Source organism: Pleuronectes platessa, chromosome 17 (genome assembly GCF_947347685.1).
Source record: "Pleuronectes platessa chromosome 17, fPlePla1.1, whole genome shotgun sequence".
Taxonomy (NCBI): Eukaryota; Metazoa; Chordata; class Actinopteri; order Pleuronectiformes; family Pleuronectidae; genus Pleuronectes; species Pleuronectes platessa.
Genome location: NC_070642.1, coordinates 7993275 through 8065363, shown reverse-complemented (window position 1 = coordinate 8065363; position 72089 = coordinate 7993275). Strand labels below are relative to the sequence as shown.

Below are 72089 nucleotides of genomic sequence, written 5' to 3'. Positions count from 1 at the left end.
TTGTCCCCTTCTTTCTCTTTCACCTCCTCTCTGAGTTAACCACCTCCTCTCCCTGTCTCCGCCTGTCTTGCCTCCTTGTCACACCGACTTTTGACACTCCTTCGTCACTCCTCTGTCCTCCTCTTCAAATCCCGCCTGTTGCTTCCGTGATACCCCCTCAAATCTTCCCTCCAACCCATTATTTTCTATCCGTCACCTCTCCCTCCTCTCCTCTTCTCAAACCCCTGTTCTCCACTTGCACCCCCTTCCTTCGCTTCCCCCCCCGCGCCCTCTGAGCACCGCTCTGTTACAGCTCAGCTGGTGACGGCGTGCCAGGAGACTGCTCCTTTTGTGCCCTGCTGAAAAGGACTCATAGCCTGTGTGTGTATGTGTGATGGTGTGTGTCTGTGTGTGTGTGTGTGTGTGTGTGTGTGTGATGGTGTGTGTGTGTGTGAGAATCACTGTGTGTGAATGAAGAAGATGCGGGAGTAAGGAGGGAGGGAAGGTGGAAGGGAGGGAGGGTCAGAAAGATTGACATGGGCATCCATCAACAGCGAGCATGTGGGCCCGCCTATCGCTGTCACCGAGATTTCAGTCGAGCTTGTCCGCATCAATTAGCTGTGGTAGACAACTGGAACATAAGTTCACACACACACACACACACACACACACACACACACACACACACACACACACCTACTATCACCTCTTCCCCACGCCAAATACCCCAGAGTGCTGCAGCTTTCCTAAAATTGTATTGATGTCATTCTCACACACACACACACACACGCAAACGCGCGCGCACACACACACACACAGGAGCTCAACAACCTCAAACTCATCTCTTATAAAGCACTCGCCATAATAAAGACACAAAAGAAGGCTGCGTGTTTTGAAGCCCAGTAGAGCATGACACTGAAGGGAAGAGGAGTAGCCTTGTTAAAAGCTCCAGCAGCTCTGTCTTCTTCTGTGTCTCCCACTAATGGATGGGTAAATTTAGAAATAGAGTCAAAAGAGAGGAGACGAGAGGGGAAGGAAATTGTTTCAGCCTGAGGAATCCTCTTCTTCTTTTTTGGTTGAGGACAGAAAAGAGCTTTTTCTAATACGATGAAAAGGAGTTTAAAAAGAACAACCTGCTCCAAGTGTTTTAATCTGAGGCAAAAAACTAAATACACAATTTTCCTCAACACTGGGTCCTCTGTCGGAGGACCTGCAATAAGTGATATGCCACATGGCGAAACGGTGGCGTGATGGTTTACCGTAAAATATGACTGGACAAATATGACTGAAGAAAGTAAGGACCTGTGGGGGATGATATCATCGTAATGATATTCATCCTAATGCACCATCTGGAGTAATGGCTTTTGGACGCTCCTTTGACCGAGCCCCGAGCTACAGTGATTTAATGATTTATTGACAGTGGCATGCCTTATGGCCATACGACAAAATAAAAGCTTATAATCATGCCACTCTGAAATCATTATTTCATGCACATGCACTATGCAGTCACTGAGCACTTTATTAGGAACCCCATACTAATACGGCTTCAGTTCTTCGTGGCATGGTTTCTCAACGTCCCCTTTCTGCTCCATGTCCACGTGATTGCATCACATCAGCCGCACTTTCAACCACGTCTCAAATATGTTCTAATGGAATCAGAATGACAGGTGAGGACACAAGTTCACTGAACTCTTATGTTCATGAGACAAGTTTGAGAAGCGACATGGAGCCTTATCCTGCTGGAAGTGTCCATTAGAAGATGGTGAATTGTGGCCATAAAGGGACGAACATGGTTAGATAGAGTGCAACATCAAAACCATGATTGATTAAGGGAATAAAGGTTGACTGTTGACAAAGGGCAGGTCGACTCTACATCTGATTAATCCAGATTCATCAGACCTGTTTATGTGTTTCTAGTCTCTTACGGTCCAGTGTTGGTGAGTCTTTGTCCCCTGCACCTTTTGAGATTTCTGTTCTCGGCTGAGACGGTGAAACCTGACGTGGTTCTGTTGTGGAACCATCCACCTCAAGCCTGGACGTGTGGTCTGTTTAGGCCTCTCTGCTCGCCACAGTTTTAAAGAGTGGTAATGTTAGTTTCCGCAACCCTCAGTCAGCTGGACTGGTCGTGTTCCTTTGACCGCTCTCTTCATTCAGGTGTTTCCATCCACAGAACGGCTGCTTAATCAGTTGATCCCCCGAAGGAACCAGCCAATATGGCACAAAGAATCATACCATGAAACTCACTCAGATCACTGTGCAGAAATACACTTATTTGCTTTTTTGCAGAAGGTTACTATAATACTTGTCAAACATTTCTGTGAATATTCTCAATCATCCAGGTCATGCGGTTTCTTCACAAGTTGGGCGGCTGTGGCTCAGGGGGGAGAGCAGGTTGTCATCCAACTAGAAGGTCTTCCGCATTCTGCATTTGTCCTTGGGCAAAATACTCAACTCCAAAATTGCCCCTGACTATTGTGCTGTTCTCATAGAGAAAGTGTGTGTGAATGGTTGACTGGCACAAAACTGTACTGTAAAAGCTTTGAGTGGTCAAAGACTAGAAAAGCACTATACAGACCATTGACAACTGTACAAAGGCAACTATACCCTCATTGTGTTGTGAAACACAAGTCCAGACATTACATGTCTGCCCAGTAAATATACAGCTACAAACCAGAATCACATCCAATGTTCAACGTGGAACATATTAAGAGACAAGAACAGAGACCATTCAGCACCTGTGGCTGAAGAGGGCGCTGTTGCTCAGTAAAAGTTACATAGGTTTGCTTTCAGCAGGTCCTGGGTGAGTGCTAGAGAACTTCAGGTGCTTGATTACAGCAGTCCAAACTTTGAATAAGTGGGCTTATGAAGATAAAGTGGAGGTGTTGACTGGTTGGAAAAATAACCAATCCCATTCTCTCCTCCCGCACCACACAACCCTTGAACGAAGCATCTGTGCAAGAAGCCGCTCCACTGGAGATGCTCAACGTCCGCAGGGGCTGTAATGGCTCCCAGGTGAGCTCTGCTCTTCCACTAAATGAGGATGTGCAGGACAAAACGAGAAGGTGTGTTTCATAGAACCATTACTGGTTAATAAAGTGCATAGAAAGGGCAATTTTGGATTTTAGTGTTTTAGACATGGTCCAGAAATCTATGAAAACCGGGCCATCTTTTGTGTGGATGACCCAAAAATCAAACGTCACATCTCTGAGGGGAGGGAGAATAGAAAAGTAAAAAATGGCAGGTTTCAATTCTTCCCCAATGAAGGGTTCCAGAGCGATTGATATGGTGTCAGCGACAGCCTGCACTCGCGTCTCCAGCCTGCCATAAGACACCCGGGCACAAAGACACACGCCACAGCCATGCAAACAGGATTTTTACACTCCAAGACCAAATGAGATTATTTCCTGCCATTGAGAGTTTTCCAGGCAAGCATTCATGTTGTGTCTAAGCCCTGCTCGAGTGCACATTGCACCTCTGTACGTCCAAGAACAAATAAAGGATAATATAAGAAGACGGGTTCACCTACAGGGCTGAGCGTGTTTGGCCGGCGCTTTGCTCATTATTCTTATCATTCATTCTCCCTCTGAATTTATTTTTTGTGCGAGGACAAATAAATTGTCTGCTGGGCTGCATTAAATAAAACACACACACACACAGCACTTGCAAACCATTTAAGTCGGAGATGGTAAGCCCTGGCATTAGCCACTTTATCCTGTGGGTGATAGGTGGTTATTGTGGGCAGGGGATGATATATTGATGGCGAATGAGTGACTGCAGACAGCATCCCATCCTCCCAGCCCGATCGTAAGCACAACACTTCATCTTCCTAACGTCCCTCCTGGTGAATATGAACTAATTAACCACCGACTGTCGTTCGCTCTAACTTTGTTCACCGTATTTATTGTCTTTCATGCACAGATTACATCTCAGACAATCTGCAATTTAACTCTTGAGACGCATCAAGTGCCGCACGAGGAGCCATCCGCAAAGCACGTGGAGGAGCAGCAACGCACCGCGTGTCACTTGTGAGCTTTGTTGTATTTTCCACAAGCAAAAATCTAGGATTTTAAAACCCTTGATCTACAGTGTCTATGGGCCGCACTAATTAAAAGATCAACATCTAAACAGGTATGCATGCTGCAGACGGCAGCACAGACAGCGTAGCAGATAATTTGCCATACTACTCCTGTGTGGCTTCAAATTGCAGCAATTGGATTTTAATCTGTGTACCACTGATTAGTCATTTGGCTCCCCAGCCGCTGTGTAATTTGTTCCACAACAGAGAGCGGAACAGGCACGTGCAGACACACATACAGTATACACACACACACAGACACACACACACACACACACACACACACACACACACACACACACAAAGATACAGGTAAAGTGTTACTTATGAGAGGGACTGAGAGGAGGGAGGGAAAAGACAAAGAGACAGAACAAGAGAAGAGACAAGCTCGATCCAAATCAAAGAGCAGGAGCAAATATTAGCTTGTTCCAACACATTCAAGGGTATATCAGCGCCCTCTCGTGGCTGCATGGGACATGGCATGCACTTAAAACAATAGATTGATTGTCCACGCTGAGTGAGCGTACAGATGTCCAGAGGGGACGGACAAGGTCGTTCACTCGAGTCAATCCGTTTGGACTGTCACAGCAAAGTGGCTGTGACTCCTCCAGCCATAGGTCAAGAGCCCAGCAGGGGGCCACGGAGGACATGACCAGAGTCATTTCACCTGACAGACAAGGGCATGTGTGTATGTGTGTGTGTCTGTGTGTGTGTGTGTGTGTGTGTGTGCGCGTGTGTGTGTGTGTGATGACTCTTGTCTTTTTTATTGGACCACCTGTAAAACTTTGATGATGACACTTTCTGATAAAACAGCATCAAACTGGGCCTGAAATGATTCTTTAAAGCAACAACTGTAAGTAAATGCTTCTCCATCACCTGACAGTTACCGTGAGATTGTACAACCACAGTTTTCACTCTACATGAATGCAGAGTTGCTGGTTTTATCAGTTGCTTAGAATTTTCAAATTTTCCAAAAGTAGATTCAAGACTTTCGAATCTTTTGAAATGTTGTAAATACTGTTATTTCGCTGATCTTCTCAGTTACACGTGGCATCGATTGGACTTCTGTCCGTCCTGGGAGAGGGAACCTCACGTGGCTCTCTCTGAGGTTTCTACGTTCTTTTCGCTGTTAAAAGTCTTTTGGTAGCTTTTCCTGACTCTTGTTGAGGGTTGAGAACAAAGGATGTCACACCTTGTTAAGCCCAATGAGACAAAGTGTGATTTGTGAATATGGGCTGTATGAATAAAATTAGATTAAATTGCTACTTGGAGACTTTTTTGAGTAATTTATGTTAAGAAGTGCTTTATACGCAAATAATATTAAAACTTTAAAAGTTTCATTGGTTAAAGAACCTTTTTAAAAAGCAGCAAACTGTCTTTTTTCAGGGAGTCTTTAATATATACACTGTTTAATCTATTCCTCTTCCAAATAATGCTTAAGAATTAACACATTAGTAACATTCCCTGAATTTAGTAAACCATTAGCAGTGGTTTGCTCATCATTTCTGAATTAGGCTGAATGGTACAATTGTTACTTTGATGTGATATCTCAATCCCTATGTCTGCAGATATAATAATAAATATTAACAAAGGTATACGCTCTGGGAGTGAGAGAGGGCATCATATTCAAAAGTGACATTCAAGTAGGGAAAATAAATGTCAACTTCCCTGACTTCCATTATCAATGAGGGTGTACTGCGCGCTGTTGTCCACTAGATGGAAATAGTAACATACACTCTGACAAAGTTAGTGTTGCCTCTGCTTTTACAGTAGGTCCACACAGGTGAGGCTGCGAAACCTTCTTCTTACCGTCTCATAGAAGTCTAGGAATAGTGATATATTGGGGAATTAACACATTAAATAACTTGTCCAAAGTGTTGCACTATTGTGTTATCATGAAGGCAGAGCAGCCACTCTCAAGTATAAGTTGAAGGCAGTAGAAATGAATTGTTGTTACAAAGCAGATGTGGCAAACAGCAAACAGTTGCCCCATTAGTTTGCATAAATGTAATTTTTCTGGCAACCTTGTGTGTGTGCAACCCATATTCACTCACCCTTTGGTTTTCCTCTGGTGTGGTGATGGAACATACAGTTGTTGGAGGAAAAATGCATATTCATATGTGAAAGACACAACCAGGTCGGTATCTGTGTCACTTGGTTTATGTTTAATGCAATAAGTTTTGGTTTCACATGCAATTTAAGGAGCGCATCATCCTATCGTATTTATTTCTATACTTGACATTGATTGGTTTGTAGACACGTGAACTTCTGACGTTGGTGTGTAACAGGGAGTTATTAGTCTTTCTGTTTGAATGGAGGCAATAAATGAACTGATTTCATTGACAGTGTAATATTATTATGTTATTGACAGCATCAAACTTTGGGAGCAGTACTCAACAATAATTCCAATACACCTTGTCCTTGTCTTTCAAAAATAATATCGTCAGAAGCGATATCATTGTAGAAGACTGCAAGCAATCCTATCTGCCACTTCAGCTTCCTTCGCTTCTTCTGTTAAATTCTCCCTCAACCTCCTGCACTTGGTCCAAAAGGCCAAACTATCTAAAACAGTAGTTCCACACTTCAGACAAAACAAACCATGCTTCAGTTTGATTCAGCCTGAGATCACCTCTTTTAGTTGGACTAAATAGCAGTCTGTTGGTCTGGATTGTGGTGAAAGGCACCTTTCACATCTGTTATTTTTTGTTGGGACCACACTGAAAACTCAGGAGATACAACCCAGAATGTGTTTTAACAGGTGTGTAAGTGCTTAAAAGCTTCAGAACTCATGGGAGCTGCAGTTTGCTGACAATTCTGTAAATCTCCACGAGCCACTTCTTTCAGATTTTCAATATTTCAAGCTAATAAAACAATATTCGCTAAAGCAACTTTACAGAGAAGAGTAACTTTTGGTATTTTGTGGAGCCTGAATCTGTAGATCAACATTTTTGTTAGTGTCAAAATGAATGCAAGGCAAAGAGGATTCATTTCCCTGTGCTCAGTGCCTGGAGGCTCGCTCCACAGATTTAAGTAGTGGAATACCATCCAATCAGTCTGTGTCTACAAAACCTCAGAGTGAAATCAGCAGCCATTAGTGGAGTCTCTGCTCAGCAGGCCTGCCACACTGAGAACAAAGTAGCTGATGATCATTTGGAGTGGTGTGTACCACTTAGCTGCTCTGTGCTATCACCATTCGTCATTGTCACAGAAGCAGACTCATTATCTGACTAATACAGGATTACTAGTTACATGGCAGTATGGGCCCCTCTACATTGTTCCTGTAGTTCAAGGACTTCAAATAAGCTGCCGGTGGAGGGCCGACTGATACGGCAATCAGCAGTCAGAGCTGTCTGTGATTATCAATTTACACCGAGATTAAAAGGAGCTGCTGGCTTCTGTTGTAGGCCTGCGATTCAAACTTAACCACAAATGATCCCATGGACCAATAGCCACCTTCCTCTCTCCTGGTGTTACCCTCATCAGAATTGGAACAGTGGTGTCACATTTGACTTTATAATTTTGACATTAAATTGCACCGTCATCACCGGGTACAGGGTTTTGACAGTGTTTGGTAGAAAACAGCACCTTCTCAAAGATAGAAATTCTGACCTTTAATAAGGTGCAGTGAAAATGTTTGGCTAAATGCTGGTGCACAGTGTCTAGGAAACACAGTGTTGACTCATACCAGGATAACTGTATCTAAAATATCGGATTTGAAGGACAGACGGCCTGATCCACAGTCTGTCCTTGCATGAAGGACATTGAGATGGTTGTGGAGGTATTTCACAAGTGTGGCCCCCGTCATCACAGTCAGGATATTGACCCTCTAATGCTCCTGAAATCAGTGCTTGTTGAGGAATCTCTCTGAAGGCCGGCAGCTTATCCTTCCCTACAACTCCAGATACTCATCTGAATACATCCAGCTGCATCTGTAATTACAGCAGTCTCTAAGGAGGGTCCCTCGAGATCACATGACGTCCCCATGGTCCTCAGCGAGGATGAGTTGATGACCTCATGATCCTCCAAGCACTTCTGTCTCTCTGATTGGTGCAAACGTTACCCTGACTCACAGGTCTTAAACAATGGCTTGTAGCTACTATTAGTGTAGATACTATTAAATGCTTTCCTGTCTGTTTAATTGTTTAAAGTCATGACCGATAATGTGATCCATCATATAAATATATACGTGTTACTACCTGCTCTATTAACTTAGTAGGATTTACTTGAATTAATAGTCAAATATAGTATGGAGATGCAGAATTGGAAAGAGGAAAACACTTGAGTAGTTTTAAACTCCAAAAAAGTCCTTCACTGTTCTCCTCTGTTGGAACATTTGTTTTTACATCTTTCACCTATATTTCATTTATTTATCTCCTTTTATAATTTAATTAATGATGTTTTATGCTCCTAAAGTATTATGTAAAAGTATCTGGAACTGACTGTGTAAAATGTGCTGTACAAATTAACTAGAGCAATGATGAGTTTGTTATCAGCGCTTTTATTCTACTTGTCTGTATTAAAGTTTCAGTGTGTAGAGTCTGGTGACTTCCAGTGGTGAAGTTGCATATTGCAGCTGAACACCCCTCTCCTTCCAAACACGAGGGAGAACCTGTGATCACCTGTAGTTTTCATAAAAACTCAAAAGGTGTTTTAGTTTGTCCAGTCCAGGCTACTGTAAAAAACACCCAACCATTACACAATAACACAGCTCCTCTCACCACACTCACAAAACTTCTTTATCAATTATTCTTTCATTTTAATCCCTGTCATTTTCTGTGGCCCTGTGACATTCCCTTGTGCAGACACTGAATCCTTTGAAATGATTCCCTGTGTCCCCTCTTTTCTTGCCTCACACACCGAATCACAAGCAGCTACATCATCAGAGAGCAGAGCTTCAGCCACTTTGCAGCTGCAGGCCTCTTAGCAACATGACGCCAGGTGCAGCAGTGTCTGTAGCCTATTTTACTTTTCATATCTGAAGTATCAGTTGTGTGGGAGATTTGATCTGCCGACCTGCTAGTCTCACTTAAGCTAAAATATGTCACGCAAAGAGGGAACAATGATTAAATCAGGATATTATCAGTGCCCGCTGTCCATTACTAGAGAAGCTCCAAAGCTCTGTTGAGACACTTCAGAGTCCGTGAGCCAATCACACGCTTCTTGTTTCGCGCACGTCACAAGAAAGATGCTAATTAGGCAGGCAGCCGAGATGGGTACCTAAAATTAGCAGTGACGCGGTAACGCTATAGTCATAATGTGTTTGGAGCGACTGTACTTATTGGCTTCTTCAGTAATAAAGGCTTTTGGGAAAAGGGGATAAAAAATTGCGCTTCTGGATTGAGCGTGAACAGCGTTGAAGAAGGCAATCACACGCATACACACACACACACACACACACGCTCACACATGCACACACGCGCTCACACACACACACACACACACACACACACCCAACCACCCACCCACACATACTCTCTCTCTCAGCAATAATAGCAATTTTTCGTCCTTCATTTCTCTGGCACAAGAGTCATTCAAAGCTGCCTGTGAGCTCTTTCTCATCATAATCACTTCTTATCTTGTTCAGCGCAGCTTCTGTCCATCTCTCATCTGCTTCAGTTCACTCAAGTTCTTTGTCAGACGTCCACTTTCAGTTCCGTGCCTCTCCGCTGCCTCCTCTCAGACCTACACACCGCCCGCGGCAACAAGCCGAGCGATTTTGATTGCTAAAACGGCCAATTTATGTTTCGGGTCGGTAAACAGTGGAAGTGCTGCACATGAGCAAGAATCCTCCACTCTTGTCTTTACATTGAACTGCGGTTCCGACTTGATTGAGGAGTCATGATTGTGGTAGAGTGAGTTCAATATTCAATTTCTCCTGACAGAGCCTCATCTTAAAACCTGCTGACCATATTGGCGCTGGGGGGGTAACCATGACACCTTTAAGAAAAGCCCATCAGATCTTGATTTCATCTTTAGGGGTCTTTGACACGGCTCCTGACCCCTCCCCCCCTCCGTAATACAAATGCAGCTCGCCCATCCCCACCTTCGGCCCAGTATCCCTGACACACTTCCAGCTAGGGTTGCTAGGTTACGGTGACTCCTTGAAACTGGGAGGGCGGACAGCTGGATAAGTGGAGACGGACGAGCGAGGTGGGGGCAGACGGAGAGCATCTAGAACTCGGCTCTTTCCTCTGCTTTTGTTTTTAATCTTGTCACAGTCCCTATTGGCAGCCAGACGCTCAGACGCTGTGTGAGCCCAATTAGGCTTGGACCTTCTCCATAAGAACTGATTTCTTTGTACCCATTGTTTTGAGCTGGTGCAGAAAATAGAAATGTTCTTTGAACATGTCTATAAAGTGTGGGGGTGTTCAGAATCTAGGTAATGAGTCACTTTGTGTATATTCACTGGATTCATGTGTTTTCATAGACTACAATTTCTTCTGCTTTATGAAACCATCTAGCCCTTTCTATTTTAAACCACCTAACGTGACGGAGTTAAAGGATCAGTACGCACCAATGCTCTGGTACTCTACAAAGAAATGAGAACAACATACTAAATGCCATAACGATAAAGTTTTAAATTTGATTACCATTGTGTCTTTATGCCCCTGCCAATTTTGTGATTGCGGTTTTTATGTGTTCTCTACAAAACCTTTATTAAGAATGAAAACCAGGTACAAAAGTCCTCTAAACATAGTGACTGTCATGCATCTGATCCTTTCCTTGAGGATGTTGAACAAGCTCATATTTAAAGCTGCTCTAATATTGATTTTACATAAATAATGGTTAAAGAGAATGTTCACCCACCTCCAGTACAGCTCCTCTCATCTCTGCCAAGTGTTCTTGAATCTTTCGTTGTGGTGTTTTGGATTTTCAGCCAATAACTTCTCCGACGTGGTTCACTCTCACTGCTCATCGGTGCTGGTTTTTGTGAAAGAGTAGAAAAGGCATTTTTCAGTCAAAATGTTCTTACGACCAGCTGCACATTAACCCTAGCAACAAATAGCAGGCAGACAGTTTGGGACTATAGCTGGTGACCAAGTGGAGCATTTAGCTGCTAAAGATGCAGATATTTACCTGAGGCGGTGGTGGTGACCAAAACAGAGCTCAAAGGTAAGCCAATATTTAACTCACAGTCATCAGGTGGACAGAAACCAAACTTATAAATAATGCCTACATTGCTATACGCTTGCAGAATGAATAAATGGGGAAATGTTTGGAGTATTGTTACTGCTTCCAAGTGTCCAACACATTGTTCCATTTAGATTTAGGCAAATATCTACTAACTTTAAAACATTTTCCCCATGGATGCCATCAGTAAAAGCTTACACATAAACCATCCTGTGTATCCCACTGTCAATCAAGCAACCGGTTTAAAGTCTGTGGGACTTAAGGGAGAATTGAACAGCGGTTAAAATCATAAGGTTGTGAATCGGGACAAATACAGGAAGTAAAACAAGAGAGTAACACAAAGACGCAAGTTTCAAATTAAATGGGAAACCAACAAACCAAGTTTAACCATACACAGAACAAATTCTGATATCTAAGCGCAAGGACAACAAGGTTAATAAATACCAATGACATATAAAGTCTACACAACCGAAAATCTTACAAGGTCCAAAAAAGCAGAATTATGACACAACCAATACTAGTGTAACAGCAAATGTATGTTGTTACCCTTCTTATTGTTTTGCCATGAAATTAATGTGTGTGTGCATCAAGTGTGGTTGTAAAGTTATAGTGTTCAAGTAATGACATTCAATATGTAGGATGCCAGAGAGGTATGAATTTTACATAAGTGGAGTAATACTTATTCAGTTATTGTTTGATGTTGCACACCCTCTGCAATTTCACCGATTGACTTATTCAAAATTAAATGTCTGAATAAATGCACTTTGCAACCAGAGTTTTTTTTGTTTTGTTTTGTTGTTTTGTAATTCATCAAGTTCATAATTGTAAACCATTATGTTAATTATAAAATCTTTGGTAATGTTGTTAAAGAAATAATTACCCTGGGGAATCTGCTCATGCCTCCTAGCTGAGAAGATCAGAACCACTCTCATGTGGGGTTTCTATGAAGCTAAAGCCAGCAGGCAATGAGCTTATCTTAATATAAAGCCTGGAAACAGGAAAACAGCTGCTTCGGCGCTGTTCAAAGCTCCACAGAACTTGTGAGGCTCAGTAATTATTATATTATATTTTGTTTGTTTGGTCAGGGCACAGACCAAAGACTCTGCTGGTTGCCAGGCTTTCAAAACCACAGACTCCAGGACGTCTCTATGGCTAAATAGCAAAAACATAACTTCCTTTAAAAACAAAACTTGGTTGTTGTTGTTTTACATAAAAGTTCTGTCGATGGGTTAATCAAAGAAGATACAGTGTGTTTAGAGAAAATTCAAGACAATTGTATTTTACTTTGAATTGAGCCCCTGTTTCCTGAGTCTAAGCTCATTTATTCTCAGATATGTATACGGAAATATAGACGTCTGTCCATACTGTTCATTTCGTCCATATTTGGTCTCATAAATCACAGCAGTGCTACTGGAAAATGTGTGTGTTTGGTAGTAGATGTGTGGTAGTAGATGATCAATTACAACTCGTTTCTTTTTACTCAGCTTATGTTTGGGTTTTGGTCAGAAAATATAGGCAGGGATGAATAGACCTCTTGCATGGTTCACTATCAGAACCTCCTTCACCGTCACCATGTTTGTTTATAACAATAACTCTTGACTCTATGCTGCCCTCTAGTGGATGTATTGCTCAACAACCATCCTAACGTAAAAGACGCATGGAAGTACGTGGGCAACGAAAGTATCTTAAGGCCTCGTAAATGAGATTATTGATGAAACAGGGTAGTTCCAACAGAAATCATGGGGGGCAGTGTTGTCAATAGTTAAAGTGAGACAACGAATCGACACATGGAAGAAATTTCAACAACTTTTTATGGAGAGAATTCAAGAGCTGGTAAGAAACGACAGGTATCTACGGACAAAGTATATAATGATACTTTGTCCAGGCAAGGGGACAAACAGGCTGTCTCTGCCTCTTTCTTAAGGGGTTCGCTATCGCAACCTCCTTCAACATCGCCATGTTTGTTCTTGTCAGAAACTCTCAACTCTGTGCTGCCCTCTAGTGGATGTATTGACAACCATTTCAACGTAAAGAACTATTGGAAGTATGTGGGCTGTGATGGCTACATCGTTTGAAATGGACATGTCTCTCCAATTCATTTATATAATAGCAGTTAGGACATGTGGGGGCAGTACCAACAAACATTTCTCAAACCTTTGGTTATATTCCGCTGCATATGCACAATTTCGCAGTAGGGAGATGATACGGGAAGGAGCAGTAAAAGGAAGATACAAGTTCACAGCGAGAGCTCTGTCCTCTTTTGCAATATTAGTCAAATTGCTTTAAATCCCTTAGTCCCTGAGAAGGTTTATTACAGCAGCGTGCTGGTGGCTAACTGCGGAGAGGCCGGATGAGGATGGGAGAAGTGTTAATTTACAGCTGTTGCAGTGACAGCACAATCACTGAGGCCGGGATGGGGACATGAATTGCTTCTATTCCAGCAGAACATGTTGCTGGTGGTGATCATTACGCTTGGTTGGTTAGTTAACATGTGTACAATTAATAATACAAGTCTGTGCTGTAATTGCTTTGACTTAATTAGTTGTTTATCATTCAGGACACGTTTGTTTTGGGGAAAGCTGAACTGCTGTGAGTTCTGCTGTTTAGCTAATCTGTCGTTTAAAATGCATGGATGTTCTCTTTCAAAATGAAAGATGTCTTGGTTCTGTGCTATTGTTTTCAATGTAGCTTTTAACACGCTGCACGTTCTATACATGCCACATACTGTGTATCCCAGGTTCGGTGTAGTGTCTGGAATATTGCATGTCATAATCGAAATACTTCACGTTCTGTCTTTATAACCCACTCAACATTTAAACTTGTTCATAATTCCTGCTAAACAACACCCCTCCAGTTCTCTGTTCTAGCAACAAGCTTATTTTTGTATGACATCAAAGGGGATCTTCTCTACTCGTCCTCTTCCTTCACCTCATCCAATCTGTCGGGGGTCGCTGCAAGGCTTGTTGCTGACCCAACCAGATTGCTGCACAAGCCTTCCTTTCACAGACTGATACTGTTGGAATAACTAACAGAGGACGCCTCAGAAACATTTTTATTGCTGCACTTTGAGAACAAAGAGAAATAGTTTGGTGTCTCTTCAAAGTGACTCTCAGAGCGTTGATGTAGCATATATACTTCCTGCACTACTCAGCCATGTGTTTAATGGAGGCCCTGCGTTCTGTAATGTTCACTTTCCTATCAACTGTTTACATGTTTGATTTGCAGGAAGGAAATAAGATGCAGTATCTAGAAATTGGATGTAACAATTATAAAAAAATAAGACTTACTATTAAAGTTCCATCTTTCAATCCTTATTGATTTGATGGATATTAGGAAAGCAAACATTAACATTAGTCTACTACAGCCATGTTAGCAGCTCTTTGAGGCTGTATCACAGTGTCTATAAAGATATATGATTGCTTCCGGTAAGTGAAGCCAATGCATATTCATTGCCGCCTAGTGGCTGTCTGCAGTACAGGTCATAAATCACACCTCCTCCAAGTTAATGTGTTGGGCACAGGCCAAACGAAAAAGTCAATGTGCATGTTGAACAGATTTTCCTCCAAGACAGTCTCTCTCATTTTAGGTGTTTTTATCACACTTGGTAAGCTTTTGTCATCAAATTGTTGTCTGTTCATTTGCAGGATTATGCAAAAATTATTGAAGAAGGCAATATGGGTCAAGAAAGAACCCCTAAAATGATAAATTAAGAATGAATATCTGCATCTAGTGAAATAATTGTGGTTTAAATTGTACCCTTATTTAATGATTTGATCCTGTAAAAAACAGGGTGAAACAACGTAATTGACAAATTGATTTTGGCTTCATTTCTGGATTGTTGGAGAAAGTTGAGACGTGCCATTTTGGATTATAGGAACAGTGGTGTTGAGCTAAATGCTAACATTCTCACAATGGCAATGCTAACACTTGTTTTACAGCTGACAATTTGAGCAACGACCTTTAATGCATATAAACACACATGAAACTACAAAAATAAACACAAAACTTAAGATGCATCAATACATATCATGCACCTATAAACACGTGTATAGAGACACACACATGCAGACACTCACACAACTAGTGGCTGCTTATTTTGGGTCCATATTGTGATGCTCATTGTAAAAAAAGAACCATCTGCTACCATTAAATGATTTGAAAACAAGCAGCATAAGTTTTCAACACTCCTTCTGCAAGAACAGCAACTTGTCAACACCTCCTACTGTGCAGGAGCTTCACTGTGAAACCATGGTAATGGTATTTATTATTGGGATTTTGTGTCAGATGCCAGATAGCCTGTGGCATAACTGATGCTAATGCTTTTCTGAATTAAAAAGTGAGGCTTTTCATTTTCTTTGAAAGGCCAATTACCCTCTACCTCTCTGGTAATCGTTCATCCATACCACTTATCTTCGCTGCAAGCCAACAGCTCTTGCTGCCACTCATGCCACATGGTGCACTTTGACAGCCAGGTCCACCCACAGTCCACCTGTCAAAGGTAGAAGTAAAGCTAGGCATGGTGTGTACACATCATCAGCATCTCTGTTTATGACTCTTGTCAAACAAAAAACAACGACAGCCACACGTAGTTACTTCAAATGTGTTTTTGTCTGTGGAAGCTTGACCAGTCACAAAGGGGTAAAAAGCCATGATGTTCTCACAGCCTCCATCATTCACTTTGCTCAGCCAACCAAAATTTGTTTTTACAGAGTGATAGAAGAGCAATTGTCCGCCCCATATTGATAACTTGCTTTTCGAGAGGGGGATCGTGGCTACATGAATCACTGACTGCCCCGATCTGATTGGTAGATGTTTGGTATGAAATGGACTGAAGGGAAATCTGCTATGACACATCAAAGGGGCAGCCACTGGAAAGAGCCATGGCAACCAGTCTGCCTCACAGTGACATCGCCACAGAGGGCACAAAAGCCCTGTGAGGTTATGACATGTCTGATTCACAGGATAAGAGGAAAGAAAAGAAGATGGACACATGTCAGGCACCCAAAACCCTTTGAACTTTCCCCCCAATAGATTGATCTCTTGCCAAATGCATGTTAATAATGCAATACAATTACAATAAGCTTGTTCTGGTGCTTTCAATGACATGCAGCATTAAGATAGCAATCAGTCCTTAAAAATGAATACTAGTAAAAAAAACAAATCAATACCTTCCAGAGAGCTCCTCAGAATTTTGCAGTTTCTTCGTCCTCATACCAAGAAATAAGCAGACAAAGAAAAATATTTGGAGAAGGACCTTCTCAAATAAGCAGCAGTCTTTAGAGAATAAAATGCAACAAAGATGCAATGGTTTGTGTAAAGAAGACTGTGTGCTTTCTGGGTAACAAACACTTCACTGAGAGGGAGGCAACATAATAGAGTTGGTCAAGGTACTGCTTTAGAGAAGTTCATGCATGGGAAACTTGGATGAAATCTCTTAACTGCACCTGGAGCTGTATCAAAACAGGATCCGAGGCCAGATGAAACTAAAAGGAGAGAGGACTTTTACCAAAAATACCAAGGTTCCCTGCTTTACAGTGGTAGCGTTTTTTTTTAAAATTATTATTGGTTGGTTAAGAAGTCTAATCCGTCTACTTTTAGTTTCTTCATTAAAATGTGGTCACACCTTTTTCCAGCTGATAGGCATCATATTTGCACCATAAATTTACTTTATTTCAATGTCTATAGTAGTGCTAGTGCTTTCCAAAATCTTACACTTAATATATTTGCAAGTTCCTGCAACTGCGACTTCTGTTGATAACTAGTACCTCTCTGTGATATATCACTTGCTGTTTTTATATCCCCACTCTCAAGCACTTCAAAGTTAGGCAACATGGTTTCTCACGTCATTGTGACATTATTAAAAAAATGCAGAAGGGAAATGGATTGGACCTGGAAACTTATTTGTGTTTGGTTTTGTTAACGGGTTACAACATGCAAAACAATGGACTATAGGTCTCCGAAGGTCCATTGTTTTGCATGTTGTAACCCGTTAACAAAACCAAACACAAATAAGTTTCCAGGTCCAATCCAAGGTCTATGAACACTGAGCAATAGTACAAACGCACAGTCATCTCACTGACCTGCCAACTTGGAGCATTCATCTAGGACCGAGATTCTAGGTGTATAATACCGATAAAAGTAAGACTGAAGCTTGATATATTAAGATTAAGATGCATTTATTCATCCCAAACACATGCACAGTCATGCAAAGGCACACTCATGCAGGTAGGGAAATTTAATCTCTGCTTTTGACCCATCTTGTGCAGTACACACAGAGCAGTGAGCAGCCACGTACAGGCGCTCGGGGAGCAGATGTTGGGGGAGTAAGGTGCCTTGCTCAGGGGCACTAGACAGAGTAGGGAGACTCTTGGATTTTTGGACAGATCAATCCAGGTTCGTCTTTTGTTGTCTCTCCGTGGAGTCGAACCAGAGACGAACCAGAGACCTTCTCTGCCCATAGTCCAAGTTTCTGCCACTAGACCACCGCCTCTCTCTTATTGAAAGTACAAGGGGTTAATGAACCTGCTTTATAGCTTTGTAAAGGCTATAAATATTGTGCTTTAGTTATATTCCTCACTGTAACTCTTTCATTTACACTCTCTCGCACATAATTGGAGAACACTTACAGAGGTGTGTGCGTGTGTGTGTTAGCCAAAGACGGTTTATAAAGATGGACGACAGGTGCCCCAGAAGTGAAGCCTGGTGGCTGGCTGCAGTTTTAGTCATAACTCCTGCTTCCTACATGTTAGTGGATGACACATGGACTAAACTGAAAAGTCAAACTCTATGTGAGTGTTGACAGCTATAGGAGTTAGAGCACCGGCCTGGTAGGGGGGGAGTGGAAAGCTAACCCACCCCTATAAGGACAGGTGCAAGCAATTACTGCCTCTTTGTGTGATGCCTGGTAGATGGTGACTGCTGTGTTTGTGCAGGTAAGGGGAGACTGTGAGAAAGAGGTTTTATTTACCTGCTTTGAACCATAGTGCAGAGTCAGCCTTCCATGGTCCCTGTAAAGTAGGGTCCCATAGTGAACAATGTAATAGCAACATAAAAAGGTGATCCCCTCTAATGTATTTTGTTGCAATTTGATAACTGACCTTGTCTCCCTCTCTTTGCAGATTAAGTGCCAGACTGCTGCTTTGCCTAATTCCAGTGTTGTCTGACCACTGGTTTCTGCGTTGGTTTTATGCTGTCAGACCGACAGATCTCACAATCATCTATTGATGGTTGTTTTTAAATATTTTATTGTGACCCTGAACCAACTGACTCTCCCTCTTTTCCTTGTTTTAGGCATCTGGGCGACCTATGGGGAGCAGTTGTGGGATTCACACCACTTTGCATGTAGGAAGAAAGGGTGGTGATCACTTAAACAGTGTGTTCTGGTTTTGTCCTTGCAGTGTGCGCTGCAGTGTTTAGTGATCAGTGTGCTCACGTGGTGGTGTCTATTGGGGTTTGTGATAGATTCTCCCAGTAGTAAGTACGCTGCCTACATAATGGTCCCCGCTATTTAGGTTAAAGTGTGTTGTATCTCTGTGGTCACAGTATTTGTTGTTTTAGCTTTTATAAACATTCAGAAATAAAAAGCTATTTGTTTTTATTTATAATTGTCGATCATTTCTTCCCTTTCTTAGGTCCCCCATTCTAGTTGTCCCATTATTAAATAAAGATTTAATTGTGAACTGAATGCACATCTCTGCTCTTCTTGAACCCCTAAAATTTGATTGTGTCCATGCAAACTGAAGTCATTCGAGTCAAGCATGACCCATAGGCCGTTTTAATTCTAAAGCAGTCATTCTGAACAATGTGTTGGGTCACATATACATCAAATATTTTTTTCTAAAAGATGGTTTATGTCGTTAGGTTGTTATCACTTCTCCCAGTAAGTTTGATTTTAAGTTAAGGTAGTTTAATAACTTCTATCTATCAGTTCAATACTATTAAAACTAGGTTTAACATTGAGTGTGTGTATTGCCAAGACCTTAACACCGCGGCTCCATTCCTCGATTGCTACTCTACAGACTCTGTCTCAGTTTTAGCTACATTTCTGGATAATTGGACCAAATAAGGATGAGTTGTCGTTCTTTATATAGTTTACGGACCAATTGAGTATCATTTTTCACCTTCCCTGATGTTGTATTGATCACATTGGCTGGGCCATCTACTTTTTTTTTACACTGAACATGCCTGTTAAACAGAATGCCTGTTTCGATTAGGGTCTGGGTTGTTAAGTTTCCTCCAGGACTCGAATGGGTTTGAACAGAAAATTATGGACCAGCTACACTCTAATCTCCACTGCTGTTACAGTTTGGAGCAGTTGCAAGTCAGCTAGGACATAGCAGAGTGAACACAAATCGACTATCATCATCCTCGGGGATTACGAATCATTTCTTTGTTGACTGCAGAACAAAACAAGATGTTTCTCCCATTGAGCTTTGTTATTACGTCTCTCCTGTTTCTGCTGCTGATCACTCCTCAAATGGAACTGGCTCATTATCCCTGCCTGACCAATTACATTGGTCTTGAGACACTGCAGTCTTTCCTGGCTTCAGTCACTAAAGTGCCTCAATGCTCCCCCCCTCCCCCCCATGTGTTTCACAGAAGACAGGAAAAAGCTGTGATTCGTATGTGACACACGCATACATAGAGTCCTTCAAAGAACACTTCTCATGGACACAAACACGCATAAATATGTAAAGATATGCACAAAACATGTGTACAAATGCGCTTCCCCATAGAGACATACAAAGCTGCTATGGTGCCTAAAGCTGCTAATTGGCTCAGAACTAATCCCAGCTCTGTGCGTCTGCTGATGCGGCGCTCGCTGCTTTCAGCGCGACACAGTGGACGAGGTGACAAGGTCTGAGTCATTTCTCAGAAAAGGCATATTTTGTCACTTAGACTACAAAAGGTGAAAAATGAAGGAAAGTTTACTTCAGAGAAAATTAAAGCCATCGCGTGAAGCCACAGCAAACATCAAGACATGGATCTCCAGCTTTAATCTGTTACCTGATCAAGACCAACATATTTCTATCTCAAGCCAGTAAATGTGATGCATGCTAAAAGGAATGTTATCTGTTACACAAACTTGTTTTAAAATTGTTAATAAATAAGTACAAATATAATTGTGTTTTTCCTATTGTCAACAATAATGAAAACAAACCAACAATGAATTTCCAATCTGTGGCACTGCTTAACCCTCGACAGCCTTGTGCCTTCAATCCACCATTTATTTCTGCAAACAAATCATTCAAAATCAACGACAGGACTTCATTCTTCAAAAATTACGTTAAAATATCCTGGATACACAATACACTTACATGAAGCTCTTTGTAGTTTGGCTTTTTTTTAACCCTAATGTACTTACATGATTTCTGATGTTTTGGATTTGTACCCTCATGGTTGAATGCACTTATAGTAAGATGCTTTGGACTAATGCGTCAGGTAAATGATATGTAATCATAACAATAATACAGATGCATGACATACAGTCTTTTAGCATCGACAAATTTAAATCAAGTTATCATAAAAAAAGCACATTGGAACATACACCAGAATGATAAGTATCGACAGAAGCTATCTTTGGGAACCTTTGATCCATGTCCCATTCCACAAACATGGAGGAGACCTACACTACAGCCAGCCAACAGAGGGCTATTAGGATGATTTGGCTTCACTTTTGAGGGAAAGTAATGTCGTCCATCTTTAAATACAGTCCAAGTCCAAAATGTGTCACAGATTTAAAGTTTCACATTGGCAGACTGTGTAGCATATTTTTTAAAAGGGATTAATATCTATTTTTTCAGATGGCATTTACAGCAGTTCAGTGTCATGGTTATAAATGTACATGTCACCTAATAGTGTGACTTACTGATTAGTTTGAATGCTGTTTGGACAACAATGGAGGTCTATCATTATATTATTCAGAGCCAGGAATTCGTGTTTTCTTATTCAGACATCTAATCACATAATTTCATTTGTCTTGACTGACAATGGAAATTCTAGCTATGAAATAAAAACTTCAATGGAAGATAAAAACAGATTCTGCAATAAAAATATACATGAAGTGACCCTATGACACTATGCTTTGTAAAATCAATATTGTATGCTTTCTGTTGCATATTATAATTTCAAGCATCGTTGGAGGAGTGCTACTCTTCATAGAAGAGGACACGACAGTAACATAACAACCTGTACGTAATCAAATGTCCGTGTAAACACTGTCTGTGAATAAATCGAGTGGAATGAATCTGAGAGACTGCGTACAGGGGAACACGGAGAAAGAATCAGTGACAAAGGCAACACTCACACCCAGACACATATGTCCTGACAAACAAAGCAGACAGAACATCTTGTTGATACAATATGGTACTGGCTGTCTGAGTTGCTGTACTGTGCGCTCTTGTGCATTTTACTGTTGTTTATATACAGTATTTTATAACCTAGTTCTCTTTTTGTTACTATGGCTACCACATGCTCAGCAGACAAACGTCTCCCAGAGAGAGAAAGGGAGAGGGAGAGAGAGAGTGAGAGAGAGATGCACTGTGTATGTAAAAGACTCAATAGAATCTTATGATTCAGTTAAGATGGAATAAGATTTAATTTGCTTCTTTATTGTCCAGCACACAGATACACGGACAAAACTAAAGGTCAAAGCCTTATTACAGAGCAGAGATACCACAATAACAGTGGTATTTAACATTCAGCTGATTTTTAACTGTCTAATTTCTATACTCAGTGGGGATCACTGTTGCCGTATAGGTTTTTTGTTCAAATCCCAGTTTGGCCGGGGTCTTTCTGTGTGGATGCATGTTTTCCTGTGTGTGGGTTTTAACTGGGTTCTTTCAACCACAGTCCAAACACATTAATTGACCCAAGGTGTGAATGTGACTGTCGGCCCCTATACGTTGTTCCTGCACAGTGTTGCCAGATGAACGATAATTATCGGATTTGTACGATAACGTTGCCCTCTGTACGATGTGAACAATAATACATGATGCATGATAATGTGATCATTTTGTGACACGTAGTATTAGGCCACAGGCCAAATAAACAGCTCATTTCAAGCAGGTTTAAGACAGGCACTGCACTGTAGGTTCTTAAACTATCAATGTTACAGCTCCCACAGAACTTTGTACTATATGCAATTTTCTTTCCATCCACCCAAACAACATAACTTAAACTGATTAAGTGACACATCCAAAAACAACCCTGCATTAAAATGCTGAGTTTAAAATTCTGGGGAGACATAAAGCATCTGAAGCTTAATTAAATGCCAATACACTGCACGTTGGTTAATAATAATATAACTCTCTGGTCACCTTGCCTTGACATGAATATTTGCATTTATTCTGGACACAGGAAACAGACTTTGCTAATGTCAGAGAAATGTTTGCATAGCCCAAATGCAGATGATTTAGCAGCAAGGAAAAATGTTTTATTGAATACAGAAATAACAGACTTACACTGGATGGCAGGTAGACAAACAGCATATCCACAAAAATAACTCCAAAATAACAACGTAGATTGCTGTGGGTGAGTTAGACTGAAACACAAGGAGGAAAAACAAAGACAAAGGGAAACGGTATACAGAAGGGAGGCAGGGATAAGTGAACACAGGTGAAACACATTGAGACAAATGCAGATGATCACAAGAGAAGGAAACGGGACAAAGACATGAAGAAAAGCCAGAGACACATAAGGAGCAGAGTTTCAAAAATAAAACAGGAAATGGAAAACTCTAAGGGAAAACAAAGACAATCCAAAAGTCCAAACTTGATAGGTCGATACTGAGTAAAAGAAAATGTTTCCCTAAGGTCCAAAACGGAGCAGAATCTTAACAGCCGATGAAAATCGTCACAGAATTGTATTAACTGTCCCTTCTTATTGAAACCAACTGCAATGAGGACAAGGTCATGGTTTCTCTAAATTCATTTCAGTTTACAATAGGTATATCTCAGACATACTACAGTCCCCACTCCTGGACATTCCCCTGGTGTCAAAGGCTGCATCCATCCTTTTTGGTAATTACAAAAGTAAGTTTAAAGTATTTCACTGTACTCTACCACACTGAGACTGCATTTGTCAAAGTAATCATCGCTCCAGTTGTTTTATCTTTCTTTGCGACAACCTCAAGTTAAACTGCCGAGGCATCTGTGGAGGTCGATGGGGCCTGTCTAGCTTTGATATAAAAATACTTATATTTCAGCAGGAAAACAGGACTGTGTCTGTGAGCCCAGTCTGGTTCTTATTGCTCACAAAAAGTAACTGCAGTGTAAGGAGTGAGACATTTGGCAGCCCTTTACAAATCACCCAGTCAGGCATCACTTTCAGTATCACATCCTGATACAACTTCAATTCACACAAAACACTCACACAGGATCCTTCACATCATCCTCTCAACTCAATGAAAGGCTGTTATTTTGTGTGTGTGTGTGTGTGTGTGTGTGTGTGTGTGTGTGTTTTTAACACTGTGGTTGATATTCAGTTATAATGAACCAGATAGATCGAGAAAGAGAGACAGATAAATAGATGGAGGTAGAGAGGGAGATCCATATCAATATAAATCAATATATATATATTTACAGACGGACGGACCGACAGATGGACAGATTGGTGGGTAGATAGATAGATAGATAGATAGATAGATAGATAGATAGATAGATAGATAGATAGATAGATAGATAGATAGATAGATAGGCCCAACAATCTCCAATTTAATTCAACCTCACCAAACTACACAGACCTTTAGATTATTAATAATTATTCCAGTATTAAATCTTTAGAAATTCACAAAAATGTAAAGAAAATAAACAATCTTATTATGTTAAAGAAAAAGAAAAAGAAAAAATGCCTTAAACCTCCCCCTGGTCTGTTCTCATGAACATTTCATGAGAACTTACCCATATCACATCCTGACACCAAGTTCCGTGGTGATACGCACAGTAGATTTAGCTAAATCCTGCTAACTAACAAAAAAAACAACAGACAAAAACATTGGCAGAGGTAATTAAATAAAGTCCAAACTTCTCTGGTTAAAGTTCAGGTATATCAATATAAACCTACAAGACATTTCATTTGATAAGAGAAGATAAGATAAGGTAATAAGTCCTTTATTAGTCCCTCAATGGAGAAATTTGCAGTGTAACATCATCTTCCAGGGTTTTAGATGTGGCTGTGTGAGAGCCACATGTCTTATCATGTGGTAGGACAGTCAGGCTGAAGAGATGGAGGTCAGGATTTTTCCTTTTTGTTCTCTGGTTTTATGATGTGAAATATGAATGTGCTTGCTGCTCTGACCACATTAGCAAATTAGATTTTTCTTGCGATCTCCACAAGGCGGTCAAAGGTCAGGGTCCGCCACTGAACAACAACCCCGGAGCTGCTGGGGATCATGTTTAGATCTGACATCTTGCTTGAGGACGAATCTGCCTTGTGCAACCTTGTAAACCCAAGAGCTTGTGTTGTGATGCTTTAGAAAATCGTGCATGATGTGTATGTGCACATGTCTGTTTGTGTGTAAATGATTATAGTGCTGGCCCTAATGATGCTGCTTTATAAACCAGGTCTGTGATCAAGTGGTCACTTGACAGATGTAGAGGCTGATGACAAATGGCTGTGACCTTGGCTGTCTACAGGGTGGAGTCACAGTCGCCAAGTAGTTGAAGCTGCATCACGTCAACAGAGAAAAGGCAGAGATCATGCACATCCAGGTGTTAGTAGGCACATGCACTCCGAATGAAAGAGCTAGATCGTTATAATGTTTCTGCAGATCTGTAAGTGTGTTCACCAAATATACTGAGGCTCAGCTCATGAATAAACCTTAGTCTATTTGAATATTCTCAATGTATTGCCATGGAAACAGATCTAATGCCTACTGGAAAAAACAACGGTTAATTGCATGAAGTCATTACAGGCTTTAGCATCCTAGATAAATTAATATATTCCACAAAGTACTCATTTATTTAGTTCTTGGTATGCTTTAGCTCATTAATCACCTTGCATAGGTCCACAGAAAGTGATGAAAGGTTATGAAAAACTTTAAATAAACATTTTAGTACTACTCCGCATCTAAATTGAGTCGCATAATCAGACAGGATATGTGACAACAAAAAAAAATTAATAAAGATGTTTTCCTTTGGTTTCTACTCTACATATTGAGCCGTATTTCTTTGTCAAAGATTTGCATCTACCCACAATTTAATGATACATCTATTGGAGATTCTGGTGTGGTGGAAACCGACTTTGACACGCATGAGAGTTTACAGGACATTGCAGTGGCTTTTGTTGTATTGTAGCACAGACTGGTTTTAAAGCAACTCTATGTGGAACTTTTTATGTCCAAAAACAGGAACTTTAAATTTGGTCGACGGTTCACTGACTTGGATTAGGGAGAATGGGGACGCTTTCATTATTACTCCTCACCCTGATGTTCTGACACTTTGGTGAGTGGGTACGATCTCCTGTGAGAAGACGTGTGGAACTGACTGATAGTTGGTGCTTAAATGCCAAGAATCCAGTGCTGCAAGCTCAAGAGTAATGAGGAAATGTAGATGAGTTAAAAAGACTCAAAAGTCCTTAAAAACTAGTTTTTATCTCCAGTATCCAGTGATGAACTTTTGAAAATATGAAGAATTCTATTGAGAGTTTGTTGTATTCCTTACAGTTGTAGCTCTTCTGGTTCAGGAAGCCAGGGATCATGGGTTATTTCCACAGTTCAATGATTTTCATCTCAGTGAGTCAGATGATGCAGTCAGAGCTCCGTTCAATCATTAATAGCTATTCTTTTTTTCTCTACATGAAACGTACCTAATTAAAACCCAACAGAATTAATCACCACATGCTGCTGCAAATGTAAGCTATTCTATATATATTTTTTTTTTTTTTTATTTGATTGGCTTACATAAAAATAAACCTTGTCCTATTCATTTTCTTTCCTCCGGAGTTAAATTAGCGGTTGTCATTCTTCACATCAAACTTTTCAAAAAGCAAGCAAACATATTTCCTATAAATGCAGCAGACTTTGGAAGAGTGTCTGCACAAGCTCACTCATCAAAGGTTACATCAGACCATGCAATCTCCCCAATTCAGAATGCCTCACTGGACACAGTATCCAGTGAGTATGCGAGTATAGAATGAGCGTTATTATAAAAGGTAAAGAGCCGACACCTCCTGCAGCTCAAAGGGTAAAGAATACCATTGTGAATGTGACGGCTTTGTATAGAAGACTGGTGGTAATGATGCGAGCTAGGCCACAGGAAATTGTTGTCTCTTCTTCTGCTCGGGTTATTTTTCATTGCAAGTGAAAATCTTTCAAAAAACAAGGCCAACAGATTGAAAGCTATGCAAACTAAGAGACATCTACTGTTGGAGACAGCGTCACAGCCACATATACAGGTGAGGCTGATAAATGTTTGGTTGTGTCTGTGTCTATGCATAAATAAGCAAATAGTATGTATGCACGATCATGCTTGTGAATGTCCCGACCCGGTCACAATTAATGACCATAATCAAGGCCACATATGCATAAACATGAATGTGTATACTGTGTGTATGCAAAGTCGCACATTGTTTATGCTTGGTTTTCTGACTACAATCACTTCAACCAGTCTGAACAAACTACTATATAAACTAAAATGAACTGACCTGCAGGGAATTATGGTCAGCTAAATACCTTACTGTCTGCTGGGATTTATAAAATAATAAAACTTCTATCGTCCTCTTTCCACTTCTATAAGTCCTTTAAGTCCTCTTCTATACCACATCCTATAACATATATTGATATATTATAGATATGATACCATAAAATATGCAGTATATTATACAATATTATGTAGGCTAACCCTATATAGTATAGTATACAATTGTATAGCATAGCCCAGTATAGCATACCATAGCATAGCATAGCATAGCATAGCATAGTATAGTATAGTATAGCATAGCATTGTATAGCATGATATTATAGGCTTTAATATAACCATGGTATTCTTGCCAAATGAAAAGTCTTATTTACAGACTTGTAAGTAGAAGCCTTTATCGGCATCAATAGATTATCAGTGTTGTTTGAGACAGTGTTGTTCCAATGCCATGCACACTATATACCTCATAGATCACTTGTTAATGGCCTTAAACAGCCTCTGCAGACCGTGATGAGTCAACATTAATCTTCAAATAATTGCAAGTGAATATCAATAGTTTGTTGTGTGGTATGACTCTGGACTGGTTTAATAAATCAGTCACAATGCTACAATAAGGCTGTGAGTCATGTACACGGATAATAGACATGTATATTGTTGACTTCTCCTGGTATATTATTTGAACTGATGTTTTATGCATTTATCAATGGTTCCCTCTTGTTTAATCACTACAATAACTTCTAATAACAACTTGTATCCGCACAATGTATTAGAATGTATAGACAATGAGGAAAAATCGCTGGGTACAGTCCAAGCTGCCATTCAAGGGCAGGTAATTGTTGTGCCAGGCAACACAACCCAGTTATAGGACTTAGGAATCAACCTGATCTGAATGTGAAAAGTCTTCAGCAATGTTGATTTAGCAAAAACCCAGGGCACAATCAACCACTGTAATCAAGTTATTAGAAATACTAATACTGTATCTGTCATTATTCTAATTAATTCACAGTTGAAACTAATGCTTCATGCGCTTCACACTTTTTCACAACTATCAAAATATGTTATTTGTTTTTGTTGATTTGATTGAATACATGAATTAACTCTTAAAACCTGATATTCACCAGGTAGATGTTATACAATGGTGTTAACATGCTGTATATATGGACCGAGACACTGGCTCTGTCCATGGTGCTGAAATGGTCGTGAATGCTTCACGAGTTTTGTTGAATCCCAACTTTTACCGAAATAGCTTTTTTGTTGTCCCTGTGATCCTGAATAATGTATATGGAGCAGTCGCTGCGTTGTGACATTTGCTCACATCGTCCCCGGGTATGTGCGGGGGCCGGAGAATGAATCCCCCACCAGAGCTCAGAAAAGGTCAAGTGATATTGATCTCACAATGCAAACGCGCGCTTTGTTGTCGGAATCAAATCTCCAAAGTTTGGGTCAGGTCGAACATTTTTCAGGTCAGTTCGGGGCTCGTCGTTAGAAACAGTCTGGTGTGATGCCTTTTTCTAAGCTGCAACTCGTGGACCACGTGTGGAATTGGCAGATTCGTCGAAATAGACTGAGAGTGGGAATTCACTTCTTAGGTTGGTCAATCCGCGGTGCGTAAAATGCGCACACTGGGGTGGAGACTTATTTGGAGAGGCAGCAGCACAGATCGCAACAGAACGCAACAGCACGACTCCATCCATCCACAGGTTGCAGCGCGGATCTATGCACCTCTCTGAGCATCTTGGAAACCCAGACTGAAGAGTAGACACCCGCTGGACAAGCACTGAGAGCTGCGTTTGGCTGAGAGGTTTGGATTGCGCAGACGCTCAGGAGCAGAATGCCAAATCCACAGCCTTTAAGGACTCCACTTTACAGTTCCTGGCCAATTCGAATTGCATTGCGCAGGACTTTTCTGTCGTAAAAATACATATCTCAACGTTTCTTCCGAGGACAGTGCGTTTTATTCGAGACCACCATGCCACAGGTCCCTTGCTGCAAATGCGCCGCGGTGACAACAGCAACATAATGGCATGTCGGAACGGCTGCTGCTGCGGCTCGGGTCCAATAAACGAGGATAACGCGAGGTTCCTGCTTCTGGCGTTGTTCATCATCATCTATCTCTTCTGTGGCGCCGCGGTGTTCTCCGCGCTGGAGCAGCCCAAGGAACGAGAGGCGAAGGAGCGCTGGGTGCAGAGGTTCGAGCATTTCAGCCAGCAGTACAACCTGAGCAAGAAGGACCTCAACAACTTCCTCAGGAACTACGAGGAGGCGAACGTAGCCGGGATCCGTGTGGACACGATCAGACCTCGATGGGACTTCACCGGCGCGTTTTACTTCGTGGGGACTGTGGTGTCAACCATCGGTGAGATGAGGACGCTGACTTGTAGAAATTGCGTAACAACTACAACATCTCAGGCAGATGCTATCCTGCAAAAATGTTATTTAAAAATCGATTTGACTTATATCTTTGAGGATAATCATTCGTTAACTTGTGTGTATGTTATGCCTGCTGCCTGCACTTTTGGTTGCAGCTTCTTTGTTTCTCCTCCATCACAGTGTCATCAAAATATTTCATTTAAGTTTATCAAGCTATTTTCCCTATTGATCGCGTTAAAACAACTTAATTCCTTCAACTTGACTGTTACCATTAAAAAAGGAATTAGTGGCCGCAAGACTGATGAAATGATTCCAGAAACCTTTGAGAATGTCCAAATCAATTCGCACCAGGGGCCTTTGAGATCTTTGACTATAGAGACATCCTGATTTCTAAAGTCAAACCTCGTTACATATATAAGAATATCATTTTTATGCATATTAATTGATATGCTTTCAAAATGCTTCGGCACATAACTCGACAAACAACTGACTGTAGTATTACAAGACTTGATCATTGCAAGTATGACTGCAATAGCTAATATTACATATGAGAGCTGCATTCATCATAGCATAATTTGATGAAGTCATCATTGCTGTAACCTCCTGCACAGAAAATGTATAATGTAATATACAAGCTTGTTGCTATGAATCCAGCTGCCTGCAGAGATAGAGATTTTCTGATCATGTATTTAGGTTGATCAGTTTAAGCAGTCTCTCTCTTTTTCGTCTTCTTTTTATTTGACACTCATCTCTCAGTTTTTGGAGTATGCGGATTGCCTAAGAGGAAGCCCTTCACAAACACATCATCATACTGAAACCTCTATAGGAGAGAACTGTGTGAACCAGGGTTTGGATCAGTACCTTAACAAGTGGGTGCACAGGCAGAACACAGACACATGTCTAGAGCTCCACTGACTACTAAGGGAATAGTAAAAGAGACGCCTCATTATAAGATTGCAATGATAAAACTTTAGCTCAGCTAAATGGCCTGATTAAGATATAATGGTGGTGTGCATAGATTGGTTTCCTTTGAAAGTAGGTTATAAGATAGGACGCTTTAGTGTATGATGGGAAATCACAGTCAGAGTATTTTTGCTGCTTGAATGGGCATGAAACTGCCCTGATTGAATCACCACTCCAGGAGGAGAAAGGGTATTTTACAACAAGTTGAAGGTACCACCCTTTGCACTGAAAAACTTCCGAGATGAAGTTATTGTAACTGTGTCTCCAGGGATTGTATTTTGGTAAGAAATATTCAGTCACAGAACCGGATGTTTTTCCTCTTTCTCACATGTTACACTACGCATGGCTGGTGGGAGATAAAGACAGCATCTAGAACGGAAAATACAATATGCTGTTTAAATCAGCTTTCTTTTAGATGCTGGGTCAATGGTGTGCGACCATGGTGATGTGTTTTGTTTACAAATTCAAAGAAGAAGGGTTTTATCACTAGGCAAATTTGGTTGCCTCTAAATGGCGTCTTCTAGATAACAGAAGGTTCATTGGTATTGTATCGACTCTTTTTCATCACTGATATCTTCCCACGAAGTGCATTCACGGACCCTTGGACGCAACATTGTGTGCCTTTTGCCGCTAGCTTATCCACTTCCTGTGGACTTTTAGACAAAAAACACGGTGTAAATGACCTTGTTTTGAGTCGGAAATTAATGTTGGGGCTTGCGGACACTTGGATGACACCACACCAGCAGTATGGAGGCATGTAATGTTTTTTCTGTTTTATTACGTCTGAATAAGACCATTGACTTCAATTGAATTGGTTTCTGCTCCCACCCCTGAACTCCAGAAGTGTTTTTATTTTCTCTCCTTTCATTCGTGAGCTGTATTTTATTAAATGGCTTTAATGACTAGTCATCAACACATTCAACAAGCCTCATGAAACCAGAAGGGGAGAAAAACACACCAATAAAAACTCTGCTCATTTGGCTTTATGGGAGAAAACTCCTGCTCAATTAGCAACCTGAGATCCGATCTGAATGTGGAGGTAATCAAACCCTCCACAAGACGCCTGCCTGTGGAACAGCGGCAATTAGTCAGGCTGCAGAATATGTTCCTAATGACCCGAGATACAGAAATGTTGGTCTTTGTTTTCCTAAAGAAAAGGGCTCCCTTGTCATAAGAGTTTACAGCTGCTATACCTGAGAATAATCCATTAGTGTCCCCCCCCCCCCCCCCGCCAAAAAAACAACAAAAGTCAACAATGTTATGAATATAATAAATGGAATAGGGAGAGCAGAGAGACAGACAGTGCTTCACTGAGCTTTAATTGATAAATGATTGAAGAGGACAAAGGCGCTGTCAGGAGAAAGACCTCTCACTATGACAACCATTTAGTTCTCCTGCCTTTTCTCATGAGATAAAGACAGGCAAACAGTGTCTCTGCTCCAACCGGATTAAAACCAGTTGAATGAGCGTAAACAATTAAAAAAATAAAATGATCAAATAGATATGTGAAAGGGCCATGTGCACCGGGGTTCTCTCAGTTTCCAAATAACAGTGTAACCCACACATTGGCAGTGATGTGCTCAGACTGAAAACACCTCAGCTCTTAAAGTGGGTTGAGCGTGTGAGTGACAGAAAGAGAGGAGAGAGGGACAGTGCTTCACCAATGGCCACCCTCGAGGGCTGAGGTTGTTCAGTGGATATACTTTTTAATTAGAAGCAGGGCAGACAATACATTTCCCATCTTCATTAACGATGTGAGATTTGATTTGAAGGTGAATTAAAGCAGCTGTAGGCAAATGACCACCCTCATCTCCACTACCAATAACCCACCATTACAGTGTGCATGCGTACTTGTTTTCTTTTCCTTCTTAGGACCTTTTCTAGTAACTTTTCATGGCCACTAAACCTCATGGGGACTAAAATCTAGTTCCAATTAGGAAATCTAAATTCCTGAGGTCCTGGTTAAGGTCAGGCGTAGGATGAGGACTGTGATCAGGTTTAGGTTAGGGTCAGGTATAACTTGGTCATGGTTAAGGCTAGGCATAAGGTTTTGTTTAGGCTCATTATGAATGGAACTCAATGCAGTGTTCTAACAAGGATAGCTGTGCAAACCTTTGTTTGTTAGTGTGTGTGTGGACCACGTATTGCTCATGTAGTGGGGACCCTAATGTGTTCAGACATTATGGAGACTTTTTATGGAGAGTAGTGACTATGGTTAAGATTAGAGTAAATCTCTGGGAAATTAATATAAGTCATTATAATGTCCTGTGAAGTCAAGGAGGATCAACTTTGAAGTGAAAAGAATGTACTTTAATGTAAAATGGTTATTGGATTGTATTTATATTGCGTTTTCTATCAAGTACAGTTTTGCTATTCACCCATTCAGATACATTGATTCATGTGCAGCACTTTTTCTACACTTTACTCAGAGGCAATTTAGGGTTCAGTATCTTGCCCAAGGACACTTCATCATACTAAATGGGATCGAACCGCCAACCTTCTGGTTAGTGGACAACCAACTATACCTTTTGAACCACCGCTGAATTAATTGATTCTCTCCTTTCGTTCAGAAGCAAATTACTAAGTAGAAAGTGAGGAATTTTATTTACTCTTTCTGTTGTTCACTGTCATTCTATTTTGTAGCTTTCCACTTATCAGAGAACATTTTTGGTTTTCACTCAGGGTTTGGAATGACCACTCCTGCTACCATTGGAGGAAAAGTCTTCCTGATGTTCTACGGTCTGCTTGGCTGTGCCGCCACCATCCTCTTCTTCAACCTCTTTCTGGAACGTGTCATCACTGTTATCGCTGTGGTCCTCAAGTCTTGTCACGAACGACGCCACAGCAAGGCAATACTTCCGCAAAACGGTCGGCAAGTCTTGGAGGAAAACAGGGCAGCCGGAGCCGCGGGCGGCAGAAGAGGAAAAGGTGAGGATCTGGCTGGCTGGAAGCCTTCAGTCTACTGCGTCATGCTCATTCTGGGAGTGGCAGCCATATTGGTGTCCTGCTGCGCTTCCCTCATGTACTCAGCAGCCGAGGGCTGGGGCTACCTGGACTCGCTATACTTCTGTTTTGTGGCCTTCAGCACCATCGGGTTTGGAGACATGGTGAGCAGCCAGCGGGTCGTCTACGAGGGCCACGCAACAGTGGCGTATCGGCTGGGCAACTTCTTCTTCATCCTGACCGGCGTCTGCTGCATCTACTCTCTCTTTAACGTCATCTCCATCGTCATCAAGCAGGTCCTCAACTGGTTGCTGAGGAGACTGGAAGCCCCCTGCCGTTGCTGCTTCCCTAGGAGGGGTCACCACCCGCACCGACACCCCCGAAGGAACGTGGTGGCCCCTGGTCACCTGCGCTCCCGCAGAGACCCCTCCATCGAGACAGACGCCATGAACGAGAGCGAGACTGACACTGGGCGCAGGATGTCCGGGGAGATGATCTCCATGAGGGATTTCTTAGCAGCCAACAAGGTGAGAGCTGCAGGGCTACAGAAGGTTGTGGTTGAATATTTCACATGATTAATATAATCAAACGTGTTATTTCACTCAGGGTAATCAGTTCAATACCAAGAGTAATTAGATTTCACTAATCACATGAGTAGCTGACACTTTTAGTCCAATAACCTTGCTCCCTGCCGTCATACTCACTGCAGTTATTACCTCCAACTTCAGCCGCTCTTATTCATCGCCATCATTAATGCGCTTTGTTGATTCATTTTATTCTCTGTGGCAGCGTAACTATCAATGCACTCATGATTCCTCACGAGATACTTATGACACACATGTGACATATTATATAACAACGTGCACATACCTATTATTATCATTGAAACTCATATTAATCTATTTCGGTATTGTAAAGCTATAGAGTACATTTATCTGAAGACCAATAACCTTAATCTGCTGCTACCACCTCCTCAAAAGCCATAAGAGACACTCTGAGTTATCTGAACATTTCCATAACTGCTCCCCCACTGTTGAGTCGAGAGCTCACACAAGGATTTAGCTGCATTTTCACACCTGATGACGAATTCAGATTGAAGGTCCCAAGAGTTTTGAGTGAGACCAGACTGAATGGTTTGATGCCATATAGCAAGGGTGCAATAAATAGAACACACATTGATATCAGTGTGACTTACACTTCCAGAGGATCAGTGCTGGTCCTGCTGATTTATTTTTTAGCTCAATCCTTGCTTTCAGTGCTGTGTCATGCCTTCAGGAAATAGGCTGCCCACTCTCTCAAAGTACAACGTTGGTAAAAACCTTCGACATCTCCCGCCTACTCACTTTTTGTAAGTGACTAAACTAACTGTCAACCTGATCACTTAAAAAACTGAAGCCTTGAACAGTGTTAAAACTTAGTTGAGGACTGTGTGGAAGTTTAGGTCAAAGCAGAGCAGACCCTGACAAGTTTTCCCCTCAGGCCCTGTAGCTTTATGTGCTATGGTTCAACAAACCAATGTAAGCCTGCATACTTATTCGTTTCCAAATACAATGTGCTGAAGGACAAGCAGCTCTTTCTGCAAAAATGAAACTGTTCCTTTCCACTTTAAAGGTCCTACTAGGAACTTTAAATTTTTGTAGATTTTGGTTGCTCTGTGGACAGATCTGGTAGTGTCTCTACTGTCATCAGTTGTAAAAAACCTCGGCCCAGACAGCTTGTGCATTTGTTTTGGAAGAAGTGAAAAAAAAACATGAAACAAGGGATGCATCATTTCACATCCTCTTCCCAGGCCACTTACTTTTTCTCTGCTCCAAATGCTAACTGATGGAGCGATTCCTGGTCATCATGTCAATCAATTCTGACAATATTCAAACTGATTTAACCTAGACATGAAATGTCCTGGTTTCAAATGCATGCCTGCAGAAACTTTTTTTAAATAAAAACCATTGTTTCATTGTTTTTCAAGAAGTGTCTGCAGTTATGCTAGCACCTCAATGAAGTGTTACTCTATGGTGCTTTTATAATGATAAACTGCTAATGATGACAATAATATTTATCATGTTCCCTCTCATAGTGTGTCAGCATGCAAACATTTTCTAATTGGTAGTACTGCTTATGCTGGTGAGAGTGGTAAATCTAAATATTAAATAACATACTAAGATGAACATAAAGGGATGAACCTTGTTTTGTTGAGATCCTCCGTTCAAAAATAACAAAGAAACTCCATGGTGACGCCAGATTGAGTTTTTGGCTACAATACGACAGATATTTATTTAAACAAATAGTTTCCATGCTGTTCCAAAGGAATCTCTATCCACAGAAGTCAACTTTTATCTTACAAAATATCTTCATCCAGATGAGAACACAACGATGACTACAAATGCAAAAAAAAACTGCCAGGCCAGTAGGTGGCGATAAAGTCTACATCAACAATCTGTTAAATACCACCAGAGCTGAACATTGTGGTATTATTGGGCAAGGGAGATTTCTGTGAAGGCAATGTGGTGAAGTTTTGCTGAATTTGAGCTGAACACTTGTAATTAGAGCTAGCAGTGCACACCACATATAGAGAAACCAGTATATAGCTGCCATTGTTGTTTTTGTTCGGTGTTTCCTCATAACAAATGAGCTAGCATAATCACCCAAAGACAACAATTTACATGTACACAATAAACATCTGCACTTTGGAAGGGGTTTGTAAAAATCTCTGTTTCGGTCCAAACACTAAGGAAAAAGTTTGTTTTGCACAATATTCAAATTAGGGTCGACAGGGCCTAAAAGACAGTGGATCACCAAAGTCAATAGAGTCTATCCTTCTGAGGGGGATGACAGTTGGGATAAAATTACATGGAAAACAAACCATATGTACCAAAGTGGTGGACTGACAAACTCCACCTCCATCGCATTAGGTTTAATATTGACATTCTCTACACACTTTGCTTTGAGGAGGGAAAATGAAAAGGGAAGGTTGCTGCGTGCGAGTGTAAACCAGTATCCGGTTTGTTTGTCTTCTTTGTTCAGTAGAAAGCGACACAGCAAGAGGAGAGGAAAAACACCATCTGCTGCCTTTATGTCGAACCTGTAAAATCAGATGTACCTGCCACCAACACATTGTCTCAGGTTTCACAAAGGCATAACAGGTTCTCACCTAACACTTCCAAGCACAGACAGCAAATATTTCCTCATCTGTTGATTTCTCCCCCCCCCCCCCCCCTCTGCCTGCAGGTGAACCTGGCCATTATGCAGAAGCAGCTTTCGGAGATGGCCATCGGGCACCCGCGCCAGTCCAGCTCCAGTTCACGTCAGAACGGATTCTCAGGAGGGGTGGGCGCCCTTGGCATCATGAACAACCGGCTGGCAGAGACCAGTGAGGACAGATAGAAGGATACAAAAGGCTGGGGGAATCAATAAGCACAAACCCAAGGACTGCCTTCCTGAAAGAAAAAAAAACGAGTTGCGCACAAGACGGAATTTATTATGACAAATTATATCCTTCTTGTTGACAAGTAGGCCGACCCCCAGCAGCTACAGCTTAGAATTAAACCATCTCAGATCCACTTCCCCCCCATTCAAGAACATGACTCTATGAATGATGCATGATAGGTTTGCTGAAGTCTCACATCTGGATCGGGCTCAGAGTGCCGGAACGTTCCCCTGTGAGGAATTTAGTTTCCATGGTGATAAAAAAAAGAAAAAGAAGCCTTTCCAGATCCTGTGTATCTACTCTTCAAAGACCCAACACACACTACATGCTGCTTCACACATAAACCACAACTTCCACTCATCTGCAGTACTTTACAACACGCACTAATGTGACTGTGTCCACACTGTTCCTGTCTCTGTAAAGGACGTTAATGAGAGAAATTAGCTTTAATAAAATGGGTGTTTCCTAGTTGTGCGTCGAACAGTAGTTATTACACAAAAGCACGGTGTGAAAGAAGCACAATTCATGATTCACACAAATGCTTCCTAGCCACCTTATATCTCGCTCCAGAGCCACAGACTTGGGCGCTGCTTTCATGATCGAAACAAGAAGAGGACAAAGCCTCCAGAGTGTTCATCATTACAATCCAAACAGACCTATCTGAAGCTGAATGAGCAGTATGTTCTGTCTGGGGAGGAAACCTATCATGTGAGACTGCTGTTTACCTCGATTTGTTTTGCCGTGCAGCCTCATAGCAGCCTCATAGCAGCCCCGATGCTGTCTAGGCCTTGAGGTGTTTGGTATTGATATAAATGCAGTGAAACAAACCGCTCCAGGTCTCCTTATTTGATTTCAGCTCAAAACTGCTGGGGTGATTGTGTTTACCTTGGTCTGGATTCGCAGCAAATATAGTGAAGACAAAGGACCAGAGACAGAAACATGAGTGTTAATAAAATCCCTGAGGAGATATTGATTTAAGCGAAAAGTGTGACCAGCTACGAGCAGAAATATGGAGCCCCTAACGTCCAAAGGTGATACTTTTTTATACTGGACTCGCAAGATAATAACCTCATTGCACACGATTAACATCTTGGGTGCACAAAATAATTATAGTTTGAAATAGATTATAGATCATTGTAGATGCTTCTCTAATGAGTTCACATATGAGAGAACAGAGAGAACTCAGCTAATTTCATTTAATATCATTCTTGCTGCTCTTGTATGGAGAAGCATGGTTGTCATTAGCGGGAATCATTTGCTGAACTTGATCACCATAAGATAATGATTTAGTAGGAACAAGATTTGTATTTAGTGTGAACAAGTTCATATGGTTTGCGCACAAAGATTTATTGCATGCAAACAGGTTATTATCATGTGGCACAAGATGAAATTCACACATGCTGGGACCCCACGCAACTTTGACATGCAGAGACTATGCTTGATTAAGGTGATGTTCTAGTCAAGCTCCTTGTGAATATATGTAAGAGGTTGCTGAAATTACAGCCTGAGAATCCTCCAGGTTGTTCCACCTCGCATGTCATCAGCTGAGCTACACATCTGACTCTAGTGCCTGACATACAGAGATGAACTCCGCTGGAGACATCTCGACAAAATTACCACCTGTCAATGCTGCTATTTCTGTAGTAAAAAAAAAAAAAAGATTTCTGGTGGTTGTAAGAGTGTTGAGTCTGTGAGTAATCGGCTGCAAAATCAGTTCACATCCTAAACTGAGAAGACGATCCAGATGGTACGCAGCATTAATTAAACATAAGCTGAGTAAAGAAAAAAGATACGAGTTGTAATTGATCATCTGCTACACACACCCCCCCCCCACACACACACATGCACACACACAAACACACCGCAGCTATCCAATCATAGCTTAGTAACAGTAACTAGCAAGGCAAACCTTTCAAGACTTGGATTTCTCAGAATGTTAAAGTGCGGTGCATGGGGCCTTACTCAGAAGAAATCCACATGTTCCACAAAATCTGTTCCTCTGTTGTAGGCTATCAGAGAGAGGATAACTGTAGCAGTCCTGCTCTTGATCACACTACATGATTTAAAGCCTGATCAACACAATCAGCAGTAGCCAATCGCCCGTGTGTGGACGCTTCAAAAATGCGATTCAAGTGGCTCGCTGACACGTCGCCTCCTCTGATTGGTTTCATGGCAGGCTGAATGAAACAGTGACAGCCAATCAGAGAGCAGGGTGGGGTTAAGGTGGTATAATGAGGTGGAAACCCGGAGGAGGAATACAACATAAACAAACATGGCAGAGAGAATGGATAGCAATGCAAGAAACCAGGGATGCTGGAAGTCAGTCAAAGATGGGGGTGCTATAAGAGAATATCCTAATAACGACATTATATTGAATACAATGCAACTGAGTCAAGATTTTTTGCATATAATTGAATGGTTGAGATTCATTTTACTACCAGTTTTAGAACATTGAACACCATACCAGAGAGCAAACATATGGCTTTAGGGCTATTTAAGAAATGAGAGATTTTTTTTTTTAAGACAAATCTAATCCACACAGAAAATACACTTTATTCTTGAAATTAAATATTATATAAAAAATGTAGGCCTACTGCCATTTTACTCTCTAAAAAATGATATGACAGTTTTATTTAATTGATATGTTTGGTCGACTTTTTGCTTTGCAGTTGAAGCCCCTAGCCAGTAGTGTGTGCTGCAGCCCCCTCAGCACCACTACTTCCATCATCCTTGCAAGCAAAATTAGTTTAAAGACCAGACGTTCTAGTCTGAGGTTTCTCCTGGTGGAAACTTGTGCAGTTTATGACCCCTGTTGTCAATCATTCTTGTAGTATGAACTTACTATGACTGCAAGACTCCCGATCACAAAACAGTGAGTGGTGTAGTGTGACCTGCATGGGGATCTGATGACTTCGAAAGTGGTATAGTCTGAACTTTAGTTAGCCAGTTTACTGCAGCTGATGAAATATAATATCTGCAGGCAAAAGTGTTTCTAATCAGAAAGAAGGTCATCAGGTAGAAATGAGAAGCCTGTTGTCGGACATCAAGGACCCACTACTTTAACGATGACTACAAATTTGGAGAAATAAAATAACCATTATGATCAAAAACTTGAAATGAGCAGAGCAAGTAAAAGAAAGCTTGGCAACAATATGTATTCAAAATGACTAAAGGTAACTGGGCTGGAAGAGTGATCAGTTCAGCAGCTTAAGTCTTTGAAAATAGAATTTCAGATTTAAGTCTAGAGTGTATGTTACTACATTTTATGTACGAGCCTACTTGACCTTATGTTTTTTACCTTCTTGTTAACATGGTACTCTCATCGATCGATAACAACATTGAGGAGCCACGTACATTATCAGCAGGTCAGCTCATACACAGTTTAGAAAGAAAACCTGACACGGACATGAACAAATCCCTGAATACAAGAACCCAATATCACACACAGAATATTGAAAGATACAAAAATACATTGAATCTAAAAGACTCCAATCTTTCTGAGACAATCTCACTCTCAGATACATTATCTGCCACACACACACTAGAGACATGTTGCATTGCCATTGCCAATGCATTATGCACACACACACACACACACACACACACACACACACACACACACACACACACACACACACACACACACACACACACACACACACACACACACACACACACACACACACACACACACACACACACACACTCACACACACACACACTCAAACACACACACACTGAAGTGTACACACAGAAGATAGCTGAATAGAGAATCACAGACCATGTCAGAGAAGCTGAGCCTACACAGGTAATAATAGCTTTGACCAAATGATTGTGTTCCAATCTGTTTGCGTTTCCGTGCGTGGACAAATACAGTACGTGTGTGTGTGTTATAAGTGAGACTTGCACAGACGCACAAATACAAAGAAGATTTTTCGTGGGTCACGACGACCACTGTCGACAATTTGAAATTTACTCCAAGTGAACAATCATTAGGGATTTTGAGAATAAAGAGAAGTGGATTTCTTTTCCTTATTGCATTTTTCTTTTTTGGGGGTGGAGTCGGGGTAGGATTTATATATTACATTTCATTTATCTGATGCTTTTATCCACAGTGACTTGCAATAAGTACATTAATATATAAACATTATTTAAAAATATTTATGCAATACTATACGTTCAGTATATGTATACTCAGATTAGACACTATGCATGTGATTGTCCAGTTAAGATCAGTGGTTGTCAAACTACGGGGTTGCATAAATGCCATCATGCTGCACTAGAGGGAATAGCTACACAAACAGTGACCCCCCGTCACAATTAGCTAATTACCTTAATGACTTAATTAGGATGGGAAGAATGCGTTGTCAGTGTTGTGTGCATAATTATTGATTTATCCTGTGCAAGAGTTTGACAGGGGGGGTTAAATAGCAAGTGAGCCAATTAAACAGTCTGTGTGATCAACAAGGCTGCTAGACCCAGATGGTATGTGGTGCTAGTCAAACATATGTAGAGAAATGAATGCATTAAGAAAACAGTATCATCTCTTCGGCTTTATTACATTGTGTTTACTGTTACGCACCCACATCTTGTACAGTGCTGAGCAAGCTGCCCTTTAAGTCATACGTCAAAGTTCACCTACTTTGTTACATTTGTGTAGAACTGTAGAAGATCACCTGCAGACCAGAGCATCCAGACATGAAGGTATGATATTATCACATTATACATTAATCCATCAATCGACTAAATCACAGTTCAGTGGAGAATAAAGATGGTCTGTTTGAAATATTCCAATAAGAATAAGTTTTATTTTAATCAGCATGAAGGGTCAATTATTTACTGTTGTGTCTGTACTGTTCAATTTAAACAATGTGTGGTCCAAATATTACAACTTCAATTCGTGATAGTGTCTAATGTTTGACTTAAAATTACAGAATTTGCCAATAAACAGGATCATTTAAATATACTTATGCAAGTATTGTATTGTGTGCACAATGTTGCAAAACATTGTGCATATAAAAAACATATTTCATGCGAATCCTAGTGGTGAGTTGTTCCAATGACAGAACCGCTTTTTTATAGTCAGCATAGTCAGCGTCTGAGAGCTGTTGTCCCCCAGTGTTGCCGTACGCTCTGACGTCACACAGGAGCGACAAGTGACCATGGTAAGTGAGCAAGCAATTTTCTCTGCGGCTCCTATTTATGCTACTAAAACGTATTATTCGGCCTCGTTACATTACACAGAGCAGTACATATTAGCACGCGCGCTGCTGCGCGGTTTCGGATGGCATTATGTTTCATTTGTGTTGTTAAAACTGAATTTAAAAGGGGAAAGAGTCTCCTGGCCGAATGCTAACGACATTAGCTTTTCTCCGTTAGCAGCAGTGGTTATCCGGGCTGCTTACAGCGAAGCCATCCATTGTGTGAAATAGCTCACTCTCTTAATGTTATTATACAACATATATAAGTGGAGGGCGGTGTATTTAGTATGATCAGCTTTTCAAATTACACACGATGACACGCTGAAGTTGTGCGAGCCGGTCGGTAATGGCTACGTGAGCTAACTCTGTTGTAAACATCGTAGCCAATGAGTTGCTGGACAGGAGTTCACTGTCTGCACCGACTAGATCCACCTGCTCGGTTCATCTCGTACTCACTTTTGATAACATGTGTCTGGAACTCTTCTAGGGTCAAAGCCAGAGTGGAGGCCACGGTCCAGGAGGAGGCAAGAAGGATGACAAGGTGAGAATGACACAGCGTCTGCTAGCTGATGTCTGGACCTGCTAGCCTAACGCTGATATCATCAACTATCACTAATAATACATTTACGTGTATGTTGCAAATAGAGCAGCCTTTATTTTGATACACTTTGTAGTAAATTCATCATATTTTATCCAAATAGTTTCTTCAATGTTTTATTCTTTTTGTTTGCCTCTTTGCATAAGGCATAACAAAAGCGATCATAACGTGTGCAATTAAATTCTAAGATCTTGTGTGGTTGTTTGTGAGAAGGTAAGAAAGTACTCTGCATGTTTTTTGTTGAGGTTTGTTAAATGTAAACACTGTAGTCGAGGTGTTACTGACTCTCACGCAAGTCATTTCCCTGTTTGCCAACTGAAGGATAAGAAAAAGAAGTACGAGCCTCCAATTCCCACCAGAGTTGGTAAGAGAAAGAAGAAGACAAAGGGACCAGATGCCGCCAGCAAACTCCCATTGGGTAAGAAACTGAAATGACAACGAGTTTAGAGAAATATTCTATCCGTTTAGTGTCTGTTTTCTTTGCTGCATTTATGGTAAGTGTTGAATTCTCAGTTCTACTGCTCATATGGATCACAAATCTTTAAAATATTTACCACTGTGGTTCTTAAGACATCTGCAGTCAAGAGTGCTAATAAAATATTATATATAAGTACAGTGGATACAACCGAGAAAACTCCCTACGTTGCACTACTGAAAAATAAGAGAATGAAGGAGAAACTGGGGAGAAGGTATTTTGAGCCAAAAAGAAAATGAACAAAGTAGGTGTTACAGTATCACATTGGCATTTATACATGTTCTTAATGTAATGTTTACATATGCTGTCTTTTAGTCACCCCTCACACTCAATGCCGCCTGAAGCTGCTGAAGCAGGAGCGTATCAAAGACTACCTACTGATGGAGGAGGAGTTCATCAGGAACCAGGAGCAGATGAAACCTCTGGAAGAGAAACAGGAGGTCAGCCATTGTGGCCTTAGTACTGCATATTATTTGGTGCTATCTATTTTGGGTCAAACACGGGGAAAGCATTTCTTAACTTCTTGACTTTCTTCTTTCTTTCTTACAGGAGGAGAGGTCAAAGGTGGACGACCTGAGAGGGACACCCATGTCTGTGGGCACCCTTGAGGAAATAATTGATGACAACCATGCAATTGTGTCCACCTCAGTGGGATCAGAGCATTATGTCAGCATCCTGTCTTTTGTGGATAAGGATTTGTTGGAGCCAGGCTGCTCCGTCCTGCTCAACCACAAGGTAAATCAATCATAATGCTTATTTTCGGATAATCTCTATCTGCTTATGATTCAAGATATTAAGCAGGAATCATTTAGTGGCTTTTTGGCATTTGATGTTTTTCATTTAACTTCCAGCTGTACTTAAACTTAAAATCCATCAGACTGACCAGCAATTGTTCCACAATTCAAATGAATTTAAAAGATTATTTAAAAAATCTCAGCCCCCTTTCTAATTGATGTATAAGCAATCGTTATCGTTTTATTTGACTGTCACTTGTGTATCCTGTGTGTGTGTTTAGGTTCATGCTGTGATTGGGGTGCTGATGGACGACACTGATCCCCTGGTAACAGTCATGAAGGTGGAGAAGGCCCCACAAGAAACATATGCTGACATTGGAGGACTGGACAATCAGATCCAGGAGATCAAGGTACAGTTTCACACATGTACCTCAGTTTGCATAAAGAGACTAATAGTTCTTGCAAGTTGGAGCCTTTAAGTCTTCATTTCAATGTGATGCTGAGGCTGACTGTGTAGTTTTCTGTTGTTTCTCATAGGAGTCAGTGGAGCTGCCTCTTACACATCCAGAGTATTATGAAGAGATGGGCATTAAGCCTCCCAAGGGTGTCATCCTATATGGACCACCTGGCACAGGTAAGACGGGTTTAAGAAGCAACTATCATTTCAACCTTCATTACCAACCCTGCCTTACACCATGTTGTACATCAGCAAAGTAATGGTTTCAAGCCATTTTAATGAGGACTCAGTTAATTTGAAAAACTTCAACTGATCATAGATACTATTTTTACACCCATTAATTACTTTGAAGAACTGTGCTACAAACAACTTGGTGCCAGAATGATACAAATGTACATATGTTGCCTAACGTTTCATTTTTCAATCCATCACATTAGTATCTTTTCCAGGGAAATCCAGCCATGAGGCGGTTGTTAAGCCAGTTTAAGATCTCTGACATCTGTCACGAGCCTCCTGCAGCCTCGCAGTCCTCCAGTCTTTGTTGCAGTTAAAATGATTTAAAACAATTTCAGCTATTGTTAAAATAAATAAATATGATCATTATTGTGTGGGTAGTTCATCAAAGCAGTCCAATTAGACCTGTGACACAGATTTGTTAAAGGCAATTTTACAAATCATAAGAGTTCAACAACGGAGGCAAACGTTAAGTACTATATTTTTATAATAAGGACACCGTTTTGCATCAAGAGCTGTACTAAATACCATGGTCTCCAAAAACCGATTGAGCATCTGACAATGAAGCTATTTAATTACTACAAAGAAGAGAAGGCATACAAATATATTGATAAGCTTCCAGCTAGAAACTTCCACTGGTTGAAATGGCATTAAAGAATAGCAGTTAAGGCAAGCTGTGAATGTGGAATTGAAATCTGTAAAACCATCCTCTGGCCAAAAAGTGGGGAAAAAACATCAATGCAAAGCTGTGGGAGGGTTGTGCACAAACAAGGACTAGAGTCATTCGAAGGAAATTGTACCCGTGACTTCATCAAGTAGGGCAACATTAGCAGTCTGGAAAGCAACATCTGGATGAAGCCTCAGCTACTAAATGACATAAACGTCAAGCATAACCGTAGCTTAACCCAGAGAATGTTTGGAAACAAGTGTTTAGGACAGATGAAGTCCAAGCTGAGATCTCTGACTACACTCATCAGAGATGTGTACAGAAAAATTAAGGATGCATTTCCATTCAATGCAAAGAGCAACTTTCCTGGGGCTGATCAGCCAGTCCAGCCAGCAGGAGTACAGGGAAGACCAGATACTACTGGAGTGAATATCAGCTAATGTCAGTCAGACAGTTGACAAAGTTGCCCTTTCTCAAACAACCCTTATACCCTCTTTGTACTCACTTCCACTTCAAACCCTTCATCCTCTCTGCACGTAGGGAGGATCCCTGACATTAACGAAATCCAAGCAGCTAATTAACATCAGGGTTATAGACAAGAAGTTCACAAAAAATATTTGCCACCAAAGAGGTGTGGGAGTGATTTAACCAGTTATTAAATTTGGAGTTTCCATAAAGGGAGAGTCAATTAAGACAGAAAAGATTAGAATAATTTGTTATCTCAAGAACATTGTGTCTGTCTGTACATGTGGCATAAATAGAGATCAGATCACTTTTTATGACTCTCTGTTATTCCACTGTGTAAATATCATGGACAACAGCCAAAACCTTTCAAAAATCAAATGAGTACAGGTCTGTCTTTTCAAAAGTTGCAAAAAAATGCATTTTGTTCAACAGCTCTTCACTTTAGCCCTTTATTGAAGATGTCTCTATTTAAAACTCTCTGGTCTCAAATCGAGTTTTAAGAACTAAAATATTTAGTCAGTGAATTCTTATTGTTCCCTACTAAAAATCCATCATGTTCATACAGGCATCAGAACGCTAGAACAATAAACAGCAGGGTGCAGTGTCAAACATGTGGAACTTGTCTGTGGGAATAAAGTGTGCATACCTAGACATGAGATTGAGATGTGATGACTAAACTTACTTCTGTCATGTGTCTGCCAGGTAAAACACTGCTCGCCAAGGCCGTAGCCAATCAGACATCAGCCACGTTTCTGCGTGTGGTGGGCTCAGAGCTGATCCAGAAGTACCTTGGAGATGGGCCCAAGCTGGTCCGAGAGCTCTTCAGGGTGGCTGAGGAACACGCCCCGTCCATCGTCTTCATCGACGAGATCGACGCCATCGGCACCAAGAGGTACACAGCAGGCTACTGAAAACTGTTATAAAAAACTGAGATGTGCTCTGCAGGAGTCAGCTGTGGATGACCTCATGTTGGATTATTGAGTTTGACAAGTGGCTGTGTCTGTATATAATACAAATTTGCAGTCTGTAGGATTTTGAATCTGGGAATTTCAACCCTTTCTGCTGAGCAAAAAATGTGTCCGATTTAAAAAAAAAAAAAACAAAAAAAAAACACAAAGACAGCCTTGGCATTTCACAACAGTTTTTTTAGCAACCTATCAATTGCAAAAACGTGACACTAACCCCCAGCAAATTTAAGCTTAACCAAGGTGCTTCATCACAGTAACATGAGAGCTGCAGCTGGCTGGGATACTTCCCTGGGACGCAGACATGGTGCTGACTCGTGCTACACAGTAAAACATGACAACAACACCCACCTTTGGGAGCACAGGCTTACAAAAATATCAGACAAACGCCAAACTGACAACATGACTGTCTGGGCACTTCCTGACTTTCAAATAAAGCAATGCTACCCAGTAGCCTTCACCAGAAACAAGCTTACGTTAGCTCGACTGCATTGTTCCAGTAGAAAACGTTACTGTTACCATTTCAGTTGTGTGTGCAGTTGCTGGGAAAGTGGTAAAAGGCAGTCATGTGTGGTTTCTTTCACTAATGGGTCAAACTGTACCGAGTGATGGTGGAAGCGAGAGGATGTTATGCAGAGAGGGAGTATTGTGCACGGGCAGTGATTGACACTCGGTCAGACACTGCTCCTTGCTCTGATTGTGAGCGTTACAAGCAGTGGGTGGAGAAAGTCGAGTTTTTTTTTCTTCTTTTTTTTCCAACATTACCTGCCTCGTGCACTTGGGTCAGATCACAGCGACAGTTTTAGGAAACATGACCAAGTTTTTTTTTTCAAGGTTTCCTACAGTACCTTTTTAATAGTTATGGTTGAATAACTGTCGCAGGGTTTTCTTCCTCATCCAACTGAAATAGTTTTTCTGTCTGTTTCTGATTTTAAAGTGTTGTAGGCTTATTGAGCTGCAAAGTATACCTGTATTATTCATCCAAATTTCAGTATGTACATCGAAATTCTGCAGTTTGTTTCACAGGTGTATGTGATTTTATACAGAGGCTACCTTTCTTTTTCTTTCTTTTTTATCATTGGAAAGAAATTGAGCAGATGGAAAATCACAGGTTTTATTTGTCTGTCTTTTGTCAGAAGTAAAGTGTAATACAGTAGTGTTATTAAACAGAATATTGGCTGCTGTAAATGAATGAGCATGTCCATGTCTGTGGTTGGATATTGACTCACTTTAATAATAAAAGGGCTCACATGGAGTAGACTCAGTAAGAGAGTCTGTGATAACAAGACCAGATGATGGACAAGCTCGATGTCTATGGAGTCAGAAGACCAAGGCCCGCTCACTGGATTCCATGAATGTTTAATCATGACTGTGGTTTGCAGGTACGACTCCAACTCTGGAGGCGAGCGGGAGATCCAGAGGACCATGCTGGAGCTGCTCAACCAGCTGGACGGCTTCGACTCGCGCGGAGACGTTAAAGTTATCATGGCCACCAATCGGATAGAGACCCTGGATCCAGCACTCATCAGACCTGGTCAGTAGAAGTCTGCTCGCGTGTGTGGGTCGGTCACACATATACACGAATGCAGGCAAATGTCACAAGTCAAAGTTCCCCATAGATAGACTTCATTTGAAGCCGTGCTGCAGATTTGCTTCGTCATAGGACGCGAGCGTTTTAATTGCCCCCTGGCTCGCACTGAGAGGAAGTCAAAAGGAGGGGGTGGGGGGTTCGCCACTGCTGCATTCGATTATGTGTGAACGTCCCTTGACTCTGCCTATTATTGGTCCCAGCCTGGCTGTCGGCTCACGCATCTACAGTATCACTGACTGCCATTTTGGAATTGCTGAGTCATGGTAGGAAGTAGAAATGGTATTGATGTTAAAGAATTTGAAGCAATTTAACTTAAAATACAGAGGTCATTTGAATACAATAAATAATTTACATAAGGGGGAAAAGTCTTCCTGATTGAGAAGAATTCAGAGTTTTTGCCAATTTGAAAATCCTCCTCACTAAACATTAACAGGTATGTATTTATTCATTGACTCCCCCTGATAGTGCACTTAACTGTATTATCAGCTGAACAGTGCCACTCAGATGTTTTACTGTACTAAAAATAGGCAAAAGAACTTTTCTAATTCTGAGATTTTTGATTATAATAGTGCATCGCTGTTTTGTAATCACATCGGTTTTGAATGAAAATGTCAAGAATACAAATTAGAATTGTCAGAACCTCTTCATTGAACCAGTTTGCACACAGTCCAAGTCAAATCGTTATTTTCTTCTCTCCCCTTCCTCCACAGGGAGAATCGACCGTAAGATCGAGTTTCCTCTGCCAGATGAGAAGACCAAGAGGAGGATCTTCTCAATCCACACCAGCCGCATGACAGTCGCAGATGATGTCACCCTTGATGACCTCATCCTGGCTAAGGATGACCTATCAGGAGCAGACATCAAGGTGAATGCCGATTCTTAACTGTCAAAAAGTTTCAGGTGTTTTCAGTTAGTTGCTACTTTCAACTCAAGTCTCCCTTCATAAACTTAACTCTGACGCCCTCATGTGGAATGTTTAGGAACGACACTGAGTGAGCTCCTAGTGTTAGCTGAGGCTGAAATGGAAACTTGGATGTAGTTTGTTAAACATAATATGAATGATTATCACTAGGTTTCTCAGTGTTAAAGAACTTGAAAGCTTCTGTTTATTTAAAGTGAAATCCACACAAGCTGTTAAGTTTGGTCTTGTGTTCTGATTTGTAGTCCATTTAAATTGTCTTTATAAGAATTAATATTAGCAGTGACAAAATCAACAGTTTAAATTCCACCTACAGTCACATTCTGTTTAATATAAAATAAGATTATTCCTGAAGGAATTATTATGCCAGGTTGCTCCAGATTAGGGTAAAACAATATATAATAGAGTACAGAGAATAAAAAGTGCTAAATCTAAAATAGAAATATACAGTGTATTATCAGTGAAAATAAAAACTCGAGAGGGTCAGTGTTAAAATACAAAATTATACCTAAATTAATGTTCACACAACTCAAATTATTCCCTCGCTGTTGTTTTTTTTATGTTTATCTCACAAAAAAGTTAGACTTAATGACACAAACAAAATCATTTTTATTACTGCTTTTTGTTTCCACTATATTGGGCTGAGTTTCTGTGTAATGTATCATTACTTTCTCCCACAAAACCATTTATTGAAGTGCTCTTTGATCGTGACACTTATTCCTCTCCCCTCTGTGCTTCCCCAAGGCCATCTGCACAGAAGCCGGCCTCATGGCTTTGCGAGAGCGCCGCATGAAAGTCACCAACGAGGATTTCAAGAAATCCAAGGAGAACGTCCTGTACAAGAAGCAGGAGGGAACACCCGAGGGGCTTTACCTCTAACTTTCAAACTTTTATGTATCTCTCACCTCACCCCGCCTCTGTCTATCGCTGTGTGAACGAGAGGAGGTAGCTGTTGAGCTGTCTGTCTTCCCCAGAGAGAGTTTTGATATATTTTGTGCATGTTGTGTCTGCTTCATCCCACTCTCCTGTTACCGTTATTTGTTAAGACCATAAATAAAATGACAAGTAAAAAAGAAAATGTCAGACGATGGCCCGTTTGTCATCGCTTTTGCCCTTTTTTCATTTACACAAGCATTTTGGCTGGCAGCGCCCTCTGAAACCTTGTTTGTTCAGAAGCAGCATCTGTCGACGGCAGCTCTATATTAGATTCTAGTTTATTGACTTCAACGCCGTGCTGTAATATCTCAAGATAATTAATCACATGTATTATTCAATTACTTTGGTCTCTGTGTTGTCGCCCTCAGTGTCACAAACAAAATCAATCATATCAATATGCAAAGTCATGTTTGTCGTCTCGGTCCAGAGGCGAGAGGAAAGCCTGAAGAAATTGCCAGTTGCCTCCTTTTTAAAAGAAATTCACAGATTACTGTAATAATCCATATGACAACCACCCATAGCAGATTCACATAATTCAATCTCAGGGTTACACAATGAGATGAAACGCCATGACTGTAGCATTTTACTGTGACATTTCCTCCAGGAGTTGCATAATGTCAATGCACTAATGTTTCACTCTTATGTGTGTGTAAAGGAGAATGTTCCTCAGCAGTGCAGATACATCAGAGTGAGTTTTGTTTAATGTTTGTGTTCCTGCACATGTTGGTACATATCTGCAGGAAGGGGCCCAGTGCTATTTGATTTCGCCGTCTTCTATTCAAATCAGCCTTGTAAGTCATTACAGCCTGGTTAAGTAAATCCAGCTAAGCTGCCTCTGCTGCAGTCTGACATGTGGGGAACAGCGGCGCTGATTTAATTCCTCTTGATGTGGAGCCATGTGTAACTCAGTGCTCAGCAGAAAGTGGCCCCATGCAGCAGGCATCCAACCACTTTGCAGGGCCGTCTTTGGGCTCGAGTGAGAACGGCGCTGCTGCTGTTGTGCTGCAGCCCCCTCCTCACAAACGCTCCTTATTAAATCAGTCACGCATTTCAGATGCAGCTCATACATCACAGCACATTCAGCAAATGGGAGAGGGAGAGAGAGAGAAGGAGAAAAAAAAACATTTAAATCAAGCGTGGCGTGTTGGGCCAGAGATGCTGGGAGGGTTACAAGAAGAGGAGTGTGCGTTCTAATGAGGCGTTTGCCCTGTCAGCTTAAGGCGAACTCTGGGTTGGGTATTTCTAAAACGCCCCCTGAGCGCTCAGACACTGATGGGGGATGATACGACGAGGTGGACCACGGTGCTGACATTCTCTGAAATGCCACATTCCCATTTTTGGTCAGTCATGGTGTGCACAGGTAGTCTTCTAGTAAGCTCTTTGAAAAAGCAAATAAAAAGCCTAGTTATGAAAACGAATAATTTCCAAACACATGAATGGATAACGGAACAAATCTGTACCTCCGTTATGAGCTCCCTTCCCTCATCCTTCTTTGAGACAGCAGGAGGTTTAGGAAGAGCGGGTGAAACGTATAAATGCTTATGTAAGAGCTGATCCTCCTGTTAAACGGGGCAAAAGCACCGAACAAATTCAGGAAGTAGCCCCGATTAGTTCCAGTAGATTAACAAATGAAACAGCTCAGCTTGAGTTAGTGTTCGTTGACCTGACGAGAGGACTGCAAACAGCCTGGTCTCTATGAACTGCAAGTGTTGTTTTGTCCTTGAATAAACATCAGGAAGATCTTTAAAGAGTTCAATTCAAATAATAATTTGAAACAAGATCAATTCACTATTTTCTTTGTATTCGGGCCCTCGTTAGAGGCCGATGGGTTCACCAGGTAGCTCCGATCATATGGTTGTGTAATGGAAACAAAGTGAGTATATTCAGGGCTGGTATATCAGCACATGCAGTAAATGTATATACACGAAACAGGTAAGTGAATAAAATAAAACATGTCTACTATTAGTATGTAATTTAATCAGCAGGCTAATCAGTACATGTTGATAATGACTCCAGTGGCTGGAAGAGTCCAGAACAGCTCCACTGAAGCACTGGGTTTGGTTTATAGTATATACTTACCGTCATATCCATTGCCACATATATATTCACTTATTTTTACTGTTAGAGAACAGAGATACATTTCACCGACTCGACAATGTATACAGTATAACACGCTATCACTTTGTGAGGCTGTTTATTACTCTGTTCATTTGTTAATAAAACCCATCTGTATCTATCATACTGGAAACAGAGCTATGGTAACGGCTCCACCTTACAGCACTGAAACATACCACTGATTTAAATATATGGTTAGTATTTATTCACTGTATATGAAACATGGACATAGTTTTAATGTGTCATCTTTTTACTCCACCTGCTGTAAACAACTGTTCATGATTTCAACACTATGTCCACTGAGAGTTGCTTTTGTCTCACACACACATATCTATATATATCTTAAATATATGTGCATGAATAGCTGTTTCTATATACATATAGACATACATACAAATAATGTACACACACGTGTCCATATATGTATACATGTATCTTGTATGTATGTATACTTTTTGTATATGTATATAAATATACACACATACAGTTTAGTATTAATGTATATACTTATACTATCCATTAAAATTGTACACATATATACCTGTTCAACAAATATGTGCATGTATTAATTAATCGTTAATATCAACATATATTTATATATATTTCCTGCGTCGTCACTGTTCCTCCCTCAGTGTTTATCCAGCTCCGTCTTGTATAGATTCATATAACGTTGTAATATATAATATACGTATGGCTGCGGCTGAGTGTGTCTATATAAGCGTACAGTAACACCGCTGTGCTCCACAGTTGATTTGACGCAGGCCGACCACACTTCACAGCAGCCAATCGTAAATCTGCGCACTTCCCATAAAGAGCCTATCAAACATTTCCCCGCACCAATGAAAACGTGTCGCCTTTTCCCTCCGTCTCCATCAAACACATGTAAATAAACTCGAATACGCACACGGCAGAAAACACGCGGCGCTCAAAGCGACGCTGGTTTGAATAAGACCGTATTTATATTTATTATATTCCCATCAAGTGCCACTGCCTGGTGCAATGCAGGTCCCGTGTAGCCAATGAGCGCGTCCGACACATAGAGGATAATATTGCAGGTCTGCAGCGACCAATCCGAGACGAACTCACACACCGGCACCGCAAATTCTCCGGTGTCAACCAGGCTGCTTCCTACACTAGAGGTGTCCTTCCGCGGCTGAAAACTAGTTCTCTGTGCCGGTTAGATACTGACTGTCTCTCTGGACTAATAATAAATCCGGCGGATAGGTGACAGCTCCAGAATGCACCACTGGAGATTTAATATGTTTTAATCTATATATCAGTGAAGTTCTCACAGTCGTCTGCCTCCATTTCAAGAGAAGTTTGACACGAGCCTATGAGGTTGATATTTCAAAACTGCTACACATGGCGAAATAATAACAAATACATCAGTAACATGAAAATGTTTCTTATCATGGACTGAAAGTCATGTTAGACTCACTTATAACAATAATGGCAACAGATTGCAACTTTATTTTGGAGCTGTGTTATGATGTCGATTTCATATTTGTAGTGACAGTAATATATTGAATGTCCAACATTGTGCACCTGGATAACACTAGAAGTTATTTATTACATTTGCCATAATATATTTGATCATTGAATTACAATGATAACAAATATGATATACCATACTATTATGAGTTCAAATGGAGGAGATTCACACTCAAGCTTTGCAGTTGTTGTACAAGACTGATTTACATTTAAAAAAAGATCAAATCCGGACAAACGGTGTACCCTGGTCATTAATACATGTGATTATCTTCACCTCGGCAAGAGTTTTCGCGCACTTAAAGTTAAACATAGTGTAAATGCAAACCATAATACATTCACTTTGTATCTAAAAGCTCTACCTACCAAATGAAGTCCATAAAGATATTGCTTTTTGTCAAGTTATGTCAGTCTTTGATGTTCTGCACACAATGAACTATATCAAAACAGTTATGAGCAGAATATGTCGTCCAGGATGTGATTATACAGTGAAATAACCAATGGGGAATAATGGTAACATCTGGAAACATCCATGTGACACATTTATCACCAAGTCTCCTGTGTGTTTATTCTCATCCACTGATTAAGTGATGTTTATAAAGGTCTGCACTTGCATCATGATCCTACAAATGAACCACTGTAACAATAATCACCTGAACGTGCACTGCATCCTGACCATCGTGCAGTGGAACGTGAGCGTGAGGATGCTCTCCGTGCACTGCAGGAGTCCGAGCCCCGGTGATTGGCATGTCTCCTGCTGGAAGAGGAGGAGGAGGAGGAGGAGGAAGAGGAAGAGGAAGAGGAGGAGGCCTGCTTCTCTTGCTGCAACAGCTCTGAATTGAAATAAGGAAGTGGGTGCTAGTGCGGCGGAGGGATACATATGCCCCCCCCCCCCCCCCCCCCTTATCCCCTCCCCATTCTGGCCACGGCCAATATACACAGTGCTAACCCGCCAGTGGAACTCCATCTAAGGAACGAGCACACTCTGCCTTCACAGACCAACAAGCACACAACCCATCGACATGGTGAGTATCGCCATTCATTCTGCGAACACGGGGAATGCGTGTAAATAACTCGTCTCCACATGTAAACCCGGGTCTGTTTGACGCTTTTTCTATTATATCCACCGCTCGCTCATTGATTCCTGCTCGTGTGAGTGAGTGTGTGTGTGTGTGTGTGTGTGGACGGAAAACGCCCGCAGTCCGCATTAACTCCAACGTGTTAGCTCGTGTGTGGTGTCACATAGAAGTCCTGTAGTGCCGTGTGGCCGACGTGCGTCTGTTTCACCGAAAATGGTGGACGCCGTCAGAGCGGGAGCGTATTTCCTTAAAAACTGCGCAATTCGCCCAGCGGCGTTGGGCCATGTCGGCTCACGTAGCGGCTCCGCCGTTGCTGTCATGGTGCAGCTCCGATTCTCCCCCCAGCTCGAGATTAACTGCTGCGGGGATAACCAGCGCGATAATACGGCGTTATTACCGCGTTATTATTCCGCGCACAGCCTGTGTGTGGGGTTTATTACACGGCCAGCACGCCTCTACACATGTCACACAGCTGCCCGTGTCCTCTTATCTGATCTCCCCCCGTTCGACACGCTCCTCCGGAGGAGAAGGAGGTGCCAGCTGCGTTTGCTCTGGTTCCCCTTCTTTCTTACTAGATTGCACCATCTTCTGCTGCCCGAGCCGCGCCGTGCCGTGATGTGGGGAGAACGGCACAACTGTATCCCGTCAGTTTTCCGCAACGGAAACTGTCCATATTCTGTCAAAGACAAGGTTGTAGCTAAACGTGTGCAGCCCCCCCCCCCGTTCATAAGTGAAAGATGCAGCTCCGCCTGTCACCGGGCTCCAGGGTTTATCTCGGGCTGTGTTATCCGTCTGTGTCATGTCGGCTGATTTGGTTGCCTCTTTGCAAATTTTTTCAATGTTATGCAAACTGAGTCGTCCAAGAAGCTCTTTCTGCCACTGGCCACCGCAAAATATCAACAGCTTTGACTATTTCCAAACCAGTCTACAGCCACACATTGTGAAATATAACTATCACCGGACGGTCAAGATTATCTGTCCCCTACGTGTATCTAGGTCTAGTATTATTCTGTGGCGAATTAACGTCTGCAAAATCAGATGTTGGAGTCACATGCATGCCTACTTTTGCAGCCGGCTAATGAAATGGAGTCCCTCCGCCGGCTACGTCACATAAGGAGACGTTATCGAGAGTGGGTGTGGAAAAGAGGCCTTTCGGGCTAATCCATTGATTATCAAGCTTGATAGATCATTAATGGCCCGAGGGAGGCGAGAAGCTGCAGGCCACCCCCCTCTACAACCCACCCTCCCTCTTCTGTGATCAAATATCCCATATATGGTATCGAGCTGCGATGCAGTTTCACGTTGCAATGCGCTGCAGTAATTGGAGTGTAAAGTGGAATTGTTATGGAGTTAGCTTGCGTATCAGCGTCTCTGAAAAGTTTAATCCACAGGCGTAAGCCCCTTGTCTGCATCAATACGCCCACTGAAGTGGAAACAGCCTCCCCCATTGAGGTGGAAGTATCGAATAAGTAGTTGGACCATGCTAAGCCCCTATCATATTTCTGTTACGCTCTTGTTTGCTGATGCATGTTTAGTAACTTGAAGGACATCTGATCCGCTGCAGTGAATAATTTATATGCTTGGCGGCAACACCTAGCCATGTTCCATGTCCCTTGTGTCTTGGATCGACGCAGTGCTGTCTGTGGTGGGGTGGAGTACCCAGCCACCTACCACCACCAGGCCATATGGCGGACAGGCATTGTTTGCAGGATGTTGGGAGGCTGGTGTTGTTTACACCCCATCCACTCGCCCTCCTTCCCCCCTGACACAGCCAGGGCCCGGAGGCCTCACTGTCTTTTGTCCAGTCTCAAAGAGACGAGGCGTTCAGCACTCAGTTGAACTCAATGCTTCTATAGAGTGGGAGTGTGTGGCACACTGACTCTTTGTGTTTGTGCTTGTGTCATGATGAATGGAACTGTGTGTGTGTGTGTGTGTCACACCCATCTGTCAGGGTGACAGCTGGTTATTGCACCTTTCACTGGGTGAATATTGAGAAGCTACTTTAGGAAATGTCGGCAACTCACAGCAACGGACTGGCAACTAAAAGAACCTGGAAAGCGTTTATAAAGGGCTGCTAATGAAGAAGATGGTAATCAGCGTCCTCTTACACCATTTTGCATTCAGCCTGTCAAATTAAACAGATTGAACAGAGAAGGATGCAAGGGTGATATGGCTTCGAGTGAGAGTAAAAGATATTCCTTGCTGGCCCAGTGAACTGCCCTCTGCCTCCCACAGCCCAGTTTGGATCGCATTGCTGGGGCCGGCTGCCCAGGCAACAGTGGGAGTGGTTGACCGACTCGTGCCAACAGACCACTGCCAGCAGAGCACCACCCTTCCCCATAAAACACACATGCACTCCTAACCCTTCGTAAGTCTGGCAGTGAATTACCATCTCCATAGGACATCATGGATGGTGATTCACGGGGAGTTTCCTCTGAGCTGTTTGTCACATAAAGAAAGCGAAAACATACACATAGAGGGTAAAGGTCTTCAGAAGGAGGAGTTGGGATTGGCCCATGTCCAAGTGCCTGGGGGGAAAAAGGAAGAAAATGGAGAAAAGAAAGGGATGGGCCGGTAGTGGGCAGTGCAGCAGCACTGTGAGGCCCCGGCTGCTTGGGTCTGGGCCAGGGGAGGATCCATAGCACTGAGTCACCAAACTCCACACCCAGTACACTTAGGGAGACAACAGGGGACAGAAGGAGACAGCAACCATACAACAGGGGCGTTGCAGCATGACAAAGAGGGTGACTAAGGAAAGAAAAGAAGGATGCTCATCAACATTACCATTGACAGAGAACGAGCAAGAAATTAACACGAGGGGAGAACATGTACGAGATGAGAGGGACAGTGTGGAAGATGGCATCAGAGAATAAAACAGACAAGACTGAAAACGTTGGTCGGGCTGGGTGGCATATAAGTGCTGGCAAGGCGCTGGCGTCTCTTGACATTTCCCTAGAAAGAGGGTGCATGGAGGCAGAAGACAGGCGAGTGCTGTTGTGTGCGGAACAGGTTATTGGATCATGTCAGCTAATCGTATGAGTGCTGTTGAAGTTATCCAAGAACCCCTCACTGACCAGATCGATCCAATCCTCTGGATGCTGCTGCTCAGTCCAGGAGCAGAGAGGCTTTTTTTTATTTTTTTACAGAAAAAGGTCAGCTTGCGCTGTGTCATGCCGTGATCTGCTAAATCTCATCCCTTCTAACAAAATCTAGTCATTGTGCAGCAAATTTATTTTGCTGGATTGAATCCCAAAATAAAATACCCTCACCTCCAAACACGGACTCAATAAGTTCCAGGTTTACGTTCATGGGATAGGCTTCTTTCACGGCAGCCATTTTGGAAGGTCACAGCAGAAAATACAGGTGTTGCTGATCTGGTGATTAGTCCCACTTAATAATTGTATTACTCACACCTGCATTTTTAATGTGTCAGGTTTGTGTCGGCTATGAGGAAGGACAACTTTGTTATTGTTGTGTGTGCTCTGCTGTATTCAAAGCTAGATTCCTCGCCAAACTGATAAACACATCGATAAGCTGGAGGAATTCGCTTTGAGGCACCGCTGGGCACTCTGACTAATTCGCAGGAAACAAATGGGTGGAAAGTATTGGTTCCGTGGAAGAGTTCCATTTAGCGTTGTTTGCGTGTTTCTATCATAGGCTACCGTTTGGGACAGATATCGGACTGAAAACCGATTCATTGAGGATTGCTTGTCCAATTTGGCAGAAAAGCTGTGTAATCAGTTAGAAGAAAAACTGTTTTTTGGGGTCAGAGGTGAAGGTTAGTCAAGCGGACGTTATGGTTAGAGTAAGTCTCAAGGAAATGAATGCAAGTACCCAAAAGAGACGGTGTATGTGTATGCATGACCATTAGTGCATGAGTGCACGTGCACATCTGAGACCACTCATGTTTGTCTGTGTATGTATCTTCTTTGTATCCAGGCATAATGTGGGTTGATACTAAATAATAATAAAACAAACTCCCCTCTTTTTTCTGAGACATTGATGGGGGGGGGGGGGCACCCGTGGGAGTATTTTGTACCCCAAGATCTGTATTCACACTTTTATTGCTGTGGGTGTTTGTTGGAAATCAGTGGATGCCTTTACAAAGAAGCCTGAATCCATCTATTTAAAAGACCCGGCAGTGGATTCTTGCTTCCAAGCCATTTACAACATGTGTGAGTCACTATCAGCCATCAAAGATCCCTGGCTACTGCAGGGAACAGGCTGGGATGGGAACCAAACGGTGCCAACCCAGCAGGCTTCTCCCCCCCACTCCCAGAAAACACTCCCCTGCTGATATGTCCTAAAACAATCCTGCCTAAACATTTTCTGCTGGTCTCGGGAAAGCACTTCACCCCTTTTTATGACAGTTTGTTTCCAAGTAGTCCCTTTTTGTCGAGGAACACTATGGCGTCGCCTACTTTTGTTTTTACAATCCCATGGAGCCACCCATCAGCTCAAAGTTTAATCTAATCAAGTACCATTTGCTATCAAGGAAAAATGTCTGATAACAGAATTGCCTGAAGTCAAGATGGAATCCAATTGGCTTTAGGTCATTAAAGGGAGTAAATCTGGAGGAGCTGTAATTCTGTTATTTAGAAGAAATATTAAGTTGCAGACTTTAAGTCAGCAAACTGTGGCTCTTGGTTAGTTTGGGCTATTGTAATTTTTATTGTTAAATCTTGGCAGCTCCATGAGCAGATTCCAGTTGCGGCCTCTGGGGATTGCTTTGCACTGAGGCCATCAGACCTCTGAACACTGTGGACAGTGTTAAGCTGTGGTGGTTGGTGGGTGGGGAGGAAGAGGAATTTAATGACGAAAGTTTGAGGTTTGGAATAATTGCCTTGTTGAATAACTTGTTTGTTATTTTCTCTCTCTCTCTCTCCCCTCCCCCCCACAGGCTGACCAACTAACAGAGGAGCAGATTGCAGGTAGGAACCGAGATTTTCTCTTCTTACTGCCAAGTCCTTTCTTCACATATTTACTTGCTTCTTGTGGATCAATTCCACCCTATGAAATATATTCAATAAGTTCCTCCTGCTAGTTCTCATTAGCTGTTCTGGTTGCCTCGATGACACTTTCAGAGAATGTGTCATGACATGGAAAATTGAAGGATCTGGCACCTCCCCTCCCTTGGTAGATCATTAGCTTTTCAATTGAACAGAAGTAAGAGGAACAAGTATTTACAACATGTCATGAGTCAGGATCGAAAGCCACGAAGCTCCAGTGAATAGACAGTTTTCCAGGCCAGCCTTACGAGTAGTTCTCTCACTCAAGCACCTTGATATTCCTTATGAATAAATGATAAGGGCTCTCTGCTAAAACTGGAGGCTGCAAAGTTTATTCTCAGCCAAACCCCCTCTGTGGTTAATTAGCTTGTGCTTATGCTCACTATTGCCTGCACTTCCCTGGATGGGTTTCTATGGCCTTCCAGTTCAGAGACCTACTTGTAGAAAAGAAAAAACTGATGCATTCATAGAACTTCACTCAATGATATCTTCCAATCTTCTGCTTCGCTTTCTTATTTTTTTTCACAGATTGTGATAAGATCTCTAAGAGTTTTCAGAACTCAGCACATTTGCAGCCTGAGTTGTGTTCACACTAATGTGGGCAAATTTACAGACAAGAATGAACCTTTAACTCAACCTCTCTATTCCCAATGCTCTCAAGAATCAATTAACCTTTTGGGCCTGACTGTAGGATCCTAACATAACCCACCATATGTAACTGCACCACAACATTAATGTAACCTCTCACTCTTACCTCCACCCCTTCAGAGTTCAAGGAGGCGTTCTCCTTATTCGACAAGGATGGTGACGGCACCATTACCACCAAAGAGCTCGGAACCGTCATGAGGTCGCTGGGCCAGAACCCCACAGAGGCCGAACTGCAGGACATGATCAATGAGGTGGACGCTGACGGTCAGTATACTCAAATTCAATTTACCCATATGAACAGTTGAGAATGACCAATTCATAAGACAGCTGATTTCTGCTAAATGATCAACACAAAAGTGGACTAAATCATCATAAGATGCAATAAATGTCTTGCATCACAAATACAACAGGAATTTACGTCTATTTTATAGATCATTTTTAGAACACGATTCCATAATATCACTGGACACATGTTGAGTGTTAGACACTTGTTATTTACTGGGAAATTACTTTAAATAAACAAAATATTTGTCAACTGTCACTGCTCACTGCAGCTCCACACATTACAACTAAATCATTTCTTTAAAGCTCCTGATTTTACCTCAGTCCTAGCTACAGAGATTTATCAATTCCTTTCAGCTTTCTGGTAAAATATATCCATTATCACTACATTGCATGACTGCAGTGATAAAACCTCTGTTACAAATAGATAAGGGATTAGATGTAGCATCCAGTACGGCCCCATTTTGAAAAACACAACTCCCTCCCTTTTCTGCCAACTGTCCACCAACTGTCCAAGCCAAATGTCCGGCCAGCTTTATTTTCAGATGACGTGTCCCTCTGTGTCAGCACTTTAGTCACCGTCACTCACTGTCAGAGATATGGATGTGCAGGAGGTGCTCACAGAGCTGGTGAGAAGAGCCGGCTACGTGTCAAAAGACTGTTAGTGTTGGTGCCCCATGCTGAGTGCCATAATTGAGACAGATTCTTCTCCTCACCTCCTCCTCTGTTAAGCAACTCTCTATTCTGCACTGCAGCATCTCACAGAGGCACTGTGATTGGAAGAGAGAGATAGAAAGAAAGACAGAAAAGGAGAGAGGGGAGAGGAGTCTGAGAAGTTGGCTCGTCGCCTTCAAGCTGACCGTCCTTGGGCGGTAGAGTCGAGGATGTTAGCTGTCAGTAAGGTCTGTACCCCAGTGGTGCTCTGTCAGCTTATAGGATTGCGTAAATGGGGCTGCATTGATCAGGAGAAATCAATTGCTCCGCAGTTTGGCTGCCCCTTTATTGAAACATCCTCCCACCTTCCTCAGCGCCCTCCCCCTCAGTTACACTACAGAGCAAGCACACACACATACACACACCATCACTAACATCCCCTTGTTCTGCCTCTGCCTCCCTTGGCTGATGCAATCTAGGTCAGACAGCAATGAAGCTAGTAATGGAAAATAAAAGTGGTTGCATAAGGCCTCTCTGCGCTTTGCACATCCCGTACCCACATCGGCAGCCATGGGATGTCAGCTGGCCCATTGAAAATCAGCTTTATTTATCAAACAAGGATGCTGTGGTAAAGAATGACATTGAATGGAAGCAGGGACGGAGGGTTTATGTAGACGGAGAGCTTCTAAAAGAAATAGTCTCTTGGCTATTTGATCGTAAAAACGATTGCAGCTTGAAATGGAACTGCTGCCTTACTAGCCGCACCTTCTTAAAATGATACAGGGATGCTGAATATGTGGGGTAAAATGTTTAATAGGGACGCTTGAGACAAGATGAATCAATTTAATTCAGGATTAAATAACTGCAGGACAAAAATACTAGCATTGGTGCCGGCAAATCATTCATTGTCATTACACAATCCCACCCCTCTTTCTTATCTCAGAGATGGAAGTCGGTTTTATGATTCAAGGAAAACAATGACCACACACACCGGTGCACTGCGATGCATCAGCCTTCTATAGTTTGCGTCAGCACCTCTTATGTGTAATCGCACCATCTCCCACTCGGTTCACTCCTTATATTCTCTACTCTTCACATCTCCCTCATCTCCATCTCCCTCTCTACCGCCCACTCCCTCCCTCTTCTTTTTTTCTCTCTCTCTCTTTCCCTCCCACCATTTTCTCTCTCTCTTCCCGCCTGCCTTCCTCCCTATCTCCCTCCCTCCCTCCTTCCTTCTTCCACTGCAGCAGCTGGCCCGAGGTGCAGTTGAGCAGATATCTCTCAAGGGCTGCCTTGCTTCTTCTCTAGTCGTTGTGCATCTCAGATGATAGTTTTCCAGTCCTGTCCCTCTAGAAGAACGGGACACCCCCCCCTCTTTAGTCTCCCAGCCTTGGGCGCCAGCATGTTTTCCCTCGGTGCTCCTGGCTGTCTCTTTGTGTTAGATAACAGGTCCTTAGATTGTTACCCCGGGTCATGAGATCACCATCTGCCCCATCACATTATTGCATCCCTTTTTGTTCCACACAAACACACATACATCCATTCTCTCTGTATTTCACTCTCTGAGGCGTGCACTGTAAACCCCCTCACCCCTGGGCTAATCCACCTCGGTTCTTTTCCCTTCACTGTCCCTGCCCTTCACTTCAGTCCCCTTGTGAAATTCTCTGTTTTTTAATGTTAATTCACCTCCACACTGCATTCATATATATCAATTGCCTGTACGTAAAATACCAAGGCCATTGGGTTTACCACTAGATTTACCACCCATCCTCCCATCGTCTGTGGTTGCAGTTTGTTAACCGCTGAGCTCCTCATAGATCCTTCTCCTGTCAAGAGGGTCTGATCCCCTGGTAATCCTGTCTTGACAACTGCAACATGGATATTGATCCTATTGCAAGCATGCATGCGCCACCACTAATTAGCAAAAGCAAATACACCGGCAACTCTGACTGATCCATCCAAATGGGCGCACTTTTGGACGACCCAAAAAACGCATTGCAAACACTGCCCGAAAAGGCAGAAAAAAATTGGAAGATAAAAGTGGGATAGAGGGATGTAGCTGAAAAGGAACCTCCCCCTCCTCCCTGTCTTTCTCACTTTCCCTCCAGCCTCAGTTTCTGATGGGGGCACCAGAAGAGATAAGCTTTTGATTTATCCAATCTTCTTGAAGGCCAAGCTGCACAGTATACGCTACATCTAGATTATGGATGACTAGCCATAGCCCCCCCCCCGCAGTGCTGTCCTGCTGAGTAACATACGTAGCCTCCTCCTGGGGCTTCCCTAAAGGAAGAAAGGGAAACACACACACACACTCAGCCTGCAGTAGCTGTGTTTATCACAGGAAGGAAGGTGCTCACTAAAATGATGTGAGGGCTCCTGCCCTCACTGCGATTACTCATGTCACTGCCGCAGTCCCCTCTGGAGAGAAGTTGTACCCTGTACACTAGTGTAAGCGCTACTGTCACACACAGGAGGGGGAGTAAAACAGGAGCGCTACATGAATATTTTTGAGCTGAGCGACTTTCATCAGCTAAATGCAGGGTTATACTATCTCTACTTATCTGGGTTTGCTTTTTAAGTAATTGCAATTTTTGCTAATTAAATGTGCCTCATTGATCACACATTCCAGGTAATGGAACCATCGACTTTCCGGAGTTCTTGACCATGATGGCCAGAAAAATGAAGGACACAGACAGCGAGGAGGAGATTCGTGAGGCTTTCCGGGTATTTGACAAGGTAAATGAAGTTTAATAAGTATTGGTATGCTTGCAAACGGACTTTAGTTAAATTGTCTTCTATTGTTCTGTGGAGCCCAATAAGACTTGTAGCTATTTAGTAAATAAAATAAGCAAGATTATTCTGATAGTGGAGAGTTATGAGTGTCTAACTTGCTGCTTGTTTAACACCTGCCACCGTCTCAGCTCATTAATTGATCTGATGGGAATTTTTTGCCCCACCAGTTGTCGACCTTTGGGGATTTGTTTTACATGTTCTTTACACATTTGCTCCCATGCTGCATGTTTCCAGGACGGAAATGGCTACATCAGCGCTGCAGAGCTCCGTCACGTCATGACGAACCTGGGAGAGAAGCTAACAGATGAGGAGGTGGACGAGATGATCAGAGAAGCAGACATCGATGGAGACGGACAGGTCAACTACGAAGGTAAAAAATACATGAAAAACTAAAATGAAGCAGATGCTAAAATGTCACGGTGCACAAATAGCTTTAGTTTCTAGGCCGCGGTGTAGGCTTTTATTAAACAGGGGGACCAGAACACTTCATTTTCCAAGCGGTGTATTTCTCTGAGGACAGCTGCAAGATAAGCCAGCCACACATAATATTAGTTATTAGATAGGGGCTATACATGGAGCGCTGTGAACAGGGCTGGGTGAAAGTCATCCCTCTGAATTAGCACCAGTGTGCCAGGAGTCTTTTCTCTCTTCCTCCCATCCCCCTCCCTTCTGTCCCTCGGCAACATTACACGACAGACTGCGCTCATTTTCTAGAAGGCTGTTGATATATTATGAAGAGTCTGTAAGTCTTGGCTGAAAAGTGCCTTACTTCCCCATTCTCATTGTACCACAGACAGAATATGTACTCTACAGACAACGAAAGCCTCTTATTTATTTTGCGTGTGTTGCGGCAAAACTGTAAGCACAGTGAGAAGCTTTTTAATCAAATGGGTTTAATGAGATGAACACCCAAAGCCGTTTGGAAAGGGGACACCAATTAAGATGTTCTCAAGTTGATTAAAAAAAACAATAAAACGTTTAACAGTTTAGCAGGTGATTTGCTCTCCCTGGCAACAGGCTTTACCAAAGCCTGAACCCTGATGACCTCATTGTCTCTTCTCCTCTCCCTCTCTCCCTCTCTCTCTCTCTGCAGAGTTTGTACAGATGATGACCGCAAAGTGAAGCTTGCCCGCCCTGTCCTGTCCCCTCTTAGAAGAAAAAAAGGAAAAAACAAGAAAAAAAAAAGTCAAAATGTTTTACTTACCTCTTGGAAAAATGTTCATTTATTCATACTGTTTCTGTATAGAAAATAATTGAATGTTGAATTAATCTATCCTTCTGTCCACACAGGAAAAAATATAAAGAAAATATACAAAAAATATCTGCATGAAAATGATGGTTAGTGATCCTGTCCCCTCCCCCCGGAGATCAGTTTAGCATCAGTACTTAACAAGTAAAAATAATAACAACAAACCCTGTAACTACTACCTTCAGACTAAAGCTAAAGCATTTGGCGAACTCCTTCCAGTTCCAATTGCGAGTGGTAAATGTCTGGGCTGGCCATCTCTTCTTTCTCTCTCTCTGTTTTCTGTTCTTCATGCATGCAGCTTGAGACCGGAGCACTAACCCCCATGCCCCCCCATCCCTCCTCCGGGCTACCAGAGCGTGCTGATTCCACTATAAGCTGTCCTCTTGTTGGTTTGGTACAGTTTTTTGTATTTGGAGAGGAACCCTGTACTGTTAAGATGAGAGAATATACCAGGTTCTAACTCAAGCGTTAAAGTGGAATGGGACTTAATTGTATGCTAGATAAAAAGAGAAAAAAAAACAATGTACAAAAAATACATTTTCAAATGTTTGGCATGTTCTTTTGTTTTTGTTATGTTATTTGGACGGCCATCTTAGTAGTTGTGCGTCCTGCCCTTTTAAAAGGAGGGGGACTTAAAGAGTCTTACGGTGAGCTTTCTTTTCTTTTTTCTTTTCTTTTTTCGCTGAGATGGAGTGTCTGTCCTCTTTTCTTGCAAGAGAGAATCACTGGCCTTCACTTTTTTTCTTCTTCTGTTTCTCGACTCAGACAAAAGCGTAGTGAGGGGTGTACTGTGTTTACAGCGCATGCTGTTAGGAGTGTCAGTGCACCAGTCTTCGCAGCTGTTCATCTGAGTTCAGTTTACATTCATTCCAAGTTGTACATGCTAGTCTTTATTTTTTTTTTCAAATAAAAGACCATGAACTTTATTGCGTTTAATGTCATTTTTGTTAAAGCCTGATTGTGAAAATCATCTATAAAGACACAATAAGAAGTCTGTATGTTGTTTACCGAGCAGATACATGTATCAAATGAGTATAAGCACGGTTCTCTCCATGTGCACTGTCACTGGGTGATGCCGAGCAGAGGCAGGATTCATACTGTCCCCCATTAAATGGCAGTGAGGTTGTGGAGAGAGTGAGTGAGCTGCCCACAGGGGAGGGAGAGGCAGCAGAGTGTTTGCTCTCGCTCTCAGCCGAGGATATACATACACATCTATGACGCTCTCTTCTCTCTCAAGACACAGCCGGTTGCTAGGTAACAGCAGCATGCTGGAACTGGGATGTTGGGGGTTTGTGAAAAGGCAAGTGGGAGTTTGAATAAACCCTCCTGCATCTGCCGATGTTGGCTTGTCCTAGTAAGGCAAACCAGGCCACAACACCACTGCCGTGTGCACTTTTTAACAGACACACACAGAGTACAGACAAGCAGAGACCTGTCTCCCTCACCTCCAGCAGCATGCTACCTAAATGTTCAAAAGGGCAAGTCAGAACAAAATGGTTTTACTATATTTGGAGTGTAATTTGACCATGTTTGGAAAGGAGCAAATATAGACTTGAGACAGCTCCACCAGCCTACACATAAACTAGGCAAGATAAATCATGAAGAGAGCCCTGCCCTCACATTGAAGGATACACACACCTCATTCTTTTTACACAGATAAGGGAGTCAGGAAATTCTTTGCATTCCACGCACAATATCTTATGTTAGTCACAGATTAGCTGCTGGGGAACGAGCCTTTCCTGCATTAATCATATCATTTGAAGAGGAGAGAGTGACTAAGAAGGAGCCCAGCCCTGATTGTAGCTCTAGGGTTTTATTTTGAAATAAATCCAGGCAAACGACTCACTGAGCCCTTCTCACTGGCCCCTCCCTGCAGCACCACACCAGCCAATAAGAAGAGACGTTAAGTAGATTGACAGCTGGGACTGAAGCACTGCTGCTCTTGGTTACCTCAACGGGTCCAGTGCTCAAACCTTAGACTTTACATTTAAAGGAAAATAACACTGCTCTTTTTAATGTCCAATGTTAAATATATAAATAAAAATAAAAGTGAATGAAGAGGACTAAATAAATTATGAGATCATTTAATAAATTACAAAAAGTAAGCCTATTATTACTATTATTATTATTATCATCAAAAGGTATATCTCCATTTCAAAACTATCTTTCTCACATGTTCTTTCTTAACTAATGGTATTTTCACAGACATGTTTTTCTCACATCACATTTTATATCCTAATAACAGTTGAACAATCTGCAGTGCCTGTCACCTCAGTTTTTAGTTTTGGGTCCTTCTGTCTTTAGGACGACTCCTGACTCTATAGCTGCTCCTCAGTTTGACAACAAGCAGCCTTTTTAAACCCATCCCAGCTAGCTAGCAGGCTAGGTTGAAAGAATATGTAGCATTGTTTCACTACATAAAAGCTGAGGTTCAATACTGATTCCATAGACTATATAACAATAGATGACATGATGGTTGCCCAAAAGTGGCCGTGATATAGGTAATAAATCCCTACTACATGTTAGTGGATAGGACATGGGACAAAATTAGTTTATCCCACTCATGTTTGTTCAAGTGTACATTTTTTTGATAAAATGTTTTTTCGTTGCTAATTTGATGCTATAAAAACAGGATGAAACGTCATGATTGACAGCTGAGACTGACCCGCTATCGGTCAAGCGTATGTTAACCTAGATACCACGGCTTTGTCCCCCGATAGCTGCTGCAAAGACTGGCTCAAAGTGATGTCATCGGCACAAGATGGCAACTATCATATCCAGGATTTTTGGGGCTTCATTTCTGTTAAGCGGGAGGGGAGTGGGGGAGTGGAGATGCGTTATATATATATTCTTTATATAAAGTCTATGACTATGAGTTAGTTTGCTTATTGTAGAATTGCAGTACCGTTGTTGCTCAAGTTAAAAGTAGCTAGTTGAATCTTGTAGCAGTTTTTGAGCCTCATTAATTAAGCTTGAGGCATGTGATTGGCCAAAAGGTATTTTTATTTAAAAAAAATTTTGATAATGAAATATCAGGATTCTACGCTGTCTTGCAACAGCACCAATGACCTTGAACTGGACCATTTGCTGCAATTGATGGTTAGAAAAAATGGTCAAGGTTGACAAGTGGGGCGTTTGAATACTGAACATAGATGTTATGACAAAAAGCTTCCTACCACATCAGAAACATATTCCATTCAACACCACAACATGACAGCATTAAACATTGAACACACTCAGCACAGGTAGCAACCCTACAAAATACAAGCACATATACGCAGAACAGGTGGGATACAAAAGAAGGAGAAAAACCCACTGGGATACGACTCCGCTGGTGGGTTTGTGCTGCCGCTCTATGTGCCAGCCAGCCAATGAGCCTCCGCTAAAGGCATCATGTCAACCAATCCCATAGACGGAATAGGTTTCTGCTTCTGCGTTGGGGCTTGCTGCATGGTTCTCTAGAAAAGGCTTACCCTCCTCTCAGGGGAGGAGGGGACACCTGAGCCCCCTGGGGGTTAAATTAAGAACATCAATATTTCACGTGTAAATGAAGCAGCACACTGCGGAGGCAGTAATGCGAGAAGGATTGACCGGGCAGAGGTATCACGTATCAGCGCCCCTGGAAAGAACAGGCACACTTCTGAGACAAGCCCATGACATACAGCAAGAGTGTGTGTGTATATGAGAGGGTCTGTAGCCTGTACATATATATATGTATGTGTGTGTGTGTGTGTGTGGGTGTGTGTGTGTGTGTAGGCAGGTGCAAACCAGGCATTTTTTTGATGACATGAAGCCCTGTTTATTGGTGTAGTGTCCAGCTGTATTAGAAAGTTAAGGAAGTGGATGAGGTGAACTGAGCAAGGCACCACATCAATATAGGGAGGCTTCTGGCACTTTCTACTCTTCTCTCTCCCTCTCTCTCTCATACACACACACACACACACACACACACACACACACACACACACACACACACACACACACACACACACACACACACACACACACACACACAGACACACACACACACACAAACACACACACACACACACACGGTAATAAATGGAATAGGCCGATTCTTGTTAAATGTAAAGGTAGAGAAACAGAATCGTGTAATGAAGAACGTCTGATCAACCTTTTACACCTGTATTTGATCTGATCCCCGTGAAGCCCTGGTCCCCTCTAATTCTTTATTTCCCTGTATTATTCATGGCAGAACAGAACACACACCTGTAATTGTTTCGTATGGATCGAACCATACTGTCTTTGTATGCCTTACTGCTTCTTATGGGCCTCGGAGGGTCATTTTCACCGTGTTGAGCTAATGAAGACTGTAGAGGTGCTAGAGCAAAGCACTGCAGGGGGCTTGGCGGTTCCTAGGTCCTTGCGCTCTGCAATGCAGCGCCCTCCCCATCCCAACAAACCCCAACTAAGCTCCTCTCTAAATCAGTCCCGGTGCCTTTTCAATTACTGGGAGCAGCGTGGGTCTCTCTCTTCCTCCCAACCCTCTAATAGCCCCATCGTCTAAGATTTCCCACTCCATCTCCCTCTCTTGTCCTCTCCCTCTCCTTTCCCCCTCATTTACCTTTCTCTCTCATCTCTTGCCTGCTCCATTTGTCTGACACTGCGTTTTAGTTTTTATGGACTGCAATCAATCTTCTGTTTTTTTTCTTTTTTTCGTCCCTTCCTCCTCCAGCCTCCTTTACGGTGCGTCAGTGTCGCCGTCACCATCTTTGGGCTTCTCCTCAGCTGTGCCCGGCCTCTCTCTATTTACCTAGAAGAATAGGCTCATCCATCTTTGATTGTTGTGAAATATTATGGCGGTGTCACGACAACCAAGCCTCGCTGAACCTCATGCAATATTCAGAGGCGATGATATAAGATTCCACCTAATGAAAAAACAGCAGGCAATACAAACAGCCCTTTAATAAAGGCCTGGCAGAACAGCATGCCGTCTATTGAGCCCCAGGAGTGCAGACGACTGGTTTTGGCCAAGGGCTAAAAGACTCCAGGCCCCCGGGGGTGAAGGCACCAGCACCCATTAGCTACATGGGGCCCCACACGCACCAAGAGGCTTATCTACATAACAGCCACCATTATCAGCACCGTTGGCACAATCGCTAACATGGAAATCCACCTGTTGTGCAAACCTCCCTTTGTGATACAGTGTGTTCAGGCAGCGACAAGAGACAAAGTGATAGTCAGAGGGGCCAGTAGAGCTTTTGCTGTGGATAGCCACGTCCTCATGATGCCATACAACACATGTAAAGGAAGAACAAATGCGCATACATGCAAAAGGCAAATACGCCCACTCACATGTATGCACACACACGTGCAGAGGAGGCAGGGGACTGGAGTGGCAGAGGATTGCGTCACCCGCTCCTCCAACAGGGATAAAACCCCCTTGGATTGAAAAAACAAAGAGAGAAAAAGAATCGCAAGAAAATATCAATGCACAGAGACCAATTCAAAGAGACAGGATGGGAATGAGGAAAAAGGGGGAAGGGAGGAAAAACCAGGCAGAGGGATGGGAAGGGGAGAGGGAGGCAGAGGGTGGTGCCAGGGAGAAAGCGCTGAGCCGGGATCCTCCTGCTAGGGATTTCCTCTGATGTATTTCCCCCCTTTTTTTTCTCTCTTTTTTTTTACCGCAACGTAATCTTTTCTGGGCTCATTGCATATTCCCTGCCTATACACGGACACTACACACCACTACCTTCACTTCAAACACCATCGCTGCTGCTGCTGCTGCTGCTGCAGATCGACCGAGCCGTGCCCTGCCCCGTCCTGCCCTGTCTGCACAGCAGCTCACTACCAAGCCCCTGCAGATTGGCACCAGCATGACGCTGGAGAAAAGGTTGAGGAGGAAGGGTAGGGGGGCAGATATATAAAAAAAAAAAAAAAAAAGGAGAAGAGAGGGGGAAGAGGAGAGGGAGTGAAATGAGGGGGTTGAGGGGCAGCCTTGCAGAGCCAATGCAGAGGCAACATGATGCAAATGCAACATAATGCAGTGGTGCTGGGGGAGGCACTGCAGATGAGACGGGATCAGGACGGCTGCTGCTCTGCGGCCCCCGTGGGCACAGAGGTGGACGCTTGTAATGCACCCTTGGCCTTGATGGCAGATTGTATGAATTACATATTAGTGTGTGATGGAAATGTGCAATAGAAGCCGCACATGAAAGGGAGACTGGCCGGAGATCGTCCTGTCCAGACGAAAGATTTGTTTGCTTCAAATCCAACTTCTACCCCTCCCTTGTCTAAACAGACCCCCCCACACACACACACACATTCAGCAACTCGTGCACACATGCTCATAACAATCTACACACGTGCCTGACTCTTCAATTATTCATTGCCAATATACGCAACGTCTGAACAAAATACAGTTGGCTCAAATGTACCTTGACACAAAAGGAGCCATTACGGCAAATAGGCTCGGGGCTCCGGCGCTGCGGACGCGGCGATCTATTCTGACGCAGTTCTGTGAAGTACAATTTTGTGAAGTCATTTTGTTTCCACGTCTTGTTACACTACATACAGTTGGACAGTCGCACCACTCACTGCTCCCTCAGCGTTCTGGGGAGGAGAATGCTCCCCTAAATGTTATACCGTCCTCCTTTTCTGGTTTAATAATTCAATAACGCTAAACTTAAAATGGTCTGCCCTCTCTCAGCACTGCCAGGAACAATTCAATTAGGCAGACGTATTGTGACAGCGTGGTTTATGCTTAGGTCCTTTATTTGTTCGCTGAGTCTGTGTGATCCCCCCCCTCAGCCTCAACCACCTCTCTGTCTTCCTCTCCCTCTCTCTGTCAGTTCTCTCTGCATCGACAGTACATTCGAGTGCCAAGAAAGCTGAGGCAACAAGCCGACTCAGACCTTTTCCGTCCTGCTGTGACGAGCCGTGGGCCACATTTTGTGCTGTGGGGGTAAAAAAAAAAAAAGATCCTGCTGTCAAGGGGTAGTAGTTGGAGGAGACAGCAGGGAGCTGGGAATGGAGAGCCTCCGCATTTG

General features: G+C 42.2%; 3 protein-coding genes across 3 annotated transcripts; all 3 read left to right on the top strand.

Moving 5' to 3' along the window:
* Positions 1-28839: 28839 nt before the first annotated feature.
* kcnk13b (potassium channel, subfamily K, member 13b) lies at positions 28840-36477 on the top strand. Its single transcript, XM_053445565.1, has 3 exons — positions 28840-29176; positions 32836-33623; positions 36322-36477. The coding sequence occupies exons 1-3, from the start codon at positions 28840-28842 to the stop codon at positions 36475-36477; spliced, it is 1281 nt and encodes a 426-aa protein (XP_053301540.1).
* A 5154-nt stretch (positions 36478-41631) lies between these two features.
* Positions 41632-49904, top strand: psmc1b (proteasome 26S subunit, ATPase 1b). The gene is made up of 11 exons (XM_053445564.1): positions 41632-41685; positions 42209-42262; positions 42641-42737; positions 43110-43234; positions 43344-43529; positions 43810-43938; positions 44066-44162; positions 46054-46243; positions 47699-47850; positions 48618-48772; positions 49571-49904. Exons 1-11 carry the CDS (start codon positions 41683-41685, stop codon positions 49703-49705), a joined length of 1323 nt encoding a protein of 440 aa, XP_053301539.1. The 5' UTR covers positions 41632-41682; the 3' UTR covers positions 49706-49904.
* Positions 49905-54258: 4354 nt separating this feature from the next.
* calm1b (calmodulin 1b) lies at positions 54259-66005 on the top strand. The gene is made up of 6 exons (XM_053445131.1): positions 54259-54390; positions 59345-59375; positions 60222-60365; positions 63667-63773; positions 64065-64200; positions 64924-66005. Exons 1-6 carry the CDS (start codon positions 54388-54390, stop codon positions 64950-64952), a joined length of 450 nt encoding a protein of 149 aa, XP_053301106.1. The 5' UTR covers positions 54259-54387; the 3' UTR covers positions 64953-66005.
* Positions 66006-72089: the final 6084 nt, after the last annotated feature.

Bases quoted from the DNA above. Each gene is read 5' to 3' on its own strand.
- kcnk13b (XM_053445565.1), top strand. From the start codon at position 28,840: ATGGCATGTCGGAACGGCTGCTGCTGCGGCTCGGGTCCAATAAACGAG. The intron at 29,177-32,835 runs GTGAGATGAGGA...GTTTTCACTCAG, and splicing joins GACTGTGGTGTCAACCATCG to GGTTTGGAATGACCACTCCT. The intron at 33,624-36,321 runs GTGAGAGCTGCA...CTCTGCCTGCAG, and splicing joins ATTTCTTAGCAGCCAACAAG to GTGAACCTGGCCATTATGCA.
- psmc1b (XM_053445564.1), top strand. The intron at 44,163-46,053 runs GTAAGACGGGTT...TGTGTCTGCCAG, and splicing joins ATATGGACCACCTGGCACAG to GTAAAACACTGCTCGCCAAG. The intron at 47,851-48,617 runs GTCAGTAGAAGT...CTTCCTCCACAG, and splicing joins TCCAGCACTCATCAGACCTG to GGAGAATCGACCGTAAGATC.
- calm1b (XM_053445131.1), top strand. The intron at 60,366-63,666 runs GTCAGTATACTC...CACACATTCCAG, and splicing joins CAATGAGGTGGACGCTGACG to GTAATGGAACCATCGACTTT. The intron at 64,201-64,923 runs GTAAAAAATACA...CTCTCTCTGCAG, and splicing joins CGGACAGGTCAACTACGAAG to AGTTTGTACAGATGATGACC.